The sequence below is a fragment of the Pan troglodytes genome, chromosome 6 (assembly GCF_028858775.2).
Source record: "Pan troglodytes isolate AG18354 chromosome 6, NHGRI_mPanTro3-v2.0_pri, whole genome shotgun sequence".
NCBI lineage: Eukaryota > Metazoa > Chordata > Mammalia > Primates > Hominidae > Pan > Pan troglodytes.
The window spans coordinates 170102206-170174294 of NC_072404.2; the positions used below are offsets into that span (position 1 = coordinate 170102206).

The 72089-nt window shown below is 45.2% G+C and overlaps 1 protein-coding gene across 1 annotated transcript; it reads left to right on the forward strand.

Annotated features, from left to right (window-relative positions):
* The first annotated feature begins 8476 nt into the window (after positions 1-8476).
* HTR5A (5-hydroxytryptamine receptor 5A) lies at positions 8477-25629 on the forward strand. Its single transcript, XM_519477.8, has 2 exons — positions 8477-9930; positions 22398-25629. The coding sequence occupies exons 1-2, from the start codon at positions 9190-9192 to the stop codon at positions 22728-22730; spliced, it is 1074 nt and encodes a 357-aa protein (XP_519477.5). The 5' UTR covers positions 8477-9189; the 3' UTR covers positions 22731-25629.
* Positions 25630-72089: the final 46460 nt, after the last annotated feature.

Sequence of the window (72089 nt, forward strand, 5' to 3'; positions counted from 1 at the left end):
CTGTAATCCCAGCTATTTGGGAGGCTGAGGCAGGAGAATCGCTTGAACCTGGGAAGCGGAGGGTGCAGTGAGCTGAGATCACACCATTGCACTCCCACCTGGGCAATAGGAGCAAAACTCCCTCTCAAACAAACAAACAAACAAACAACCAAACAAAAAAAGAATAGTCTCCAATCTCATCCAGGTCGCTGAGAATGCCATTAATTCATTCCTTTTTATGGGTGAGTAGTATTTTATCAGGTATATATACACCACAGTTTCTTTATCCACTCGTTGATTGATGGGCATTTGGGTTGGTTCCACAATTTTGCACTTGTGAATTGTGCTGCCATAAACATGTCCCAAGAGAGTGCTCCCAAATCTAAAAGTTATTCCTTATTCAGTTTTATATCTGCTCCAGCAGATGACATTTGTCAATCTCCCTCAAAATCTAGTCCCTGTGGTCCTCCCCTCATTCTTGCTGGAATCTTGTAGACACTCCTTGCAAACCCTCCAGTTATAGACATTTTCCCCCTTATGGAGGCCTAGCCAGGTAATGCTACAACTTAACCCTGGGTTCTTTCCTGAAGCCAGGAGAACGGGAGGGAGGAGGGCCTGAGGGAGTGGCTGCTGCCTAGGGGTGGAGTGGGGTAGAGGCACCTGCCACAGCTTCCAGACTGGAGGAAGAGCTAGGGAAGGGGTGGGGGTGACTTCTGCAAGCTCTGGGCTTCAGGGTGTCCTCAAGGACAGGCATTCTTTTCTTTGCAAGAAAGAGCTGTATGTAAAAATGTATTTCTCTGTATGGCTTTCCCTCAACAATATACTCAGCCATTTGAGTATTGGGGCCATCCTCCAAAAAGCCAGATGGTTCTAGTAACTGAAGACAGATTTGACCTCACAAAATGCCAAACTCGTTCTTGCTTTCACCCCACTGCCAAAGAGGAGGAAATGCCTATTATAAAAGCAGCTTTCTGAAATACGCCTGGTAAACTGTGGATGCAGCTTACTGGCCTGGTTAAAAAGAGGCAGGAGAAAAAGGGCCTTGGTTATTCCCCAGCCCTCTCCCCACGTGTGTCTGTTTTCTTTCACTTTAATTCAGATACCTGAGGAATGCTAGGGGCAAAAGCAAACCAAGAATAACTGTGGTTTGTGCATCCGGTCTATGTGTAAAAGATACTTGGCTATTAACAAGAAATGTTATACATCCCACTGTTAGACACTTCCCAAGATAATAATTTAAGGTTATGAATATGACTCTTCGAAGATTCATGTTTAGCCTCTTACATCATGGGACATTTCTAAGTTGAGACAAATAAGAAAGTAGAGACAAATAATTTCTATTCTAGAATAAGATACTTCAAGTAATCTTATCTCAATAATTTACTCACTTTAGGCTAGTGAGTAACTTTATCCAATAAATAGGTACAGTCATGTGTCACTTAACAATAGAGATATGTTCTGAGAAATGCACTGTTAAGTGATTTTGTTGTTGTGCAAACATCATAGAGTTTATTTATACAAATCTGTATGGGATAACCTACTACACCTTAGGCTGCATGGGATAGCCTATTGCTCCTATGCCATGAAGCTATACAATGTTACTATTTACATCAGCATTACAGCTGAGTAATATGTTGTGCTATTACGACTCATTAGGTGATAGGAATTTTTTTAGCTCCATCATAATCTTATGGGACTATCATTGTGTATGTGGTCTGTTGTTGACTGAAACGTTATTTTGTGGCACATGCATTTTGATTTTCTTCTTCAGAAGATGAGCTCTCCTAGGCTACATATTTTATGTTCGTTTAAGCATTTGGACTTGCTGAATACTGCAATAGGTGTTCATTGTGTTTACAATTGAGACCTCAACCGATCCTTCAGGGGCTTTGAGCAGGAGTTGCCTATCAGAACTGTCCCAGATTGGCAAGGGAGCTGGGACTCTGTATCCCTGCATCAGTCTGTCATTGGCTTCAGGTCACCTGCTGGGATGAGACAACACTGAGACAACATCGGCAAGGCTGTTTTATGCAGCAGAGCTCAATTCCCAATGAGGGACATAGCTATAAGCCATCAATAGCTGATACTCAGAATCTAGGGAAGGAAGAATCGGTGCAGAGGGAGGGACCTGGACAAAATACCACAGCATCCACTGCAGTCTACTCCTTATACCTCCAAGCCCACTTGCTTCTCACAGTGAGTTCTTTCCATCCAGGGTTCTGGTTGGTGGGATAAGGCACGACCCTCACTGTTGCAGCTGGTCTCAAGTATGTGACAGATACTCATCGTCTCCCTTCTCCACTAGCTGCCTGTGTTTTCCTGCACCTGTGCTAGCATCTCTGTTGACCTTGATGTCAGAATCATCCATGAGGTAAGGCCCTCATCCCTGAGGGATCTGACCCACTGGTTACCAAGATCTTTTCATGCCATGACTGCCACATCTATGTATTTACATTCTGGAGAATAACATGTCCACGCTAATCACTTTGCTGCCAAACACATCTGACACGGTTTGGCTGTGTCTCTACCCAAATCTCATCTTGAATTGTAGCTCCCATAATCCCCACATGTTGTGGGAGGGACCCAGTGGGAAGTGATTGGATCATGGGGGAGGTTTCTCCCATGCTGTTCCTGTGACAGTGAGTGAGTCTCGCAAGATTTGATGGTTTTATAAGCATCTGGCATTTTCCCTGCTGGCACTTCTCTCTCCTGCCGCCTTGTGATGAAGGTTGTGTTTGCTTTCCCTTCTGCCATGATTATGCATTTCCTGAGGCCTCTCCAGGCATGTGGAACGGTGAATCAATTAAGCCTATTTTCTTTATAAATTACCCAGTTTAGGTATTTCTTCATAGCAGCGTGAGAATGGACTAATGCAGCATCCTTCTCTGCTCCCTCCGTAGCCGCAACCTGCCACCTCCTCATAATCAGTTACCCCTATCACGTTGCTGACTCTTGTCCTTGCCTGCTAGTCTCTTGGCATGAGCAGCCCAAAGTGAACAAGTTACATTGAACTATTGTTATGGCACCTGATGGGAGCTCTGTCTCTCTAGGAACCAGAACCTCTAGACTCACAGAGCCTAAAGTCGCATGGACAAGAAGGACAACATTGCCAGGTGGTCACTGATTGTGACAGGAAGCATGACGATGTGCTTCTATTTCATGATTTCCAGGCCGGTCCGTATAGTCTACCTTAAGGACAGCCCCATAAAATGACATTGATTGATGGTATCGCTATCTATAGAGGGATGGTGTTGCAGAGTAGAGTCTCCTAGTAGTATCTCCCTAGCACATTTGAGAGGCCAACCCCCCTCTCCATCAGGCTGGCAGTTTCTGGGTAAAATAGTGTCTTAATTTCCTAGGGTGGCTGTTAACAATGTGCCACAAACTGTGGGGCTTAAAACAACAGAAATCAATTTTCCCACAGTGTGGAGGCTACAAATCTGAAATCAAGGTGTCAGCAGATAGGGCTATGCTCCCTGAGGGCTCCGGGGAAGAGTCCTTCCTTGCCTCTCTTGTTCCTGGTGTTGCTGGCAATCCTCAGTGTTCCTTGGCGTGTGGTGGCATCACTGGGCTCTGTCTTCACATGGCCTTTTCTCTCTGTGTCTGTGTCTTCACACGTCCCTCTCTTATGAGGTCACTGTCATTGGATTTAGGGCCCACATTAATCCAGTGCAATTTTAACTTGATTACATTAGCCAAGACCCTATTTCCAAAGAAGGTCACATTCACGGATACCAGGGGTGAGGACTTCAACACTTCTTTTTTCTCAATCGGGGAGAAGTGCAGCTCGACTTGCAACAAGTGGTCTGTGATGGGACCCGAGGCCATGTGCTCATTGCTGTAAAGTGGGGCCATTGGTTCACAAGGATGCTAAATGCAATCCTGTATCAGAGGATGGAAACTTACAAAGGTCCTTGGACAGTGACCTGGCTGAGACCCTGCAGGCAGGAGAGGCAAATCCATCCCTGCTGATGAATAGCCGCCCTTCAAGGTGGCTGGTGATCCCCTTCCAGTGTTCTATGCTGCAGTGTATGCTTTCTGGAGGATGTTAAAAGTGATAAAAACATATCCACACTTTGTCCTTATTCCCTGTGGTTCATCTACAAGCCTCTTTCACAGACATCCTTCCTTCCAGTCATTCACCTTCCAGACCTTTAGCCACTGTTCATGAGTCTGTATCATCTTCTTTCAGGCTGCTCCCCTTTCCAAACAAAATGGAAGATCAAGTGCAGCACCTAGAGCTCTGCCCCTTGGAAGGGTCTCCCCTGACTGCTGTCTCCCAAGGCCACCCAGAGTAGACATGAGACAGCAGCAGTCTTCTTGCTGACTTGCACCAACACAGCAGGCTGACCCACCTGTGAATTCCCCTTGGCCCTGCTGGTGCCGCATCAGCTGGACATGTGGCCAGGTCTTTGAGCTGAGGGGTAGGTGCTTGTACAGTGATGACAGACAGCAGGGTGGTCTGGGCCACCTCTTGTGGAGCTGGCTTGCACCCTCCAGCTCTGCTCTGCACCACTTCTGTTTTATGCTGTTTTGCTGCTGAGCCCACCCAATCTTGTGGGTGGGTCTGCAAAATTCCACATCTTGATGGTTATATTTTGTTCCAGTGTCACTTAATGTCTCATGCTCAGATGCTCTATTTCTGCCAGAGCCCTGGCTCACACAAACTGCTTTTCCAACAGTGTAATGTTTCCTGTTGTAGACGGAGTGACTTTCCTCCAGAACCCTCAGGGTCTATACTGTGACTCTTTTACTGGTGTTTATCATAAAATCCTCATGGAGTTTTTTCCCATTACTCCTGGTAACATAAGCTTTGCAAATCATAAAGCCCAAGCAGTTGGGCTGCTTTCACTGCAGCCAGGACTTCTGCTAGAGCCATTTCCTGCTCTTAGCCCCAACCAAACCTGGCAGCCTTTCCACATCACCAGGATGTGAATCAGAGCAGCTGCCTCTGGCATTCAAAGTGCTGACCAAGTATTAGGTTTCCTTTCCAGCAGGGGGAGGTACCAGATGCAATATGTATATTTTTACAATGAAAGGAATACCCTGTTACACTCCAGGCCACTGAAGCCCTAACATCATCAGTGACGTTGTGGGTGTCCGATTCTTCAAAGACAAAATTATTTCTCACATTTTGGAGCACACGTATTTTACGGAGGACTCTAACAAACTTGAGACTTCTTTTCTTGCTTGTCTTGTCTTATTGACATCCCACATCAACACGGTGGAGCAGCGTGATGTTCTGATGACAGCAGTTTTCAAACACTGTGGTCTCAGGACCCCTTCATATTCTTTAAAATTGAGTACCCCAAAGAGCTTTTGTTTACATGGGTTATATATATTAATATTTACTGGAAAATAAACTAGAGACATTTTCAACATATTTGTGTATTTGTTTATTAAAAATAAAATAATAAACCCATTACATGTTTATATAAGTGATACCTCATTATGAAAAATAATTATTTTTCATAAAATATTTCTGAATAGCATTAACATTTTTGCAAATCTCTTCAAGACAGCTAGAACATCATATGTTTCTACATTCCATCTGTTGGGATATGTTATTTTAGTTTAAGATTGTGAAGAACATCCACTTTCATACAGATATACAGCAGAAAATAGGGTACTTTAATACTATTTTCAGATAATTATGGATATTTTTTTCTGTGATGCTATATTAAAACTCAATGAGTGGTAGCACCTTAAAGATTTGTTGTGATGTGGAATCTGAAATTGTATCATGCATGTTTATTATGCTGTTACATTAAAATTCGTTGGTCTTGGCCGGGTGTGGTGGCTTAGGCCTGTAATTCCAACAATTTGGGAGGCTGATGGGGATGGATCAACTGAGGTCAGGAGTTCGAGACCAGCCTGGCCAACATGGTAAAATCCCCATCTCTACTACAAATACAAAAAACTTACCTGGGAATCGCTTGAACCCGGAAGATGGAAGTTGCAGTGAGCCAAGATTGTGCCACTGCACTCCAGCCTGGATGACAGAGTGAGACTCTGTCTCAAAAAACAGAAGCAAAAACAAACAAAAAAATCAGCTCCTACTTGAATGAAATAGATTCATACCTTCCCATTATAGAAAAATCTAAAATAAGTATTTTTCTATATGCCAATGACATGACTTGATTACAAACCGTAAGTAACCTCAATAGACAACTGAGTCTGCACTCGAATGATTGCTAGATGGCTGCAAACTACCTTTTGGAAAGGTTTTAGTAGATGTCCCATGATTTGTTTATATGTCTATAATTCCCTCTTCTCCAGTATAGCACCTCGTTCAGTTATGTGGTTGTATCTTTTGCTAGTATCTTTTGTCGGATGGTATATTAGCTTGCTAGGGCTGCCATAACAAAATACCACAGACTGAGTGGCTCATACTAGAAATTTATTTTTTCCTAGTTCTGGCAGCTGGAAATCCAATCTTGATATCTTCTAATCTTCCAATACTGGTATCTTCGAATGTCTCTCTCCTTGGCTTGTAGATGGCCACCTTCTTGCTTTATTCTCACGTGGTCTATCCTATGCACACACACATCCTTGGTGTCTCTTTGCATGTCTAAATTTCCTCTTTTCATATGGATGTCAGTCAGATTGAACGAGGCCCTATCCTATGGCCTCATTTTAACTTAATCATCCCTTTAAAGATCTTATTTCTAAATATAGTCACACTATGAGGTTCTAGGGGTTAGGACTTCCATATATAAATCTGGCAGGGGGTAAGGGAGGGGGAAGGAGAGACACAGTTTAACCCATAAGAGGTGACAACCCAGGAAGGTATATTTCCCAATGCTGCCATTTCAGAGGTACCATATGGCAGATGGGAGTTTTATACCTTTTCAGATTCTTTTCCTTTTCAGTGTTTTTCAAGATAAAATTGGGGCTATGCTTTAAGATGAAGCTGAAATATTATGATTTTTTACTTGTGTATTTTTAAGAGATAAGCCAGAATTTCTGAACAGGGCTTGTCCCTTCTGGAAATGCTCCATTGGATCTCTCCTTTGTGGGAATATTCTATTCAGTCCCTAAATTTATGACACTCTATTCTTCACAAATTATCCTCAGTCATCCTTGGCTTTGTCCCTATTAACTATTCTGCTGCTCACGTAGCTATCAATACAGACAGCTGTGGCCTGGGGAATCAGTAGGGAATATAATCACAAGCCCACAGTGCCTTTCAAGATTCATAGAGATCCATTGAGGCCCGCCTGTGGGCAACACAGTTCATCCATTCCTCCAGATAACAGGCCCTGAGACTAGATGCAGAACTTCTTCCAAAGAAGAGGATTCATAGTTTACATCTCATTCCCATTAGTTCCATGACCTCAAGAAGGTGATTTGCCTTAAAGAAGCACAAGCTTGCTTCCAGATTGGGGCCATGCACAGTTGCTCTGCATGCAGGCAGTCACCATCAGCTGTTTTTAAGTGGTGTTTGAAACAGCCCTGTGAATAATCCGGTATTTAATGATGTTGTCCCATCCTCTAGGTTCCAGTGGAGGACTTTCCCTTTTCTCTGTGCAATCTCCTGATACTTGTTTTACTCTGGAAGAAAAAAATCTTATATCAAAACATGTTGCTAATCTTTAAATAGCTAAAAACTTTCTGACTAAATTTACTTGTAAATGCACAGGATTTCACGACACTCATTTTACATACTTAAAAACAAAGCTTATTAACACCTTACTTTTTTCCTGCTATTTCTGTCACTTCATTTTTAAAATTTCAACTTCTTTTATATTGCTATATCATGTGCCTCTTTATGAGGTGCTTTCAATCATAATTTCTGGTTAGAAGCATCTGATATTTTCTCAGTTTCTGTGGATGTGTTTGTGGTTGTTTTGTGTGCATGTGTGAGGGGAGAGTTAAATTACCTCTTTCTTTTGAATGAGATGGAGCTCTTACAATAACTTGTATCCCAATTTTTCCTTCTCAGGAAGCAAATTTAGTAGGGACCACTGGAGACTACCCATCTGCCTTATGACTCTGAGGAGATAAAGCATTCTTCAGCCATTCCTGTTGGAGCCAGGTGAAGCATTCTAGCTCCAACACCTCAACCATCTCTAGGAACAGCAGCAACTGCTATCTCGCCTCTCCTCCTTTAAGGAACACAACCCTTAAGGGAAGCAACTGAGAACTGGGTAAGAAGAAAGCAATCATGTGCTAAAATCTTCCGGAGAACAAAAGTTAGTGAAACTATCTTAGACCCCTAATTCAGAACTCTTGCAGGAAGAGTAAATACTTATGGAAAGCTGAGAAAGCAGTGTCTAGGGCCTCCAGTCCACCCCTAGAGGGACGTGTGGGGGTGGCTAGGGGAACGTTTTGAGGAAAGTTCATTGGTCAACTTGTTCAACGTGGCGAACTCATTTCAGGCAGGAGAGGCAGCACCGTGGACAGCGCCAACCCTCCTGCTCCCGGGCGGGGCGAGGTGGCAGCACCGCGGACAGCACCACATGTGGTGGCGCACACTGGGAGCCGCCAGGCGCGGGGAGCGCAGCAGCACCGCGGACAGCCCCAAAGCCGCGCGCTCTGAGCCAGGAGGCGGGGAGAGATGGCCTTATCAGCTGATGGCTTACGTAGGGCTAGATCTCCACTTTGGATAAGGCAGGTCTCGGTGGGCGCGCCAGCATTCGCTCTCCGGAGCTGCAGCCTCCGAAGGGGTGGCGGAGGCAACAGGGACAGAAGGCAGGTCCCAGAAAGCAGGTCCCCCCAAAACTGGCTTCCCTAGCACGGAGTTAAGGCTGCAGCCGGCTGCCTAGAGAGAAGGGTGGGCAGGGAGGCAACGCGGTGAGAGCGACTGCTCTGACGCACCAGCCCCTCTCCTGCACCCACACGCTGCTGGCCGCCCAGCTTCTCCCCGATCTGGGAGATGCTCGGCTCTGGGCGGCCAAACAGCCTTTCCACCAAGGCGAGGAGCCCTGGGCTCCTGACAGCTTAGGCGGGCCCTGGCTGCGACACGCAGCCACTCGCCTCTGCTTCCTTAGCCTCTGAGGGCTTCAGACCTGCCGCGCTTGCAGCCACACCATCTCCAACGGATGCTCACTAGCAGGAAATTGGGGCCAAATTCACAGGCACTTTCCAGAAACTCCCCCACTGGCCAGAGGTTGCAAACATCCGGATTGGCTCTGGGCACAGTGTCCGCCTTAAGTCCTCCTGAACACCCCTTCTGCAAGTACCCCAGGCTGGTCTCCTGACCCAGAGATGGATTTACCTGTGAACCTAACCTCCTTTTCCCTCTCCACCCCCTCCCCTTTGGAGACCAACCACAGCCTCGGCAAAGACGACCTGCGCCCCAGCTCGCCCCTGCTCTCGGTCTTCGGAGTGCTTATTCTCACCTTGCTGGGCTTTCTGGTGGCGGCGACGTTCGCCTGGAACCTGCTGGTGCTGGCGACCATCCTCCGTGTACGCACCTTCCACCGCGTGCCCCACAACCTGGTGGCATCCATGGCCATCTCGGATGTCCTGGTGGCCGCGCTGGTCATGCCGCTGAGCCTGGTGCACGAGCTGTCCGGGCGCCGCTGGCAGCTAGGTCGGAGGCTGTGCCAGCTTTGGATCTCGTGCGACGTGCTTTGCTGCACGGCCAGCATCTGGAACGTGACGGCCATAGCCCTGGACCGCTACTGGTCCATCACGCGCCACATGGAATACACGCTCCGCACCCGCAAGTGCGTCTCCAACGTCATGATCGCGCTCACCTGGGCACTCTCCGCTGTCATCTCTCTGGCCCCGCTGCTTTTTGGCTGGGGAGAGACGTACTCTGAGGGCAGCGAGGAGTGCCAGGTAAGCCGCGAGCCTTCCTACGCCGTGTTCTCCACCGTTGGCGCCTTCTACCTGCCGCTGTGTGTGGTGCTCTTCGTGTACTGGAAGATCTACAAGGCTGCCAAGTTCCGCGTGGGCTCCAGGAAGACCAATAGCGTCTCACCCATATCCGAAGCTGTGGAGGTGGGTATCTCAGCAATCCTTAAAAATACTCGACTTGCATCTGTACAGGCTATATCCCCAGGCCACCTGCCCCACCCCCACACTTGTAGAAAATGGAACTTTTTGTGTTTGGGAGTGGGGGGAGTAAACTGGGAGAGTGGAAGAAAGCATCACAGATGTACTTTGCTCTGACATGTTCCCTCTCACAGGGCTAATCATATCATGTTCCTTCTCTAATGGGTTGTTTGTTAAATATACAGAACACGAGGAGTTCAGACTGCGTCATTCTGCAGGGTCCCCTTTGGCCCCCCAAATTCTATGGATCTATAACACCCTTTAGAACATCTGAATAAGCTGGTATCTGGGGTACGCTGATTCAGTACACTGGAAAAAACTAGCAGCTTCCCTCACTTAGAATGGGGGTGTTCCAGGAGGAGGGGAGGCAGGGATGGGAGCATGATTTGATAAGAAGACTGCCATGAATCAGGTGACGCAGGTTAGCATTTCATCCTAGTCTATTCTTTTTCTTTGCAAATTACAGCAGCCGGTTTATTAAAAATATGGTATCACCTAGGTTACTGTCATTCTGTGGCATCCTCCCGTCCTGACGTAAGACTGAAGATGTTGACTGCACTAGTCCCGGAGCCTGCATTTGTTATCTGCTTCCACTGCCTTAGGGTGTTACTTTATGGGTCTATCCCCCACAGCCCTATTAGGTTGTAGGTGTGACTGAGGACCACTTGTCTGCCTTCCTGAACATGAGTAAAGCTGCAGAAGGAAATTAAAAATCCAGGAAAGAGAATTCCCCAGCTCTCTATGAGAGGTATTTACTGCATGACAACCACTATAGCAACAGCGAGGGAGCTTTTCTCATCTTCTCCCACTCCTGTTTTTTTGTTAACTCTTAATAATCTGACCCTATGACTCATGATTCTGCAGGCTGCTCCCCCTTCATTACCAAGGAAGATTCCTTGAATCTAATTCACACATTTAGGTTAGACCAGAAGTCTACACAGTCCCCATTTTCTGTTGTTGGCGCTGAAACAAGAAAGTAATTTAAGAAAGTAATTTAAGTAAGCATATGGAGTGCATACTATGGGCTTGGTGCAAGAGGTAAGCGAATGATAGAGATGTTGTCTTTGCCCATGAAGAGTGTGGTCTAGGGAGGGAAATAGACATCCACCCTGAGCTCTGTGTGTGCTTTCTAGAGTCAGTAGCTAATTCTAACCATCCCCAGTCAGTCAAACTTAGAGGGACCAGAGGTGTAGCTAGGGAAAAAGGGGAGAGGGCATCATCCTAGAGGAAAGAAGAAAACGAGGGGTCAGAGGCCACCTGTTCTTTTACCTATATCAGCACTTGTCAGCGAAGGGTAGTATTGCCCTCCAGGAAACATTTGGGCTGTCTGGAGACATTTTGGATGGTTAAGAATTGAGGGCCAGGTGCGGTGGCTCACGCCTGTAATCCCAGCACTTTGGGAGGCCGAGGTGGGCAGATCACAAGGTCAGGAAATCGAGACCATTCTGTCTAACATGGTGAAACCCCGTCTCTACTAAAAATACAAAAAATTAGCCGGGCGTGGTGGCAGGCGCCTGTAGTCCCAGCTACTCGGGAGGCTGAGGCAGGAGAATGGGTTGAACCCGGGAGGCGGAGCTGGCAGCGAGCCGAGATTGCGCCACTGCACTCCAGCCTGGGCGACAGAGTGAGACTCTGTCTCAAGAAAAAAAAAAAAGAAAGAATTGAGGATGGGGTGTTAATGGCATGTAGTATAGAGAGGTCAGAAATGCTGCTAAATATTGCACAATGCACAGGACAGCCCCTCAACAGAGAATTGTTCAGACCAAAATGTCAATCGTACTGAATTTGGGTAACTCTGATCTATTAGATTTCTAAGCTGAACAAAGAGTGCTGATGGGTAAGAACACTGAAGCTTCCATCAAACTACCTGAAGTGATATTCCATGTGTATGAGCGTCCACTCAAATTCCAGGCCAGGAACAAGAAGACGGGTCACCTCCAAGGGCCCTCCTTTTATGAATCCTCCTCTCCCCTGATGTTTATTCAGGCAAATATAATTTACAGTCAACCCCAAACACAGCTTTAGAAGGAGAAAGTTAATTACAATTCCATCCCAAGGCTTGTGTAAAAGGATGAAGGGCACTCTCATTTCTCTGCTTTGGTGATAGCAGAAGCAAAGCATTATAACATCTTTGTGCCTTTTATATAGATACACACACAAACACACACACACATATATACATATGTGTGTGTGTGTATATATATGTATATATATATGTATATATATATATATATACTCTCTTCTCTCTCTACCTCTCCCAGATCAGTTTTGGAAATGGGCCCCTTGGCTTAGCAAAAGGAGTCAAAATAATCCAGTACTCTAAATATAATATGGGGCTGCCTCTGTCCTTATGTTATGTTGAAGGGTTAATTACAAACCAGGTCTCCTGATTGTTCTGTGATAATGGGACTGGGCGTCAAAGTTTCTAAATGAGTTCTACCACCAGCTAGCTGTTCCCTGGGGAAACCACAACACTTCTCTCTTGTTTCTTTATCTGCTGAGTTTTATTCAAATACATGCCATGAAATCCTAACCTAGGTCAGACATTGAGCTGGGATCTGGCAACACAAGACAGATAAGACTTGCCCTTGTCAAAGGACGAGGAAGCCACTGCTAGAGATCTGAAATAAAATGACAAAGAAAAATGCCTTCTTTACTAGAGTGAGCGGGGGCTGCGCTGTCTAGGCGCAGTTTGCCTAAGAAGAGCAGAATGCTGACCTGAAACTGCGCTTTTGGGAGGTATGGAGCCTCAGGGATTGGTGGATTGTTGAGATCTGGGTAGATGACACCCTCTGTATGAGAAGCTGTTGCTGATTGGTTGTTCCTCCAACGCGTATTTACTGAAATGAGTCCATCTCTGGTGGCCTGACTTTCAGAACTGAGGGGCTAACACCAATAATCTACACAGGTACTATAGACATCCAGGAGGTAGAGACCGTGTGAACTATTTTACCTTCTATTATTCTAACCCTAATTGCCCTCCCATCCTTATTCATTCTATATATAATTAACAAAATTAATAATCCTCTGACTCTCAAAATTATAGGCTACCAATGATACTGAAGCTGTGCATATATTTGATTCCTGTATGATCCCTGCAGCGACCTACACCTAGAAGAGCAACCTATGCAAAAAGACTCCATACATGTAGACAAACAACAGCAAAAGCAAAGCAAGCATCAGTAGGATACATAGATGAATAGCATGACACCATTTGCCAAACAGTACACCTTCATGACGAGAGGTTTGAAGCCTTTTACACAGATCTAAGACAATTCCCTAATGGTAGGTCTCTTAATCAAAGATCTAGTTACTTGACACAAACACCTCAGCCTTGTGACCTTATACAAGAACATACTTGGTTACAAATCCTAAGAGAAGAAAAATTTAAAATATATTGATTGAGATGAGTTGCCCTTGATCAGTAGACTAAGTCTAAAACTTGTTGTTCTGTGCTAAAGAGCACTCAGTCTTTTCCTAAGTGCGTGGGAACATTTTCTTCTCAGTCTGTCTGTGTTGGTCCTCATTCAGCCAAAGCTGCAGGAGAGATCTCCGTGATTATCCAGATTTTCACCACTGTTGTTGGTCCTCCTTAATGATGAAGTTTCGTCTGTGGAGATGTGATGTTCACATTGCACGTTGATCAACATGAGTTTATACTATTTTTTAGATCATCTGTTGAATCATCTGTCAGGACAGAGCTCTGCAGAAGCATGTAAAGTTCTGAACAACAGATGCTGAAGGACTACCAGATAAACAAGAATAATTACAAATATTGTAAGAAGAGACTGGAAAATCTCCCAAGTTCTTCTTCTTAGTTCCAGTGCCTTCTTAGTCAATTCTTTGTTGAGGAGCTCTCCTTGACCCAAGACTTCCCAGCTTTGATCAGGAAAGCAAGTCCCAAAAGTTTCTTGTGTCTCTGTTAGGTAGCTATGTTCCTTTTTCTTCTAGCTTAAATATAGATTGTTTTGCCTCTGTCTTAATCCAGGTACAACAAGAAATGGTAGCTATAGGGTAAACTCTTCCATGACTGGCCACAAGGAAACTGAAGGCTATTCTCTTCATCATGACTATTTGGGTTAATTGTTGTGGCCTGGGAGCTTAGGCTATATAATATGTTATGTCAGCTAATGCCGGCATTATTTACTATGACAACTTAAAAAAAAAAAACCCTCTAGTTATCCAACTGTTTAAATGGGGTCATTATCTTCAGGAGGCTTCTCTGAGAGAGTTTTGTCCCTTTGGACCCTTCATAAGGAGGTATAGTCCATTGAGGGCATTGGCGAGCCAGATTTTGGAATGGCCTAACCTATGGCCCTATGGAGCAACTAACTTTTCTTCTCAGTTGACATTGAGACACTTAACGTCAGCATAGGATAAAGGACCCAGGAACTATAGAAGAGAGGTGATCAATCTTAGTGAAGCTGTAGGTACGTTATCTGTAAGTATTGCCAAGATGGTCACTAATTCACATGGTAATCTGTTTGTCCCGAGGTTCTTGGTTTAATGGCAATGTCCACACTTCTCTTTCTGGAGGTTCCCTGGAGGACCTCAGTTTAGAATGGTTTGGGGTAGCATCAAGTCATCAAATAATTCACATTTATTGTCCATTTTTAGAGTACCTGAAGGAGATGTTTCTATAGTATGTTAAATAAGTGAATTATTCTGGAGGTATACTAATTATTAGTCTACATACATTCTGTTTCATTTTCTTAACTTAATATGGACCTACTGGAAAGGTCCATAATTTAAGCATTGAACAACTTGGCTTTGGGTAAGAAATTAAATTTTATGAGAGAGACTGGACTACTTATTATATATCAAACCTGGTATTGTTATTTTTGTTTTTTAGCATACCATCAACAAACAATATTTCATTGGAATTTGGTACTAGAGGATCCAAGTTCTGTCTGGAGCCAGGACACTTTAATTATAGAAATGCAGTTATGGGATTCCCCTTCCTTGTCTAAGGGTTTCCGAGCTGCTGGGTGATGCATGTTACACCAGGAGAAGGAGAAAGTAACCATGAACCATTATCAATCAATGAGTAGAAAAATATTGGATAGTTTCTGTTAGCAATTGGGGCTTATTACATGCGGTATATAAGATTTAAAGGCCTAATACCAAATGTTCTGAAGATGTGTTGACTAGTTGAATTGATGCCTGTAATTTCTCTGAGACAAGGAGGCAAAGCCTCCAGGTTGCTGAACTAAGCGGTGAACTTAAAATAAGCAATGTTCTTTGACAGGTGCTATGCTGTCACCTTAATCCACCCAGAGCATGGCCCCATATTTTCATATTCGCATGAAAAGGAATGTTCATGATAACCTAGGAAGAATCAGTCTTAACTCTTATGCATTCTACTTCAATTAAATTTTCTAGTTGTGGAGTCTCTTGTCCATAGAGATTCTAGAACCATCAGTATTTCTATAGTAATTTTTAAAATTACATGCAGTGTAGGCATTCTCACGTCAGATCAGCTATAATCTCATCATGAACAAGGGCTGCAGCACATTTTATTTGGAAGCAGATCCTACTTATTGCAGGTATGTCATAGATTAAAGAAGCATTCTTTTGATAATGATCTGAAAATATCAGTTATAAGTTGGCATACAGAATTGTTAAAGATTGTTACTACTTGAATTGTTCCATTAAGTAAAGTTGATTTTCTCTCAAGCCTTTGAAAAATTTACTATATAGCCAGAAATTTGTCAATTTGTCATTCATTATCTTGTTTCACTATCTGGTATAACCTATAACCAATAGGGTTTTTTTTTTTTTGTTTTTTTTTTTTTTTTGAGACAGAGTCTCACACTGTTGTCTAGGCCGGAGTGCAGTGGCATAATCTCAGCTCTCTGCAATCTCCACCTCCCAGGTTCAAATCATTCTCCTGCCTCAGCCTCCCAAGTAGCTGGGATTACAGGTGTGTGCCACCATGCCTGGCTAATTTTTCTATTTTTAGTACAGACAGGGGTTTCACCATGTTGGCCAGGCTGGTCTCAAACTCCTGACCTCAGGTGATCTGCCCACCTCAGCCTCCCAAAGTGCTGAGATTACAGGTGTGAGCCACTGTGTCCAGCCACCAATAGCTTTATTGAATTTTTTGTTTATTTTTAATTTTTAAAAACTTGCTACAATTTTCTTTTTTGCTTTTCAGACAACTTTAAAAATGTACATGGAATGATCTGTTGTTCTATAATAGTGGGGTTACTGGTAGTTATACTGACACCCACATAAACAAAAACATTATATAGTTGTACATCTAGTTATAGAAAATTCTCCTTGGAAGTTTAAAAAGACAAAGAAATTGTTGAGTGACAATACCTTTCTTGGAGTGGCTTTATTAGATAGATTGTATATAGTTGTCATTTTGCTTTTTAGCCAACATGAGATGTTCATTCTTTCAAGGGTCCTCCTGCTAGCAATATATTAATATATACAGGGATCCTTATCTCAGCTCTCAAATCTTTGAGAACAGAGGCCCTTTTGGATGCCTTATCTAGAAAGCCATATCTTGTATTGATTTATAGTATTTACTTTCTAAGCCTATCTGGAAATGTCTAGCCCCATATTGGATATTTTGCAAACTGGCAATTTCACATTTCAGTTTATTTTTTCTTATTAAATTCCCAAATTCAGGTTTAAGCCCATTTATAGAAAGACATGACAAGACTATACTTCAGCTGTTGGGTATACACAAATATGCTGCTTGAAGGTTTTCTGAAGTCTATTTTCTATCTTTGTTCAGCCTCCTGAGTAGCTGGGACTGCAAGTCTGTGCCATCACACCTGGCTAATTTTTGTATTTTTTATAGAAATAGGGTCTCACCATGTTGCCCATGATGGTCTCAAACTCCCAAGCTCAAGTAATCCTCCTTCCTTGGCCTCCCAAAGTGCTGGGATTATAGGCGTGAGCCACCATGCCCAGATTCATTTAGTTTACTTTGAACCTTTATTCAACCTCTCCTTAAAAGAAAGCCTTCTAAAATTACTTTACATAATATATTTTCTATTTTTATATTTAAATTTTCACAACTGGGTTATATAACTCTTCTATTTTCTATGCTTCTTTTTTTTACCATTTTTTCTTATCTAAGAGGATTTTAGTTAATTTAACTAATTAGTACACATCTATAGTTCAAGAAAATAAAAATTTTGTTTGATATTCTAACAAAATTATAAATTCTATAACAATAGTTTAGAAAATTTTTCTTTCTTTTTCTTCCTTTCCTTTCTTTTCCTTCCTTCTTTTCTTTTCTTTCTTTTTTTGAGGCAGGGTCTTGCTCTGTTGCCCGGGCTATAGTGCAGTGGCACAACCGTAGCTCACTGCAGCCTTGAAACCCTGGGCTCATGCAGTCCTCACACCTCAGCCTCTGAGTAGCTGGGACCACAGGGATATGCCACCACACCTGGCTAATTTTTAAAATTTTTGTGGAGATGGGGTCTGTCTATTGCACAGGCTGGTCTCAAACTCTTGACCTCAAATGATTTTCCCACCTTGGCCTCTCAAAGGGCTGGGATTACAGGCATGAGCCCCCATGGCTGGCCTAGAAAATTTCTTAATTATAGCTCTTAGCTTTCGACAAAGGTTTTAATTAAATTCTATAAATCTGATTTTTCTTCTGATAATTTTATAATGTGATTGTGTTTTTCCTGAGAAAACCCTGGTTCATTTAGGAAGTCAGATAAAGCTGAATAGAAAAATACAAGATAGAGATCTGCAAAGAGGATAGGTTTGGGAAGGTTACAAAATCTTTGAGACTATCTTAGTTAGGATTTTCTTTTAAGGCCTCAAAATACCAATTAAAGAGGCTGACTTTTAGCCATTTGATGTTTGTCTCCTAATTTTTCTAGAGCTTCTCTTAAATATGTTAACTCACTAATTTTTCATTCATCAGATGTTTTTCATTAAGTAAAAAAAGTTTGGCATTTGTGAAGAAAATTGCAGGAGTTAGGATCATAATGCAATTTTAAATAGGAAATAGAAATTCTTAAAAAAGAGGATTGAGATTTGGACATAAACAAGCCATGGCACATGAGGAAGAGGCAACTGTGGTTGGTCAACAGTTCACGCTTGTGAATAGTGTCTCAGGGTCCTGGACCAAACAGATGGAGAAGGGGACACATGATTGTCCGCACAACTATCATTAAGCTGGAAAACAACAGGACAAAGTGATATATTTTCACAAGTCGACAAGTCAGGAATGCCCTCATACGAGCTTTGTAGGGGACCCCAAGCAAAGTTTGATCAATTGCTTTTTCATAAATTGGTCACTGGCCTAATAATGGTCTTCAAATCATTAGCCCTCAGGTCCAGCTTGAATTAGATTGGAAACTTATCAAGCCAATGCCTTATAGAATAGTTCCTTCTGTATTCAACAGAGGAAGGAGTTCCAGGACAAAACCAAAACTCATGCAACAAGACTTTGCACATGTAGACAACACACAAGCAAGGCAAGAGGCCATAGGATAAGTAGATTAATGGCATGACAATATTTGCCAGATGATACACCTTCATGGCAAGAGGTTTAAAGCTTTATACATAGATCTAAGACAATTACCTAATGGTAGATAGGTAGATCTCTCAATCAAAGATCTAGTTACATGATACAAACACCTCAGCCTTGCGAACTTATCCAAGGACATAGTTGGTCACAAATCCTAGGATAACAAAATACATTGAGCAATAAGAGCCCAGTGAAACTAGGCAGAACTCAAATCCTTGTTGAGACTGATGTGCTTGGCTGCGGACACAAAGGGCAATTGAGTTCAGGGCCCAGTGAATGCACTTGTGGCCCAAGGATCCCACGGAGAGTCTTCAAAATGACTTCAATGGAACCTCCAGAACTGTCCAGGGGCGATGCCACTACTGCTCAGAGTCTGAGATAGAAAGACAAAGCTGAATCTTTGACTCAGAATAGCGAGAGGAAACTATGCTTGTCAGCAGTCTCCCAGAGCAGAGCGGAATGCCCATCATCCATGATTCGGGGCAGTGTGGGGTTCAGAGACTGGAGGACACTCAGAGTAGCAGCAGGCTGACATCAGCTGCAGAATGGAGTTTACTCAGAATGAGGCTTTCTGTTGGATGGCGTTTTCTGTTGGAATGGGATTTTCTGCTGGAATGGGGTTTTCTGTTGGATGATTGGTGCTCAGAAGTGTGTTTATTGGGGTGAGTCTGACCTTAATTGGCTGACTTTCAGAAGTGAGGGCTGACACAGATTAGTTGGTTTACAAGTGTATATTCCAAAACTGCATCATCCTTGATTGACTGAAGAGGTTTAAACAAGAAAAACGTCTGCTTGTTATCAGTTATAGAACAATCAGTCTTGTCCTAAGTTTGTGGAGGGTTTTGATTCACACCCTCGTGGAGGCTTCCTTGATGTGTAAGGCCATTTTTAGCTTAAACATTTTTATTGTTCCATTGAGCTCCTGTGACCCATCTCTCATTCTGACAGTGGTGTGGTCTAACTTGCAAATCACCTGAAACCACACTTCCAAGGTAAGAGTCTATACCTTAACTTCAATACCCATTATTGAAGGTAATCCATTGACTATCTAGGACATTATTAGACAGGTAAAGCAGAGTGGTTGGATGAAATAAAAGAACATACCAGATTTGTGATTAACCAGTAAATAATTATTTAGCATGCAATCATTTTGGAAGGATGAAAGCTCTAACACATATGTACCTGTCCCCAAAGAACTTGTTTATTGGGGGAGATGAGGCTAAGTGTTCATTTAGAAAAAAATGTATATATGAATCTTAAATTGTGAGCTATGTACTTTATGTGCATTTCAGAGATTATTAGGAAAAATTAATTTGGCTTAACTATTCACTTTTTAACCCTATTTCCTCTCTTTCTGTGAGTTTACTAATGATCAGGTTGAATATAGTAATTAATAGAGCGTTATTGTCCAGATTCAATTAAGTGCTTTATTGCAATCATGGATTAGAAGAAAGCAAAGAGCTAAGGAGTACATAAGTCCAAGGGCCATAGAGTAAGAAAACAATTCCACCATTTGAGGGCATTAGAAACCTGAAACTCCACAAACAACCAAGACCCTCCTAGCAGCTGGAGACTCTATGGTCCCAGGGGTACCATTTTAAATCAGTGTCACTCTTTCTTCTGTCAAGTGAGTTGGCGTTGAATGCAGCACCAAAGATGGCCCAGTAAAATAATCAACATTTCACAAGGTAATAGAAAAATATGCTTTTCTGAACAACGTGGAGTTCTATGACTAAACTCTAAAAAAATTCTAAGCCCTAAGTGTCATTGATATCACCAGTGTGATCATCACCACTGTGAACAGTATCTTCAGTGTGACCAGCATCTCCAGTATAATCAGCATCCATGGTGTCTCCAGTGGGACCAGCATCCCCATTGTGAACAGCATCTCCAGTGTGACCAGCATCCACAGTGTGAACGACATCCACACTGTGAACAGCATCCATGGTGTCACCAGTGTGACCAGCATCCACAGTGTGAATGGCATCCATGGGGTCACCAATGTGACCAGCATCCACAGTGTGAACAGCATCCATGGTGTTACCAGTGTTACCAGCATCCACAGTGTGAATGGCATCCATGGTGTCATCAGGGTGACCAGCATTCACAGTGTGAACAGAATCTTCAGTGTGACCAGCATCTCCAGTGTGACCAGCATCCCCAGTGTGAACAGCATCTCTAGTATGATCAGAATCCATGGTGTTTCCAGTATAACCAGCATCTGCAGCGTTACCAGCATCCTTTATGTGACCAGTGTGATAAGCCTCCACAGTGTGACCATGTCTCAAGTATGACCAGTGTTACCAGTGTCCCCATTGTCACTCATAAAAATGTGCCAAGGGGAAGGAGACTTTCCAGAGGGTTGAAGAGTCCAGCTAGAATTCTTGTTTTATTGCCGTCTTGGGACAATATGGAAAACAGCTTCCCTGATATTATTAGGGGGTTGATTTCTGTTAAGGAAACTGGTAGCTTTCCCTCTTTCCTTTATGCTGAAAAATTAAGCTAAATATGGTTTGGATTTCTATAAATGAATCCCCTCAAATGCATTTCCAGATATGCCTTGATAAATCAGTAACCAAAGGTAACTCTGGTTTCATCTAGAGGTACAGAAAGTGGGATTTTCAGTGCTTATTTTATATGTGTTTTTAAAGTTTGGACTATTATGGACCATTGGTTTCATTATTTATTATCTTCTTTTAAATTTAATCTAGTGTACAGACTTGATGTTATATTGTTTTGCAAATAAATGTCAGCAAAGCTCTTCTACAAATTTGGTAATTTATTCATCAACTAACATTGCCTTAACCATAGTGTTCCTATTTTCACCTGTTATTCCATGTGATAGTAAGTCAGTTCCTTTCGAGTCCACTTTATAAATGCTGCCAAGAATTAGTTAAGCGGGTTAGATTAACGTGACAATTCTTTGCCTCAAAGATCATATGCTCTTTGAGAACAAACTGTGTAAATATTTTTTAAATGTACTAGAGTCACAGTATGCTGGAGAGGGGAAGAGTACTATTTAATGTCAATGCAGTCTCACCCACCAGAGAATGAATGACTCAGAAACTGTCGCACATTTTGATTGGATCAATTAATTTGCTAATTCAGTAAATTTATGATTGCTTCATATTTAGGCTGCCTCATCAGTAGACACTCATTATGTCAGTTCTCCCAAGAGCTAAAAATAGGATCAGAAGGGAGGAAGAGCTTCCTTTCCCAGGAATTCCACTCCTTGAGACAAGGAAGTGAACTGGAGAGCCTGATTCTGTGGGAACCTGCCCTGTGGAGTCCTTGGGGGCACCCACAGGAGACTAAAAGACTAGGGTCTCAGTTTTACATAAATATAGGGGTAGAGGAAGACACAGAATAGACCCAGAGAGAGGTGTCCTGGTTACTGGACCGCCTCAAACAGTAGAATACGCTATGGGGCACAGCTGTAGGAGCTTTATGCCAGAGGAAAAGTTCTAACATTATAGAGGGGACTTACGTGAGCCCAGAAAGTTATAAAGATGATAGAAAATGTGGTCCTAAGTGTACAGGATTTTGATAGGAACTTAGGACACTTTTGATGAAGTGTGCACCTCTGCCACTAAGTTGTGCATGCCATGTTGCCTGCTCGTTTCTGCCACTGCCTCTGTTGAACAGACAGCAATAGGGAGTCCATCTTCATGATGTCAATTTCATCACATCTGGTCCTTTCATTTCTAAGAGGTAAGCAAACACCCCAGCTCTGTTGCCTGGTTTCCATATCTGAGAGCGAGTGCCACAGGCCTTCAGGTTCCCACACCTATCCATCGAAGACTTTCCCTTGAGTGGATGTGCGGAATCCAGGCCTGTCAGTGTCTAGGCTCAGCCTAGCAGGTAGACTGAGGTGGCTCCTCATAAAGCTCCTGCTTGTCTTTTACAGGTGAAGGACTCTGCCAAACAGCCCCAGATGGTGTTCACGGTCCGCCACGCCACCGTCACCTTCCAGACAGAAGGGGACACGTGGCGGGAGCAGAAGGAGCAGCGGGCCGCCCTCATGGTGGGCATCCTCATTGGTGTGTTCGTGCTCTGCTGGATCCCCTTCTTTCTCACCGAGCTCATCAGTCCCCTCTGCTCCTGTGACATCCCCACCATCTGGAAAAGCATCTTCCTGTGGCTTGGCTACTCCAACTCCTTCTTTAACCCCCTGATCTATACGGCTTTCAACAAGAACTACAACAGCGCCTTCAAGAACTTCTTTTCTAGGCAACACTGAGGGAGAGGACCAGGATTGAAAAAAGTTTCTTCCCATAATTCAGTGGAATTCCCAGTTCATCCATTTCCCATCCCCACCCAACAGCCATGTGGACGGGATGAATCCTCACCATTCTCCAGGGTCATCTTCAGAACTGCACTGGCCTCTTTTCCACCTCCTCAGTAGGAATATGACTCCTCACAGAGTTTTGGTGACATGATGTATCTAACTTATCTACTATCCCTTTCTCTGTGCTGACAGTCATGGTCTTTGCCCGCAAAGTGTCCTTTCCTCCCCAAATTCACTCTGTCATGGTGATCGACATTGTCTTAAAGAAGTCAAGGCAAATAAGAAGGAGGAGGTAAAACAATATGGGCAGGTTGAGATTGAATAGAAAAGAATGAACAAGTCATGATGTAGACCTCTGAGGGTAGGAGACCATAGTTCCAGGCTTTCTGGCACAATCCCCATTTCAAATATTCTCCTCTGTGGTCCTAGTACATATATCCTAATACCGATGGGGTATGACCCAAGAGTTGACCACAAAACACTGTCTCCAAATATATTAAAGTATATAGTCCTATCCATGAGAGCAGGGAATCTTAGCTTTAAGGTTTTGTTTGTGGCAACCACACACGAACATACACACACACACACAACTATGAAAGAGGCAGGTGTTCTAGCTAGCTAGTTTACTCCAAAATGCAATCCGTTGACATGAAACAGGCACTGAGGGTAACTACTTCCTTTCATTTTGAAGCAAGTTTATAAACAGGAAAGTCTACTGGTTTCATAGAATCTGTCAGATTTGCTTATTTGCTACTGGTTTCACGCGCGTGGACTATATTCCAGTGTTTCTAGTCAAAGACCTTTACCCTCAAATCATGAGATTAGAGTAAAACAACTGCTGTAAGGTTGAGCATTTCATGACCAATGACTATGAAGGCACATTCACCAAACACAGGCACTTTAAGGGCATCCTTGATTAATTTGCTAATTGCTATTTTTTGTTGGTATGTGAATTCCTGCTAGGAGGCTGAGGCTAGTAGGCAATGAAAAAGACAGAACAATGGCAAAATGCAGCCCCAGTCCTCTACAAATTGATGGTATAATTTATGAGGTGAGGCAGTTAAGTGATGATGCAGCATTTGGATGATCATGTAAAACCAGTGCCATTACACAAAACTTAAAAAAAAATCCTAGGCAATAAAACTGCCTGTGGTCTGCTATGTCTCTGACTCTTCAAATGCATGAATTAAAGAATGATATAATAATCTCTGAATTATTGTAATTCATGTAGTATATTGTATATAATAAATTATATCAATTAAGAGTTCAAACATAGGAAATTTGTGATAATTTATATGTGGTCTTGGCTTGAAGTTTAGTCTTGTCTTTATTGCAAAGACTAGCTTTATCAAAAGAATGTGAGCAGATAAAGAAATGTTAGACACCTGTGAAGTCACAATTAATATGCTAAATGCAGATCTTTATGCATTCAAGCAGATTCATTGAGAAATTTAGTGATAAGAATTGAAGAATTTATTTAGAAACGTCCTTAGATTTTTCATCTGTATGTATCACTTGAAGTGCTAAACCCACAAGTATTTAAAATACAGACTCTTCACTTACTCAAGTTACTTTTCCCCATTATTACTCGAAATCAGAGAGAATAACAAATGCTATTGTTTTCTAGTGTTTTGAATAAGGGAAGTGTTTGAATAAGGGAAGGGAAGTGTTTGAAAAACCTTATTAAGTACCCCATGGCAGAGAAGAAAAATTCAGACATGAGGAGTCTGGAGAGGTAACACTAGAATCAAGGGTAAAAGCTTAAGTCTATTCTACCTGAAAATCCATGTGAAAACTTTTAATCCATAAATCGTGAGTGTCTTACTGTTTAAAAAAGTTCATACTCTTCAGTAAAGCGAAGCTTGAGGAAGATGTGCCACATTTTTCTGGTGGCTTCAAACATTCCCCAACTCTCCAAGGATTCTGTATACCCCAGTTGGAGAACGATGTTATTATAATATTAATTCAATCTCCAGCTGAGGGTTTTATTAATGTTTTCATAAGATGGATAAGCCTCATTATTCTTATCTCTCAATATGTATTTAACACCTCTCAGGTGTCACTTAAATTATACATTATATACAACATACTCCACATACGCTATCTAGAGCAAGAAACATTCCACATAAGAGAAGGAAGAAGTGGCAATTAATGAATTATTTTGCTTCCATTTCAATAGTAAAAGTTGTTTATACCCTGGTAAGAAATGTAGACATTCATTGACTTTGAGTCTCTACTATGCAAATCAAATATTTGTGAAACACTCTCATTTATGCTTGACTGCTAATATTTTATCAGGTTAGAAATTTATATGAATCATAAACAGAAGTAATTGCTCAAAATAACTAATGCTGTTCCCGTGCCAGATTGCAACAACCACCTTTATTAGATGGTGCACCTAGAGAAGGCTGGAGGGTTTCCTGCAAGCCCTCTCTGTAGGGTGACTGAGGTGAACCAATCCAAAGCCCTCCTTTCAGCTCTTGTAGAATATGTCGAACAAAACGCACAGCTCTGCCCTCCTGCCTAAAGACAAAGTACAAAGGAGATAATCCTCTCCTTATGAGTGATCTTAGCCCTCTTGAGGTCACCATCAGTTTTATATTTTCATTGTGCGGTAGTGAAAGACAAGTGGAAGATGTCCCTGAGTCTGTATTGACATCAGACCATATTGTAGGGATTAATTCTTGATAAAAAAGCTTGTTATTTGTCTCTTCTTTTCATGAGGAGCATTTTTGCTTCCGTGTTTGTCTGTTGGATTTGCAGTTCCCTGCTCACAGCCAAAGAGGCTGTAGAGACAACACTTTGCCATATTTCTATTAAAGAGAAAATAAAGATTGAGTCCACAGCTCAAGTGCTGAGTGAAAGTGATTGCCAAGCAGGGATTTTGTTGGCATCCGGGAAAAGGGGAATGGGTGGCCTTCTCAAAGCCTCTGTCCTGTATCAGGAAAGAGATTCTCCTGCTCTGGGCTGCTCATGGGCTGGGCCCTGATGGTTCACTGGGGCCGTCTGTGGTCTGCAGCTGTCTTTCCTGCCTTCATGAGGCACCCCTGTCAGGACGTTGGTGCCCACCGTCCCCACTGTGCCGGGGGTGGGGGGGCCAGCTTCAGGAGGATGAAGGTCCAGCCTGGCCACTGTCGGCTGATTAAATGGCTCTGTCAGGACTGCCAGCCCCAGCTAGTTCTTTTCTAGCAGTCTCGGGTGCTGTGGTCCAGCTGCACCCAGCCTTCCATCTTCCTCTTTCTCCTCCTGAAAGGGATTTGCCTTTCCATCAGGTGTATCTTTCAAACTCATTATCCCTTCTGTCATGGCCTCCTTTGCGATAGCTTGGGTTGGCTGCTAGCTGTGTTCATTGAGATCTGGCTCAAGGCTCCGCAAGCAAGAGGAAGGAATCAAGGAAGATGCACCACAACGTGCAGCAAATTTAATCAGCTTCCCCACAACCAAGCAAATAATCGTCAATGTTTATTAAGCCCTGACCCCATACAGGGCACTGTGCCATGCCCTTCAAAGCCACCCCTATTTGGTCCTAACAATAACCCTTGGAGGCACTATGGAGATTTAACACAAAAGTCATTTGGGTCTTGTAAAAATTAAATTATTCATCCAAGATGAAATGGCTAGAAAATTAGAGCCAGGATCAGAACCCTAGGACCTGGCTCCAAACTCCAGCTCTTGGTCTTCGTACTTTAACACAGAAACAGCCCCTAAAGGATAAGAAATGATTGGCAGGAGCCAGATGATGGCAGGGACTTAAGACAACCCCTTCCTCCCCTCTGGCATCTCCACCAAGTACAGCCCACCTTTGGAACAGTGTCCTTTTCCTTTATGATATTTGGTGACTGGAGGTCAACCTCGTGTGGCACCAGTTCCCAGACCAAATCTGCCCCAGAGATCAGGAACAACCTAACCGTGATCTACACTGCACCAATCCCAGGTGACCTAACAAGCAATTCCTGGTGGATTAGCGATGGCAGATGGGAAGTAGGGGAGACGACGACTCTGCCCACTGGTGCTAATAAGGGGAGGGTCTGAGATTAATGTACAGTCGCAGGATGCATAACCGTGAGGATGTGCTGAGAAATGCATCATTAGGCAATTTCGATATTATGCAAACGTCGCAGAGTGCACTTACACACATCTAGAGGGGACAGCCCGCTATACATGTGAGGCTGTTCGGTGTAGCCTCGTGGTCCTAGGCTGCACACCTGTGAAGCCTGTTACTGTACTGAATGCTGTAGGCAGCTGTAACACGATGGTAATGGGTTTGTGTGTCTAAACATATCTAAATGTAGAAAAGGTACAGTAAAAAATGATTGAAAATGGTGCACCTGTACAGGGTACTTGCCATGAATGGAGCTTGCTGCAGTGGAAGTAGCTCCAGGTGAATCAGCGAGGGAGTGAGTGGAGAGTGAATGTGAGGACCTAGGACACCTAGGACATTCCTGTACACTACCGCAGACTTTGTAAACAATGTTCACTAAGGCTACACTCAACTTCTTCTTTCTTTTTTTTTTTTTTTTTGAGACAGAGTCTCGCTCTGTTGCCCAGGCTGGAGTGCAATGGCATGACCTCGGCTCACTGCAACCTCCACCACCTCCCAGGTTCAAGCAATTCTCCCACCTCAGCCTGCCGAGTAGCTGGGACTACAGGCGCCCGCCACCATGTCCGGATTTTTTTTGTATTTTTGGTAGACACAGGGTTTCACCATGTTAGCCAGGATGGTCTCGATCTCCTGACCTTGTGATCTGCCCACCTCGGCCTCCCTAAGTGCTGGGATTACAGGCATGAGCCACCGTGCCCTGCTGAAGGGAAGCAATTTTTAAGTGACCAATGTTAATTACCCTAGTAATTAACTAGGAATGGGTGGGAGCTGGAATTAACTAGAATTAACATTCCCAGTAATTAACTAGGAATGGGTAGGAGCTAGAATTTGGGGACAGAATTTGACATTTGGCAAGCCCCATAGTTGTGAAGATTTAAATCAAAAAACCTCTCTTGGTTCTTGTGCTTAGAACCTTAAATGGAAATACTTCAAATTAAAATAGTAAGAATTTTGATAACAAACAGATGTCTTCCTGGGGGTCATCTTGGGTATTTAGAATGACATCTACATGTGGTAAGAATAGGCTGAGGGGGAATGGGGCTTTGCATGAGAAAGAAAGGATGAGGAGGGGATATTGAGCTGAGGAGAAACACGGCAGCAAATTGAAGTGAGTCTGTAACTTGCCAGCCATTGAGTGCTCCACCTTGGAAGCGGGTCTTCCAGCCTCAGTCAAACCTTCAGATGACTGCAGCCCCAGCTGGTGTCTTGACTACACTTGACTACATGGGAGATCCCGAGTCAGAACCCAACTAAGCCACTCCCAAATTTCTAAATCACAGAAACTATCAGATAACGAAGGATTATTGCTGTTTTAATGTAAAACAAACTAAATATGAAACTCGAATCTAATACTAAAAAGAAAGGATAAATTCAATACAAAAGAAAGGATATAGAATTCCATTTTGCTATATTCTGTTTCATGCAAACTAAGTATGGATTTATATAAACTGGGTTAATTTAATTTAATACACAAATATAATTCATCAAATTATAAGGCATCACTTTAGTACTAAGGTAGCAGATTTAAAATACACTTCTGTTTATAAAAACTCAATTCATGTATCTGGAGAGCACTTGGAACTCTATTTGCTGAGAGTTTTCGCCAACATGTGTGATGGGTGGGAGGGCAAGGCAGGAGGAACTCAGCCCTTGGCTGCCTACCCTGGATCAGGCTGCTGCCTGGAGCACAGACACACAAAGCATTAGTGGCCACATGGAAACAGACTGCTTCTCTCATTCCTTCCTGCTCCACTCTTTGGTGCCACTCCTGCTCCCCTATTTGGTGCCACTAACCTGGGTGTCTCTCCCTGGTTAACAGGAAGAGAGTGTGTGTGTGTGTATACATGCACACACACACACACACAAACACATATACACATATGTATGTATGCATACAGAAGATTTCCATTAATCAAACATTCAGTAGTAATAACAAAGCTGCAAACAAATCAGCCAGGGGTCATCATCAAAATGAGGCCTAAGTGGCACAGCCCCACATGTCTCAGCCTATGGCATAACAGGAGCTTGCCTGACTCAGGAGTGGAAGGTACAACTCATTACAAGGCCTTTACACATCACCTAATGTGAAGAGCCCTGCCCACAGCTGCTGAGACCCTGGAAGCCTCCTAATTTGAGGCCTCCTCCCCCACAACTCCCTTAGTGAGTCATATTTTGTGCACAGAGCTATCACCTCAGGCTGTATCCCAAAGGTTTCTGTTAGCAGGAAGGAAGAATATCGAGCCCTCTGTGTGCAGGTGGACAAACTTTGAGACTGTGGCATTTACAGCAACAGCTGCTCCAGTGACCCCATCTCCACCTTCAGCTCAGTTGGAAACTGGACTTGGGGGGTTAGAAGGGAAGAGAGTCAGTGCCCCATTGGTCTGTTACCTTCCCAACATGTGACAAGTCAGAGTTTCCACGTAGATGAAAGAGGAGGTGGTCTGATTTACAAAGACAGATGAGGCCCCAGCTTCCTGTTTGGCCACCGACGGGCTCACTGTCACCTCACCGAGGGTGCCTCTGTCCTGTCCCAGCACCGTTAAGGTGCAATGGGTCCTTGGTCTAGGAGTGAAGACGATGGGATGAAGATGGGGGGATGGAGTTAAATAAAAGGGCCTGACTCTCACTTCGCTTTCTTCATCCTTCCTGCTCCTTAAGATAGTTGGATTTTTTTCCCACTTGGTAAAGTTATTCCTACAATTGGCCTACAGGAAAAGGAAGACAGGCAAAATAAACAAAGCGTAAAACGACTCCCCTGGCCTGGCAGCAATGATAACCCCCACCATTGACACCAGTATGTTCCCTTATTATTTTACAACAAAAGGGATTGCCTTTTGATATAACCAAATATGGCATTTTAGAATCTTTTTGACAGGGTTCAGTTTATCTTGTTGAGCTTAATTTTTTTTTTATGTATTCTAGATCCAAGTTAATGTTTAATTGAGGCTGAGAAGGGGGAAGGGCTAGAGGAATAACTCTGGCTGTGCCCCGTGATGCTTTGCAAGTGCAGCTGGAGGAAAGTGCCTGTCAGTGCAACCAAAACCACATTTGATAGAACAAGAATAACAGCCCAGCTCTTTGATCCATTTAAATAGGAACAACAGGTGCATATGAGAGAACTGGGTCAATGGGTTCTTAGTGTCCAGAAAATATGCTAAAAAAAACAAAAACCAGCTTGGAGATCACTGTGTGTGTGTGTGTGTGTGTGTGTGTGTGTGTACCCTAGACTCTGTGAGTTTAAAATGAACCAAAAAGTAGGGCCGGCACTGTGGCTCACACCTGTAATCCCAGCACTTTGGGAGGCCAAGATAGGCGGATCACTTGAGGTCAGGAGTTCGAGACCAACCTGGCCAACATAGAGAAACTCTGTCCCTACTAAAAATACAAAAATTAGCCTGGCGTGGTGGTGGGCACCTGTAATCCCAGCTACTCAGAAGGCTGAGGCGGGAGAATTGCTTGAATCTGGGAGGCAGAAGTTGCAGTGAGCTGAGATCGTGCCACTGCACTTCAGCCTGGGAGACAGAGTGAGACTCCATCTCAAAAAATATGTATAATGTATAAATAAATAAATAAAATGAACCAAAAGGTAGAATACACAGGAGCTCTCATTACAGCAGAGTAGCTTCAGCCCCTGTCACACAACATCATCAGCTTATGGTCACTAACATCATAACGTTCTCTCTGTTTCTGGATTTCTGTATTCCCCTCCACTCGGCTGTTTGCCTATTCATGCACCATTATGACACTTTAAAAAAGGCTTTAGAGTTTTTTATGATAATTAGTTCATCTTTGTGTTAGTCAGGTGCTACGGTTTGAATATTTGGGTCCCTCCAAAATTCATACGTTGAAAACGAATAACCCAGGTGATATTGCCAGGAAGTGGGGTCTTTGGGCAATGAGGTCACGAGGGTGCAGCCCTCATGAGTGAAATTTGTGTCCTGATAATACAGGCTTCAGTGAATTGCCAGGCCGTTTTGCCTTTCCGTCTCTTCTATCACCATGTTTGTCTCTTTTTCCCCTTTGCCCCTTTGCCTTCTGCCATGTGAGAACAGAGCGTTCAAGGCGCCATCTTGGAAGCCAAGAGCAGCTCTCACCAGACACTGAATTTGCTGGCACCTTGATCTCGGACTTCTCAGCCTCTGTAACTGTGAGAAATAAGCTTCTATTCCTTGTAAATTACTCAGTCTGAGATTTTGTTACAGCAGCAGGAATGGATAAGACTTCAGTGTTCGCCAAAGAAACAGAATCAAAATTATACATATCATATTACATATTTATGTCTTAATATATCTATAACTATGGCTATATTATCTACCTATGCCTGTATGTATCTATCTACCTATCTATGAGATTTATTATAAGAGATTGGCTTAAACAAGTAGAGAGATTAAGAGGTTCAGCTGGCAAACTGGAGAACTTAGAGAGCTGATAGTGTAAGTTCCATCTTAGTCTGAGACTGAAGTCACAAGAAGACCAATGTCCCAGCTTGAAGACAGTCAGGCAGAGGTGGGAACTCTCCTTTATTCCACCTTTTTGTTCTACTGAGGCTCTCAACAGTCTGGATGAGGCCCAGTCACATTGGGGAAGGTGACCTGCTTCATGTATCTACAAATTTAAATGTTAATTTCATCCGAAAACACCTTCACAGACACGTCCAGAATAATGCCTAACCTGATATGTGGGCATCCTGTGGCCCAGTCAGGTCGACACATGAAATTAAACATCTCATATAATTATCCTCATTGTTCTTCATGACATGGCTTTTCTAATATTGTTAAATAATATTTTCCAATTAAACATCATCAGCTTGTCTAGCTCCAGGTACAACACTGTTGGCATTTTTATTGGGATTGTATTAAATGCCTCAATGCCTAAATCAAACTGTAAACTTTTGGATCGTCTTATCCAAGAATCAGGGCTGTCTTTTATTAGAGTTTAATACTCTCATTCTTTATCACTCCCTAAGCCAGCTTATCTTGTCTCAGCTGCCTATGAAAAATGAGTCAAGGATCTCAAATGTGCAGTCAGGCTACTCACATGTCTTGTGGTTTAGGAGAACAGAGAGTTCTAACCGCAGTGTTCAGGTCAAATCTTCCAGCAGGCATTTCTTTCCTAGAACAAAGCCTTCTCAATGAACACAGGTTTCCACCTCATACTGGGTTCTCTTACCTTAAATCTTTTCTAGCAGAAGCAGAAGAATAAATGGAATCTAAGACTGAACGAATCCCCAGCTGGGTGCCACCCTGGCCAGCCTTGCTTAGAAGAGCCCGAGAGCCAATGAAGTCCCCTATCACGGGCAGCTGTCGATGTAGGAACTATTTCTAGAGGAAGTTTTCTCCTTTTGCCTGCAGTCCCAGCTGCTCAGGAGGCTGAGAAAGGAGGATTGCTTGAGCCCAGGAGATGGAGGCTGCAGAGAGCTGTGATGTCACTACTGCACTCCAGCCTGGGTGACAGAGTGAGACACTGCCTCTTTTCCCTCAGAGTTTGTTTTGCTATACCCAGAACTTTCCTGACTGGGTTAGTGTCACTGAGATTTTCCCTTACAGCTTTGGGGAGCATTATATAACTGTACACTGGTTCAGGCTTTCCTAGGACGACAACAGTATAAAATGGACTCCAGGCTCTCTGCAAGGCTTCTTGCTCCAAAAACGCACTGTAGAAATTGTTGTTTTTGCCCTAAAAAGTCAGAGACACAAATTCTATGTAGCTGGAAGAGAATGAATTTCTGTGCCCAGTTTGTGGCAGTTTATCACAGCAGCCACAGGAAATTAATAGAGACAGCACGTGCCCTTCTGCTAAGTCCTGCATCCTTTCATATCATCAAAAGGCAAACAGTCATTGTTTTTGTGAATTGGGCAAGGTGTTAGCTCTGTAATCCTGAGGTTCACTTCTCTTTGCATTAGGGAACTGTGGTGTTCTGAGCAGTGTTCTTTGCACCTAGTGGTTTGGAGAGGACTCAAGCTCCCGAGGCCTCAGTGCCATCTGGCTGCTACTATGCGCAAGCATGCAGTCCCCACACTCCTACTCCAACACTAGGGACTTTCTTCTCCCATCACCCACTGCTTTTAATGATGTGAGTAGTTATGGTTCTGTGGGAATGCGAGAGCTATCTGAAGTATTGTGACTTCAAATAACTTCAGTTCACTTACATGACCATGGTGACCACATTCTGAAAGATGAGTCTCAGATTCTGGGAGCACATTCATATGTTGTTATTATGCCACCTGGTGATCTTGAAACTTCTACAGATGTGGGGGTGGGGTTGAGATCAGTGCTGATGTTGGTAAGATTTACCACATTAAACCAGGTAGACTTCCTGCATAGCAAGCTTGCATATGGACTACAGGCACAGAATGAAACTTAACCCAAAACACAGTATCTAGTTCCGTGAGTGGTATTTGGAGGCATCAGAGTGCTTCCCCTGGAGCACAGCATCCTGGCCTGGGGTTGCTCCTGCTTTGGCCACCTTTTCAATGTGCTCACCGGGGAGCCACGGGTTGGGTATCTTCCTTCTCCATCCTGAGAGTCAGAGGCTGCCGTCTTGCCTTGTGGTGGTGGCACAACCTCTCCCCCAACCTGCAGGTCCTTGTTCCTCCACTGTCGTCTTAGCCACTCCTGTGCCAGTTTTGTCTTGTACTTTACTGCCTGTTGGGCAAGGCAATGTGCCATGGTCCCTGAGCCACCTGCATATGCTTGCTGACCATGCCAGGAATGCAAGACCCTTCTTTCTCTTTGACAAAGCACGAGCACCGCCATCTTGGACAAACACCACCATTCTAAGTTCCCCTTGATTTAAAAACTGCCTAAATCCAGCCCCCAAACATCACCCTAATGGCTAATGTCAACATAACCAGAAACATTCCAACCCTAAGATAAACTCCTCTCCGGCCAGAAACACGCCAACCCCGAGATGCCTCCCTCCGACCAGAGATATTCCAACCCCACAATAGACTTTCCCTCACGTACAAACATTCTGAACCTACGATAACTACCACCTTCCAAAACCCTTAAATATCCTTAGTCTGTAAGAGAGAACAGTCCTGACCTAGATTGGCCAGAAGTCCCTCTCAGGTTTATTCTCTGAAATAAACCTGTCTTTGACTGTCGAGCCACTTTTAGTTTTTCTTTCCTCTTTCTTTAACTCTTATGCTCTTTACTTGGGCCATTTCTCAAGGTAGCGTGTGCAATGAACAACCTTGAGAGAAAAGATAACACTGGCCCCTGGACAAGGAGCAGGCTTGCTTCCACTTGACACAAAGGCAGTTGATTCTCCAAGCTCAATAATCCTCTCCTCTAACCCAATCTCTTCCATGGGCAGCATCCACCCAAGCTCACTTGTTGCTCCCGTGGAACTTTAAAACAATCTATTACCCATTTTATTGATTTTGGCTGAATGCATATAAATTATACATTTGAATCCACATTAATCTGTAAATTAATATGACTTTTAAACTTTTCTAGATAATGCAAATTAAAAATATCATAGTATACATTAGATACAATTTTATGGATAGGACACATGCAAATTATTTATTTATTTTTTTAGTTTTTTATTTTTTATTTTTTATTTTTTTAGTATTTATTGATCATTCTTGGGTGTTTCTCAGAGAGGGGGATGTGGCAGGGTCATAGGATAATAGTGGAGAGAAGGTCAGCAGATAAACACGTAACAAAGGTCTCTGGTTTTCCTAGGCAGAGGTCCCTGCGGCCTTCGGCCCTGTTTGTGTCCCTGGGTACTTGAGATTAGGGAGTGGTGATGACTCTTAACGAGCATGCTGCCTTCAAGCAACTGTTTAACAAAGCACATCTTGCACCGCCCTTAATCCATTTAACCCTGAGTTGACACAGCACATGTTTCAGAGAGCACGGGGTTGGGGGTAAGGTTATAGATTAACAGCATCCCAAGGCAGAAGAACTTTTCTTAGTACAGAACAAAATGGAGTCTCCCATGTCTACTTCTTTCCACACAGACACAGTAACAATCTGATCTCTCTTTCTTTTCCCCACATTTCCCCCTTTTCTTTTCGACAAAACTGCCGTCATCATCGTGGCCCATTCTGGATGGTCGCTATCTCTTCGGAGCTGTTGGGTACACTTCTCAGACGGGGTGGCGGCAGGGCAGAGGCGCTCCTCACCTCCCAGACGGGGCAGCCGGGCAGAGGCGCCCCCCACCTCCCAGACGGGGCGGCCGGGCAGAGGCGCCCCCCACCTCCCAGACGGGGCGGCCGGGCAGAGGCGCCCCCCACCTCCCAGACGGGGCGGCCGGGCAGAGGCGCCCCCCACCTCCCAGACGGGGCGGCCGGGCAGAGGGGCTCCTCACCTCCTAGACGGGGCAGCTGGGCAGAGGCGCCCCCCACCTCCCAGACGGGGCGGCCGGGCAGAGGGGCTCCTCACATCCCAGACGATGGGCGGCCAGGCAGAGACACTCCTCACATCCTAGACAGGGTGGCAGCCGGGCAGAGGCTGTAATCTTAGCGCTTTGGGAGGCCAAGGCAGGCGGCTGGGAGGTGGAGGTTGTAGCAAGCCAAGATCATGCCACTGCTCTCCAGCCTGGGCAACATTGAGCATTGAGTGAGCGAGACTCCGTCTGCAATCCCGGCACCTCGGGAGGCCAAGGCGGGCAGATCACTCGATGTCAGGACCTGGAGACCAGCCCGGCCAACACGGCGAAACCCCATCTCCACCAAAAAATACAAAAACCAGTCAGGCGTGGCGGCATGTGCCTGCAATCCCAGGCACTCTGCAGGCTGAGGCAGGAGAATCATGGGAGCCCGAGGCAGGGAGGTTGCAGCGAGCTGAGATCACGGCAGTACAGTCCAGCCTCAGCAACAGAGGGAGACCAAAGAAAGAGAGGGAGAGAGAGAGAAGGGAGAGGGAGGGAGAGGGCAAATTATTTATTTTGTCATGCTGCTAGTGCTCATTTTTACAGAGCAGCAAGGACTTTACAACCCCTGAGTCACAATACAATTTACAACACTAAGTAAACAAGTGTATCTCAACAGCAAATACTGCACCTGCTTTAAGACACACCCTAACATATAAATTTAAATAATCTTGACTGTAAACTGTTTATACAAATCAGCTACATTAGTGGTTGTCTTGGTTTGTGCTGCTATAACAAAACACCACAGACTGGTTAATTTATAAAGAACAGAAATCTATTTTTCACAGTTCTGGGGGCTGGGAAATTCAAGATCAAGACACCAGTGGGTTTACTGTCTGCTCTCTGCTTCCAAAATAGTGCCTTCTGAGATGAACGTTGCATAAGGCCCCTTTTACAAGGGCCTTAATCTTATTTACAAGGAAGAAGCCCCCATGGCCTAATCCCTTCTCAAAGGCCCCACCTCTTAATACCATCACACTGGCAACACCTGAGTTTACAGGAGGACACATTCAACCATAGCAATAGTTCAAAGACGACTGTAGAAAACCTAAAACATATTTAAGATAATATCTCCTTACTACTAGACAACCCTTATTGTAAAACATAAGCCAGTATGATTTATATTAAACACCACAAAACACTGAAAATTATCATCATTCTACTTATGGGATATATAAAAGCTGCCAGATATTCACTCTTTAAGCTAGTAAGTTTATGTTAGGAATGTATTAGAGCTGCCGAAGAAGACAGAAACATAAATTTCTGGCTACTACTTTTGCAATATACCACATTGATTACTTCTTTAAAAAAAAAAAAAAAGCAAAAAACGTCATTTGTCTGTGACACACAAGTCTCATGTCTTCTGCCAGCAGCCAGAAACAGTCCCCAGCTGGCTTCCTGGGGTATAATAAGACCCTTTCTGGTTGCTGATAGTTTGGGCAGTGAGGATGGGAGGTGAGGATATAGTGTATACAGTGAGGATACAGACGTGGCTTTCTGAAGAGAGGGGACAAGGGCCATTGTGACATGGGTTAGGGGATGTGAGAAGGCTCCCCAGGATCTCGTAACAAATGACGGGCTAGGCTGGGGCTGAAGGAGGTCCTCCACTGCCTGCCTGTTACAGACTAAGACTCAGCAGTGGGAACTAGGATTGTGATAAGCTGCCCAAATGGTGCTCAGGGGTTGCTGTCTCTTCTGGAGGGAGCAGAAAGAGATGCTATTGTGTCCATGAACAGTAAGCCTCAAGGTCCCAAACAAAGGCCATGTGACTGTGGAGTCAGGAGGTCCCCACCCTGAGCTCATGGACTTGCCAGATGCTGGGGTTGCACTGGGAGAGACAAGGGAGATGGGGCGATGCCCACCCCAGAGTGAGAAACCAAAGAAAAGCAGCCTCCCCCACTCACCACAGCAGCCCCACGGGCTGGCATCTTCCCTCCCTGAGCTCCGGGTCCCCATGACTGTTGACACATCCCAGGTGTGCATATTAAACTCCCCTGCCTGTGTTCCCACAGGAGGAAATGGGCCTGGCCAAAACCCTCTGTAGGAAAGGGAGCTAAAGGGACCTGTGGGTGTACCTTTTGTGCCAATTCGATGTACCACTCTTCTTGCTTCTAGACTTAAATCTATGGTAGAAGTTGAGGTGGCAAGGCCAAGGTAGGAGGATTGCTTGAGCCCAAGAGTTCCAGACCAGGTTGGGCAATGTGGCAAAACCTTGTCTCTACAAAAACAAAACAAAACAAAACCCACAAACATTAGGCAGGTGTGGTGGTGTGTGCCTGTAGTCCCAGCTCCTTGGGAGGCTGAAGTCAGAGGATTGCTTGATCCCGGGAGGTCAAGGATACAGTGAGCCATAATGGTGCCACTGTACACCAGCCTGGGCAACAGAGCAAGACCTTGTCTCAAGGAATAAGAAGAAGAAGAAGAAGAAGAAGAAGAAGAAGAAGAAGAAGAAGGAGGAGGAGGAGGAGGAGGAGGAGGAAGAAGAGGAGGAGAAGGAGGAAGAGGAGGAGGAGGAAGAAAAGGAGGAGGAGGAGGTGGAAATAATCAATGTAGTATATGCTTGAACATCCCAATCCCTACAGTGCCAGAGGTGATCCTCCCAGCTGGGGAGGAGCTCCAGGTGGAAGGCTGCGAGTGAGACAAGCTGCGCTGCCACTTGCCCCTAGGGGCTGGGGGATGCATTAGGATCCAGCAGGAGCCTCCCTGCCCTCTCATGCCCATACTTCCCACTGTACAGATGCTGCCCTGCAGGTCAAGAGACAGAAGCTCCTTCTAAAAGAACCCAGTTGTGATGTTGTCATTCCTCTACCAACAGGGGTGGCTGATAATTACCTACACGTAAAGTTTCCCAGGACTGTGTGTGCATATCCACAGCTTTTGAGCCTTCTAGCCCTTAAGGAAAACTTCTGTGTCTCTCACACCCACTCCAAAAAAGCCCAGTGCTTTGTGGGGGGATTCTTTGAACTGGAGACAGAAATATGCCTCTCTTGGGCATTCTACTTGGTTCTTTATTTTGGCTAACTCATAAACCAGCACCTCTAAGTGGGGTCCAATCCAGTGAGTGGTATAGTGAAGCTGTCTGGCGAGCTGTGGCACCCCTCCATACCTTTGGGTCTACACAACTCTAATGTCCTCTTTAGTAAGCTACAAGTTTGTGTGACTGCTGGTCTTGCTGATCGAACTCTCTGGGGAAGGGAGGCAGCCTCCACTCAGAGGCATGCATTGATACTTTGGATTCATTGATTTCCTGACATAGCTACTAAGTGCACCCCTCTTTAAAAGGGGGGCAGCCATTAGCCTTCTACTGAGCTCTTATTAAAGCTGAACATCTGATGAATGAATCCTTGTGACTCTCAGGCTAATGTACCTATTATGCCAATGTTGGTGGGTGGGTCAACTTGGACTTGGTCTCTGGCAAGATTGCCCAGCAGTCCTTGCTGGTTATAAGGGGATGGTGTGTTTGAAAACACAACCAGCATGCCCCTAGTGTCCCCTCAGTTTTGCATGAAGGGATGGCAGCTGCCCCTATGAAAGTGTGCAGTGTTGGGTCAATATGGCTCAGCTGTTGTTTACCCCCACAGCTGACCTGGTCAGCAAATAGAGGCTGCCCAGGGATAGCCATGACCTTAGAGGCTGAGGACCTCACAGCTGGGAAGACCCTGGGGATGCTGACAGTGCAGACTGACTGCTGCCTGCATCCCTTGCAGTGGGCTGTCAGTCCTCTCTTGAAGCAGGTTCTGCGGCTGCATCTACCACAGCGAGGGGTTGGGCTGCTATGGAACTTGGATGCTGACTGAGGCATCAAAGCCCATTAGGAATAGGTAAAAATGAGACCCTTATGAAAGCTCTCTGCTCAGCTGAGTTTCTGATGGAAGACCTATCGGGAGGGCCCCTGTGTAATTCCGCTTCTGCTGCCCATGCAGGACGTGTTCTTGGTTTTCTTTATGTGACAAATCACATTTCCTATAGGGCCTACCCTACTGTAGCTTCATAAACATTGATGGCAAAGGAAGTAGAATTCATGCAAAAAAAATCCTTTTACGTGTTTTTTAAAAGGAAGACAAATCATTACATGAGAAATCTGGAGTTCTACTGTGAATCAGGAATTATGAATGCTGCCACTTCACTGAACAATGCTTTCGACTGCAAATATCAATATGCGAACTTTCACTTAAAAAGTGGGGAAAATATAGGATCTCTGAATGCAAATTTGGGAGATAAAGTGGGCCTCAGACATGAGAATCATGGTTCAGTTTGTTCCATCCATGAAAACAGAGTAAAATCAGTCCCCTCTTTGAGAAAGAAAACCATGGATCAGAAACATGTTCCCCTCCCTGAAGGTGGGAACCACATTCTAGTCAAGGTGAAGCAAGGAAGGAAGCCACCCAGCCTTACAATTATCTAAAGCTTGTGTGTATGCTAACACAAGAGGCTAACTCCACAACCTAGTGAACCGAACAAAACTTTGGCAGGCCCACCATTCAGTCTGCAGCAGAGGGCTCAAGACATATGTGATGTGTCTTGGATCTAGTCCGTCCTATGGTGTCCTCCATATGACGAAAAGACGAGAGGATTTTCCAATCATTTCACTGCAGGACATGTGCGCTGTGTCAGTTTCCCAAGGCTGCCATAACGAATTGCAGTAAACTTGGTGGCTTCAAAACACACCTGGATTACCTGACAGTTCTGGAGTCCAGCACAGGCCTCACTAGATTAAAATGGAGTTTTCTGCAGGGCTGCATGCCTTTCTGGAGGCTCTGGGGGAGAATCTGTCCCCGTGACACTTTTAGGGTCCAGAGGCTGCCCACATTCCTTGGCTGGTGCCCTTCCTCCATCTTCCAAGCCAGTAGCACTGCCTCCCTCTGCCTTTGTCCACAGTCACACCCTGTTTGACTCTCATCTCCTCCCTCATCCACTTTTTGTTTGTTTGTTGGTTGGTTTGTTTCTGAGACAGAATCTCACTCTGTTGCCCCAGCTGGAGTGCAGTGGCACAATCAAGGCTCACTGTAGCCTTGACTTCCCAGGCTCAGGCAATCCTCCCACCTCAGCCTCCCCAGTAGCTGGGACTAAAGGCCCATGCACCACCATGCTCAGCTAATTTTTGTATTTTTTTGTAGAGATGGGGATTCACCATATTGCCCAGGCTGGTCTCGAACTCCTGAGCTCAAGCAATCTACCTGCCTCCACTTCCCAAAGTGCTAGGATGACAGGCATGAGCCATTGCATCCTGCCCCACTTGTAAGGATCTGTGTATTAGATTGGGCCCATCCAGATAACCCATGATCATCTCCCTATGTTCATATTGGCAACCTCCATTCCCCTTCACCTGTAACATAATCCCAAATTCTGGAGATTAGGATTGGACATCTTTGGGAGGCCATGATTCTGCCTGCCTCATTTACCCATTCAACTGTAATCTTCACTCATGAGGACATCAAGGTTTGTAAGACATGTTTTCAGTCATTGTGAAAAGTCACAGCCCAAGCTCGGATTCTCCAGGAGTGCTTGCTCAGTCCAGATGTAACTGAACTGGACACAAATTTACCAAGTCTTCTGCATCCCCTCCACCTCCGTCCCTTCTTCAAGCTAAACCTTGCCGTTCTCTGAGACTGAAAGAGTCACTGCAGCCTCTGGTGTTTTGAAGTAGTGGGAGTTCTGCTGTCTTCCCCACACTGGAGTTAGGAAGCCTCTGTTCTTCCCTAAGCCTGGAATGCCGAGAGAGCTTTGTTCTTTCACACATTCTCCACCTCTGCTGAATCCGGACACTGCTTCCCTTTGAGGTACCAAGGTGGCTGCAGCATCGCTGGAGTCCCCTCAACAGCGACTTGAACAAGAAAAGTGGGGCAATCTCTTTCAGAAGTGAGAAAACTCTCCCCACGTCTCTTCCCACTGCTCAGCAGACTTCCCCTGTCTGGCTGGATGGGGGTCACATGCCCATTACTAAGCCAATCACCATCAAAGAAAAGTGATTGCTATGCTTGGCTTGATAATTGTCTTTGTCTTAGACCACGAGACAAGGGCTTGGCTGCCATATGCACTTTTTTTTTTTTTTTTTTTAAGGAGTCTTGCTCTGTTGCCTAGGCTGGAGTGCAGTGGTGCAATCTCAACTCACTGCAACTTCCGCCTCCTGGGTTCAAGTGATTCTCCTGCTTCAGACTCCCAAGTAGCTACAGGTGCATGCCACCATGCCCAGCTAATTTTTTTGTATTTTTAGTAGAGACAAGGTTTTGCCATGTTGGACAGACTCGTCTTGAACTCCTGACCTCAGGTGATCTGCCCGCCTCAGCCTCTCAAAGTGCTGGGATTACAGGCAGGAGCTATAGCGCCTGGCCTCTAGATGCTTTTGGGAAGTGATCCTAGGAAGAAAGATTGAGGGAGGGAGGCAGACCTATTACAGGGTGCACTCAGGAGCACGTTGCCCATGTGGGCAGCTGGGTGTCTCCCTGGGGACCCTGTGAGGAACTGTGTAGAATATGGCTCAGAACTGACCTGCCAAGACACATGGAATATGGGCTATTTATCCATAACTCTGTACCCTTAAGGGCATTTAATCCTTGTCACTTCCAGGGCAGGCTAAGCAAACTGCCCCCACCCCACCGCACCCCAGTGTGATAAAAATTGGCAGAGCCACAGACAGAGGCAGGACTTAGACAGGGAAGCTGCTGGTGTGCACGTGGACTGTCTGCTATAGCATGGGGTGGACTCAAGGTGGCTGAGGGGATGTGGGGCAGGGTACTAGCCTCACCGATGCCAGGTAGAGAGGACAGCTTAGCGTCAGGCCAAACAAACCCGCCCAGGATTTGTGTCTCCTCCTGGGACTGCTTTTGGAAAGCACTTCAGAGTTCCAGAGTTGTGCTGGTAAGTGTCCATGCAGTGAGAACATGGGACTTAACATATGGCTTAGTGGGCACCTAGGCCAGTCAGCCTGAAGGCTGACTGAATTTGGAAATCAACAAAGTAATTCACTGCAGTGAGGAAATGCTGGCCAGAGCGTTCCCAGCAGCTGTGTGTGATGGGCAGGGCCAGAGGCCCCCCCACCCACGAAGACATGGTCATGCAGTATTACAGGGACCCGCCTCCCCTTGGCTCATAATCACTCTGCCCTGACAGCAGCTGGGTGCTAAGCCCAGGTTTATCCCTCTGGGGGAAAAGACCAGGTAGGTGGAGACTTCACTCTTCTGGGGCTGCTCCAAAGAATGGTGACTCTGACCTTGGAGAACACATGAAGACTTGGGGCTTGAGGAAAACTTCCCAAAAAGGCTTGGATAGGGAATAGGAACCTGACTTCTGCTTGTTTATACAAATAGAAATAAAAGCCATCTTAAAAACATCCCCTGCAATTTCACCCAAAATCAACTGTTCGTGGACTTGAAGAGGGCAGGAGGTGAAGCATGTGTACAGGAAAAGGTTTTATTCCACTCACAGCCCCCAGCCCAGAGTTTTCCTGAAGTCCAGGCTGGAATGTGAAAGGACAATCGACTGAGGGGCTGTCCGTTCGCAGGGAAGGCAGCTTCTCTTTCTGGGGTGATTTCAGTGTGGCCTTACTAGACCGAACACCAATATCCCAGGTGGGCTGCTTTCAAACTCATTGAGCCATGAGACCTGAGGACTAAGCTCTGATTTTTTTGTCTTGCCCAAATTCCTTTCTAAGGGGTCTGGACGCGCATGACACACAACGTTTGGCAGTAGCACACAGAACAGGAAACGCCAACTCTTTTGACAGCAAAGGGTTAAGTCAACTGATTATGTTTTTTCTGTCAAGAGCCAGAGAAATACTTGATATTCTTAGTTGTGTTTCTGTAATAGTTAATAAATTACACAACAAAAACCTGACTATATAAATCTATTGGTCTAACTACGTATTTGTAACTTGCATAGTAGTCCAGCCCTTTTGTTACTTTGCCCCCTCGTGCTCTTAAAGCCAGCCTTGCAGATCTGCGCAGAAACCCAGCCCCATTTTTTTCCCTTTAGAACACCCTTCCCCATTCCTCAAAATGGAATTGAGGAAATCAGCATTCCTTAGTAGATTCCTGGCTTCAGTTTTTATCCACGGCTGGGAAAGGAGTGACCTGCAAGGCTGCTTTAAACACCCTTTGGTGTGGCCTGAAATCAAAGCTGCACCCACACTGGAGTGCAGTTGTCTCAAATGAGAACTCACTCCCTCAGGGCAGGCACATCCAGGAAGTGCTAAGACACTTAAAAGTTCCTAGTGTTGGCCAGGTGCGGTGGCTCAAGCCTGTAATCCCAGCACTTTGGGAGGCTGAGGTGGGCGGATCACGAGGTCAGGAGATCGAGACCATCCTGGCTAACATGGTGAAACCCTGTCTCTACTAAAAATACAAAAAAAAAAAAAAAAATTAGCCAGGCGTGGTGGCGGGCGCCTGTAGTCCCAGCTACTCGGGAGGCTGAGGCAGGAGAACCGTGTGAACCCGGGAGGCAGATCTTGCAGTGAGCCGAGATCGCACCACTGCACTCCAGCCTGGGCGACAGAGCGAGACTCCATCTCAAAAATAATAATAATAATAATAATAATAAAATAAAAATTAAAAAAAGTTCCCAGTGTTTTTGAGACCCACAATTACTTACAATTTATGTAGTGAATTCTAAAAATTAAAAACACTAAAAAAGGCATTATTTTAGCCTGTATTTAGTTAACCCATTCAGAATCCAAACATACAAAATGGTTTATTTAAATTTAGGAACTGCCCCTGTTACTAAGAATTCTGTTTTAAAGAAACAGTACAAAAAGAAAAATTCTAACCCAAAACAAAAATCGTTTTCCACTAAATACTGATACAAACATGTAACAAAGAGTATAAAAAGTTATTCATTTAAATATGTACAAACTCTTTTAAACTCACATACTGTTTTAATACTTATCGAGGATATATACGACGATATGAAGAAGGAAGGTAAGTTGAAAGAGAATATATTGCAACAGCCTAGGCAGTACCATTAACTCTATTATACTGCAAACTTTTTGCAACAAAAATGTCTTTTTTATTCCAGGGATTTTCCTCATGGAGCATCTGTGGCTATTTCTCGGCTGAGCTCATCCTTTTGGATTTGATGAAGGCCATGCCGTGTGTCCGCATGTGAGTATTTAAGGCAGCTTCAGTTTCAAATTTTTGTGCACATTTTGCACTTTCTGTCTGACACGGCACCACTGGGGGATTCATCCTCATGGCTGGGTTTGTTTTCTGTTAGTTATCTTCCCAGGCCCATTTTGCTTGGACACTGGCTGAGGTTCCTTTAACTTGCGTACAATGAAGAGGTGCCTGGACAGAGAGATATGAGACGTGTAGCAGAGGCCACACTCCCAACACTGGTAGGAAGAACCATCCGATTTGTGCTGAGGGATCTGTTTGTGGAGCTGCTTTCCTCCCAGTGTCTGCTGTGAAGACGGCAGGATCCTAAGTCATTAATTTGAAGCTCGCTAACAACAGCACGATGAAAGCCATGGTCATATCTGCTGCCTCTGTCCAGAGCTCCAGCAGAGCCACCATTAAAGCCACCAATGCCATCCAACAGCAAACTGTTGTGCTGCCAGCATCCAGCCTGGCCAACGCCAAACTCATGCCAAAGACTGTGCACCTTGCCAACCCTAACCTTTTGCCTCAGGGTGCTAACCAATTCCCTCCTTGGTCCTTGGAAGATTTTGAGGCAGCTTCTCAGAAAACAAGACAATAAAATAATTGTTGTAATAAAACCTGTACATGCTTCAGGAGGCTTATCAGAATGTCTGGGAGGAATAATTGCTTTTATGAAAATATAATTATTTTTTCAACTCACCGCCATGGTTACTTCTCTTCCCAAGTTCCAAGAAACCTGGTAACTCCTCCTCACGCTAATAAGTACAAAGGAAATAAGGTCGGGGCGTCCAAGCAGACCCTGTGAACAGCAGGAGCCCATACTGTGCTGAGGGGGCTGTTACTGCCATTGCTGGTCACCTAGAGGTGCTGTGTTCTGGCCACACCCACGTCGGGGTGCCTAACTCCAGGAAACCCATTTTGGTCTAAAATAACCATAATTGTATATTCCTCATGACCATGGGAAACCAGTGTTCACTCCTGGTATGGAAAAAGCAACTGACTCCTACTCCTCGGTTAGTAGGTTGGTTTCTGCTTGGGAGCTAAATGGCTTCTATTTTCTGAGTTCCCTCCTGCAGGTAGGAGGACAACAAACAATATGGCGGTAGGTCCTGTTTATGCCCCAGGCACCGAAGCTGAGATAATGTTCTCCAAAAACTGAGAACATTCTTGCTGGCTGAGGCCCTAATTAGAGATTAGGACACGCCTTACAGACCCGTTGTTCTAACAAAGAGCTTACCAACGGCCTAGCTCACAGGGTTTGCAGAGCTAAAGGAGTTCTTAAGGAATCAGAATTTAACACATTGAATCTTTGTTTTTAAAATGTTGGGCTTGTCGTTTTTGAACGAATCACATCTGCACAGGGGTCTTTAAGACAATAAAAGCCAACAATTTAAAGAAGTAAAAGGAAAGAACCTGATCTACTGATATTCAACAACAAACTGAAAACTGTTTTGTGTTAGAGGTCATTAGAGCTGGCTCCAAGGAAAGACAGAATCAAAATTTACCCAAATACAGCTTTTCCTTCATCTCTTCTGTGTCTATATCCCGTAGTCTGTGTGAACATTGATTTCTCCTAAGGTGCAAACCCCACTGTTAGGAACCATGCTCCCCTGAGAATTCATACATTGACACCCTAACCCCCATGTGATGGTAGTTGGAGAGGGGTCTTTGGGAGTGATTAGGGTTAAGAAGAAGTCATAATATGATTGAGTTATGATTAGTGTCCTTATAAGAAGAGATACCAGAGAGCTTGCCAGAGCCGGTTGACTGTGACTTGAGGAACCAAGGATGGCCCAGTGTCCCTGGGGGCAACAGATGCCACAGTGGGGAGTGTGGTTCAGGAGGGCAGGGGCAGCCAGCTGCATGCCAAGCCCTTCCTTGGGCTTGTGTGACCCTGCTGTGCGGCTTGCCTCTGCTGTTGAATGCTCCAACACTCCCCTTGTGACAGGTCCCCGAGAAAACAGCCTGGAGAGCCTCTAACCTTGGGAAAACCCCGTGCTTATTTTATTATAACGTCAAAATCCAATGTTCATGCACTAGGTTTTTGAGCTCTCAAATCTCCAGTGCAATAAATCCCATCACAGAGGCTTTGAGTCACCTGCAGGTTGATTCTGTGACTAATTTCCCGATTGTTTCTTTGAGCAGGAGACTGCCCCGCAGGGATCAGTCTGGGGACGGCTCTCCTGCGGTCCATACTGATGGCTCCCGATGCTGTGTCTGAGCAGAGAAGGAGAAACTTGAAGTGTCGGCAGAACGCCTGAGACTCTGTCACCTGCTGCTCCACACTGACTGGAGTGAGGTTGTGTGACAAGGAGAGATCTGTGTGCACAGACCTTCTCCTGGCAGGACAGGGGAGGGAGGGAGGAGACAAAAAGGAAATTAGCCACAAGCCATGGCAATACAAGAATGCTCATCACAGCATTTGTTTTAAATAATAGGAAAAAGGTAGAAGTGACTTTAATATTAACCAGTGGAGAATTAGGTGAGCTGTCACAGAATAATACGTACAATGAAATGCCATGAAGTCATCGTTGTGTGTGTGTGTGCGTGTGTGTGTGCGTGTGTAAGTGCGTGTGTGCATGCATGTGTGCGTGCATGAGTGCAAGTGCATGTGTCCGTGCATGCGTGTGCATGCATGTGCATGCGTGAGCATGTGTGCATGTGTGCGTGTGCGTGCGTGTGTGTATACATGATAAGAAATGAGGACTACAATTTATTTGTACTAAAAGCAATTCATAAAACAAGAACTTAGAGCATGAGACCGTTTTTGCTTTTCAGTACATATTTATACAGGCAGGCTCACCAGTCCTGGGTTACAAAGCAAGACATGAAGGTGACAAAGCTTGTCTCTAAGTGTTAAGATTCCAGGTGACTTTATCTGTTCAGTTCAATATTGTCTGCCACTCTTACGGTGAATATAACATAATCCAAAACAAAGGCGTTTATAATCCTGAAAGTTCTATGAGCTGAAGACAAAGCTGACTTGTATGAGGCTAAAAGCTTCTTTTTGTATTTCAAACAGACTAATTTAGCAACAATATTTGGCCCCATAATGACAAAAGAAGCCTAATGTTCCTCTTAGGCGTTTGGCTGGAAAAGCAGTGCTTTTTCCTGTTGATTTCCCCCCGTGATTTATTAAAGTAATAAAGGCTTGTTATGGAAAATTCCAACAAAGTGTGTTTTATTATCTTTCACAGGGTGAGCCCAGCAAGACATGTGGCTCCCCATCTGTCCGGTTAGGGTTCAGGGACTTCCAGGGTGAGGGGAGGAGGGGACTTTCTCTGTTCCTTCTCTTTGCCTGTGTAGCCCTTGTTGATGGGTAGACACTACCGTGTGTCATGAATTATTAATAGAAGAAGCTGTGAGACCATAAATATTCAAGGGGATGCATCTGGTTTCCCTGATGCTTCATGTAAGGCAGAAAAAGTACATTTTTACCAAGTGGAACAACTTGTCAGCCCCAAATCTCTTGCTTGCCTGGACCCGGGCACTACAAGGAGAGAAAAAGCATCTTCTGACACTGCACATAAAAGTCCAGCTGGGACACACTGTGTGTGAGGAATGTGCAGGGTTCAGCCTGGAAGAGACCATGTGAGCTGACAATGTCGCCATGTTTCCTTAATGGATGTGAGGCTGTCTGCTGGGACTTAGGGGAGGGGAATGGCCCCACATTTTTTCCAAGAGAAATACGGCATTTCAGATCACCATTTGAAGACTTAGAAGAGGACAAAGGAGATAGAAGCGTCCCTAAGGGAGTTTGCAGGTGGAGGAGAGCAGCAGGTGTAGAGTGGGGGGCTTGGGACCCAGCAGGACTTTGCCAAGACCAGTTCCTCCCATGTTTTCTGCCCCGGGAAGATTAAAACCTATGCAGATGTCAACGTCTCCATCTCCGGGGCGTATTTCTGCTTCCAACACTCACCTTCAGAAGCAGATAATCAAAGAAACAAAGTGAGTAGGAAAGTGAGCTTAGAGCGGAAGAGAAGCGCTCCCGGCTGCACCTGCTTCAGGAAGTCTCTGACTGGTGCTGCTCACGGAACGCGCACAATTCTGTTTCTCAGCATGGGACCCCTCCAGAAGGACCCCCCACAGAAGGAGTGGCAGCCTTTCCAAGGCATGTTCCATAAAACCCCAACTTGCAAGAACGTTAATACATATTATGTGAACAGAAAGAGGTGCAGAGTAAAAAGACCTTCGTACATCTCTGAGAAGACCTACAAAAGCTTACCTTGTGAGTCTTGAAGGACTGCTAATAAGACCCTAATGGAATGGCCCCAGGGGACCTTGGAAGGCCTGGAGACATTTTTTATTGTCAAAATTGAGGGCAAGTGGAGGGCAGTGACTGGAAGGGAAGGTGGGTGTGCTTCACTGACGTCTAGTGGGTGGAAGCCAGGGAAACCAAAGACCATCGTACAGTGCACAGTACAGCCTCCAGAGCAAAGAACCATCTGGCCCTATAGGTCAGCAGTGCAGAGGCTGAGAAACCCCGGCCTAAGTGTATTGGAGACAAAACCTCCATCCCACCCCGGACCCTCCCCCTTCAGGCATCTCAATGGTGTCCTGCAATGCACAGGTAGGGAAATGCTGCCTTTGCACTCAGCTCTGAAGGGGATGAGAACATGCCAGTGTAGTGTGAAATATGTAAAGTGTCTGCGTGGGCAAATCTTCCCTCAAGACCACCGGGGAATCACCTTCTCCCCAGCAGGCTCCTCTCTGGGATCCTCCTCCATGCTTCCGAAACAACATCAAGCCCCTATGGTAGCACCATTTCCTCAGTCCGTGAGCTTTCTCAAAGACACAGCTCCTGCCCTCTCCATCTCACCGGCATGCAGTGCAGACTTCACCTCCAAATATGTGAATGAGGCTCTGAGCCCTGAAGGATTTGGAGAAGGCATAGCAATGAATTCCGATGAAATCTAACAACTGGTTAAGCAGGTATTAAGGGTTGCAGAACACAAGATCTCATAACTCAATGCCCCATATCCTCAAAACAAAACAAAACAAAACCAACTGGGAGGTGAGGGACTGTGCTTGAAGAAGCGGAGGAGTTCTGTGTGTGGAAGAGACTGGAAGAAGAGAATGTTCACAGTAGGTAGCTAGTGGGGTGGGAGCGGGGCAGGCGAGGGCTCCCCTCCACACACCCGGGATGTTGGGCCACCATCAAGTGAGGGTCAGGCGGTTGTTAACTGTTTCTCTAAACTGATAACTGGTTGCAGCCAGCACCAGGGAAAGGCAGTCTCCTAATAGATAGAAAACACCTGAAACTCATCAGCAGCTTCCTGATAAGGTCTCAGGAGTGGGGCGAGGCGGGAGAAGTAACACAAGACCCTGGAAGTATGCCAGTGTCTAAAACCCCAAGTCAAAAGGTCAAGCCGCGCACTTGGTCTCTCAGGATGCCTGCCTGGCCCTCTTCCAAGTGTGCTTTCCTTCCTGCTCTAAAGCTTTTTTTTTTTTTTTTGCGATGGAGTCTCTCTCTGTCATCCAGGCTGGAGTGCAATGGCACGATCTCGGCTCACTGCAACCTCCACCTCCCTGGTCCAAGCGATTCTCCTGCCTCAGCCTGCTGAGTAGCTGGGGTTACAGGTGCAGGCCACAACACCTGGTTAATTTTTGTATTTTTAGTAGAGACAGGGTTTCACCATGTTGGCCAGGCCGGTCTTGAACTCGTGACCTTGTGATCTGCCCACGTCAGCCTCCCAAAGTGCTGGGATTACAGGTGTGAGCCACTGCGTCTGGCCCTCTAAAGCTCTTTAATTAACTTTCATTCCTGCTCTAAACCTTGCCTTGGTTGGTCTCTCCTTCTGCCTTCTGCTTCCTCAGTCGAACTCCTTCTGAGGAGGGGGCAACAACTGAGGTCACTGCAGACCTGTATGGATGCTGTGAGATTGATGCTCGCCCCAGCGTGAGGGAGGGGTGTGGCGTCCTGATCAGGAGAGGAGGAAATTCACCTGAGACAGAGGTGAGCCCGCAAATCAGCACCTGTATGCGACAGACGCACTCCTCAGGGGAGTCTCGGCGGATACGACTGGAGGAAAAGACAGCAGAGAACAAATATTTAGCTCTAGTTGCTTGCAAACATTATTTTCGCCCAATACTTCTTTAAACACAAATATTCTTGACTTAAGAAAATGAAAAGGGGTTAATAGGACTTTGCTGTACAAGACTAAACCTGTCCTATGGGCTGACCTGAATTAATATAAATAGTAGATCATAGTGTCTTGATACTTTATTTCTATCCCAGGTTATTTTGAAGCCAATTAAGCACAGAAATATGAAACCATGCTAAGATTCTAAAGAAGCAACTGTTTCCCCAACATTTTTCTCCAGGAATTCCAAATGTCTCTGGGGGGCACTCCCATAGGGTGGGTTTATGCTTAATAATTCAGTTGAAAATGCAGCCTTTATTTTAAATCTTTGTGATCTATCTTCCTTTTTAAGCTTTTAAATCTGTTCTCAGTCAACTGGTTTTGAAGGCAGAGAAACAAGTTTACACTGGAATTCATGTACAGTTAATGATCTCTGTACTGCTCACTGGGTGATGTTTTCACATACTTTCAAAGTCTAGGGGAAAAACATGCTAATGAACATTATCATAAGTTACCAAAAGGTGAAAGTTCTTTTCTAGAACTAGATGTTTAAAGGCCACTGCCAAACTGCCCTGTTGATTTCTCCATGTGGCTTATTAATGACAGAAAACCAAATGACCAACTATTAAATTTTTATCAAGTCACTAAGTGACATGGTACAAGCCCATTAGCCTCATACTTTTCTTTCCCTCGTTCCTTTTTTGTTTCTTGTGGTGTGTATGGTGGCGAATCTCACTGTGTTCGGGATAGAACTCTGGGTGGCCATCAGTGAAGTGTGAGGAAGAAATGGTAGCAACGAGGGTCTCACACACAAGATTGGAGGTGGAGGCCCCCAGCGCCCAAGGAGGGCAGACATCAAGCCCCTATAACTGGCTGTCTCTGTGGCAGCCAGGCCAGGGAGTCCACTGCAGCAGCCAGGAGAGGCAGGGAAGTGGCAGGGGAGCCATCTCCCTCAAGTCAAGTGCACTGTCCCAGAAAACTGCAGACAGTGGAAGGACAGAGCACTCCCAGCTGTCAGGAAGGGGCTCTTGACCCTTAATTGGGGACAAACTCAGAAATGTTCACCCAGGATTCGGAGGTTGGTATGAGGACTGAGGGCATTGGCTGCAGGTGCACTGTGGGTCTAGCTTTTCCCCTTTCTCTAAATGATGCTTTGGGTGATATTCTCGACAGCAGCACCCTGCCCTCCTAACCAGAGAGCCTCACCCCTGGAAGAGAGATTGAAGTGCATCCTGTTAACATACACACAGAGTGTATGGGAGTGTTACACCTTTTCTAATGATTACACATAAGAAGTTACAGACTTTTTTTTTTCCTCCAGAACTCTTAGATATTATTAATTAGATCTCATTCTGCTTATTGAAAGTCTGGATGGAGACCCATATTCACTTTAAGAGGACTGACTACCTGGGGGTGTTGTATGACTAAGGTGTTATTAGAGATATGTTAAAAACACAGGTCAGGCACAGTGGCTCATGCCTGTAATCCCAGCACTTTTGGGAGGCTGAGGTGGGCATATCACCTGAGGTCAGGAGTTTGAGACCAGCCTGGCCAGCATGGTAAAACCCCGTCTCTACTAAAAATACAAAAATTAGCCGGGCATGGCGATGGGAACCTATAGTCTCAGCTACTTGAGAGGTGGAGGCAGGAGAATCACTTGAACCTAGGAGGCAGAGGTTGCAGTAAGATGAGATTGTGCCATTGCACTCCAGCCTGGGTGTCAGAGTGAGATCCTGTCTCAAAAATCAAAGAAAAAAACCCAGTTACACATTTTACTGAATAGAACCTAGAGACTCAAATGCCAGCCAGCTATGTTGACCCCTTTTCTGTGTAAAATTTTATGATGATGCTGTGTGTATTTAGTGAAAGAAACCCCACTGTCCCAGGGGCGACTGATCTGACCCCACCTTGGGTGTGTGCAGAGAATATCATGTCTGTCTGGACTGGGCACGGAGACCCCCTCTGCAGGCCAGCTTGGCAGTACCCTGTCCTGCAACAGAGCACTCCCAACTTAGCAGAGGGATGGGTGAGTGGATCTAGCAGCCGCTCAGGCTGAGCTGGGACCCCGATGACCAGTTAGTTTTCCATGAAGTCTCTTGTCTATAGCGATTTCTCTTCTGGCAAGTTGAAATCAGGCCTAAAATTATTAGAGAAAAGAGTAGAAAGGCTTGATGTATACATTCAGCTTTCTGCTGGTCTCCACTCCTGTCTGCTCTGCGCATCTGTCCCTGGAGAGGCAGCCTGTCCTTCGAACAGTGGGTCCCCTCTGCCGTGGTGCTGATAGGCCTGAAGGGCAGCTGCCTCTGCCCCTGCCCTTCCTCTGTGCAGAACTTGGGGTCTCCAGCTGGGAGGAGTTCATCTCCAGCACCAGGCTCTGTGCGTCCCCTGCTCCTGGCTTTTCTGTGTGCCCAGAGACTGTCAGGGCTAAAGGGATCTGTCTTTTTGTCCCACTTACCTCATCTCTGACTTATAGTACAGCTTTTAAGTTTCACTTTCTTTTTTTTCTTTTGAGATGGAGTCTCCCTCTGCCGCCCAGGCTGGAGTGCAGTGGCGCGATCTCAGCTCACTGCAAGTCCACTTCCCGGGTTCAAGCGATTCTCCTGCCTCAGCCTCCCAAGTAGCTACAGGCGTGCACCATCACGCCTGGCTAATTTTTGTATTTTTAGTAGCTACAGGGTTTCACCATGTTGGCCAGGCTGGTCTCGAACTCCTAACCTCAAATAAGTTGCTCATATTTACCTGGGGATATTTTATGAATTTATGAGCAAATAGAAATGTAGGTACGTTTTCCCCCCTTATTGTCCATTTTCTACTTTACAATATACTTGGTGTATTATTCTACTCACTTATAAAAAGCATCCTCAATCAATATTTTTATTTTTTTCTTTCTTGCTTGCTTTTTTTTTTTTTTTTTTTTAATTTAAAGAGAAGAGGTCTCCCGATGTTGCCCGGGCTGGACTCTAATGCCTGGGCTCAAGTGATCCTCCCACCTCAGCATCTAGAGTAGCTGGGATTACAGGTGTGGGCCACTATGTCTGGCCACTTTTCTTTATAATGGCTCTAGTTTTCCTCTCTTTCTGTTGTAGTGTGTCTACTAGGAAGCTTTTAGAAAAATCAAAACAGGATGGGCAAAATAGGCTCAAGTGTAAGGAAGGGAGGTCTGCATTTGGGGAGTATTTCCAGCGGACTTTGATTGCTGTTATTGTTGTTTCCATGGAAGGTGGGTTTTGTTGATTTTATGGCTTTCACGGCTCTCCAGGGCTCCCAGCAGCCGCCTGGCACAGCACAGCCTTGCAGAGCCCAGGCGTGGGTGGGACAGATCAGGTTTGCATCCTGGCTCCTCCACGTCCCAAGTACTTGATCTCTGTCTAAGTTACCCATCTAGTCTCTCTTCCCACTTGTAGAATGGTGTTAATAACAACATATAATTTAAATGTGACTTTCAGGGCACTCTCAAGGGTAGCATTTGTGCACAGAAAACACTACTCAGAAGTTTATAAATTAATATTCCATTTATTAAATTAGCACATTTGTATTAGTCTGTTTTCATGCTGCTGATAAAGACATACCGGAGACTGGGTAATTTATAAAGAGAAAGAGGTTTAATGGACTCACAGTTCCACGTGGCTGGGAGGCCTCACAATCATGGTAGAGGGTGAAAGGCACATCTTACATGGTGGCAGGCAAGAGAGAATGAGAACCAAGCGAAAGGGGTTTCCCCTTATAAAACCATCAGATCTCGTGAGACTTATTCACTACCACAAGAACAGTATGGGGGAACCGCCCCCTTGATTCAAATATCTCCCACTGGGTCCCTCCCACAACATGTGGGAATTATGGGAGCTACAATTCAAGACAAGATTTGGGTGGGGGCACATCTAAACCATATCAACATTAAAGCTAGCTCTTACTTTTAGTTTTCACTTAATCTTAAATTAAAAAAAAAAATAGAGACAGGGTCTCACTATGTTGCCCAGGCTGGTCTCAAACTCCTGGCCTCAGGTGATTCTCCAACCTCTACTGTATCTAAATCCATTTTGGAAATCACATTCTCTCCGCATTCTAACATTTAAGCATTCCCTGCATGTAATGGCCAGGTCCTCACCTTTTACCCTAAAGTGGAACTGGCCAGTCAGGAAGTCCTGCATGCTTACACGGAGCGGCTGCCAGTGCCACACAGCCTGTGCAGCTCCTGACAGACAACTGACAATCAGCAGGCACTCAGAGAGCTAGCGGTGAGACAGTGAGGCCGAGATAAACAAGCAAAAAATATCCAGCAGAGAAGTAATTCCAAGAATAGATGTCGTCTTTGGAAAACAAAACTCAATATTAATTCGTATCCTCACACTTGTGTGGAAATATTACATCTATGCCATAAGAATGGCATACTGAGGAAGGACAGCTAGCATGAGAAAGAGCTCTTAGAAATTAAGATTCTTGAAACTATAAACTTACAGAAGGATTGGAAGGAATGGAAAATGACGTCAAGTCTCCCAGGAAGGAGAACAGAAAGAAGGAAAATGAGATTAAGAGAAAGCTTTATAGATGGTGAATCCACGAATTTGCACTCCAGGAAGCGGGAACTAAAAACCGCAGTAAACCATCAGAAATGACAAAGAAATTTCCAGAGTTTAACTAGCACAACCTTCAGAACGAAAGGGCCAAGGAGGGCCAAAAATACGTCAATACTGAGTTATACAAACATAATCCTCATAAAATTAGAGCCCCAAACATAAGAACGATCCCAACATTTTCCAGAGCAGAAATAACATTTAAGAAACAAACATCGGGCTGTCACTCAATTTCTCAGTTGCACCACTGGATCCTGGAAGACTGGGAAGCAGTTCCTTAAACCCTTAGGAGAATCTGTTTTAATCTGAAATGAGTTTGGCTACATAAGAAAGTTAAATGTGAAAACAGAAGAAATAATCTTGAAACAAAATCAAAGTTTATTTCTCTTATATTCAAATACCTTGGGAGGCTATCTGTTGAACAAAACAAGGAAAAATAAGAACTCCTCTATTGGAATAAAGGGTGGATCCAATCTAAAAGGAAGCCGTGAAGGGGGGTTGCAGGATAATGTTATGGAGAGTGACAAGAAATCAGTAAGTCCATGTGGGAACAGTATGACTTCACGTTTCTATTAGAAAGAGGGGGGAGGGTTGTGCAGATGGTGGGATCCTGAGCAGGTTGGAAGGATTTAAAGATGAGATTAAAAGAACACAAAGGCAGGGGGAAAATCCATCAGACTCCAGGAAAAATAAAACTGTTAATACAATCACAGTTTACTGTTTGATCTGGCGTGGAACAGTACTTTCTTGTACTCAGGATGCAAACTCAACTTACTGATTTTCAGCTTTTAGAATCAACTAACAGGCAGCACAGAGAAGATCAAGATGGTTGCAGAATTGAATGTGACCTGCCAACCGTAACAACTCTGGTAAGGAGGAAGGGGAGGAAGATGTAAGACAGAGAATGACAACCCTCATGCTTCTGTACAAGAGGCTAGAGAGACATCATCTGTAGCTGGTAACCCAAGAGTTAGGCATCCAATAAGGAGCTAACAGTGAACCAAATTCTCATCCTTGATGAGAAGGAAGTCTGTAAATGTGAAATGGAGCAATGGAGAAATAATAAAAGCCGGTCCATAGAGATGAAGACAAAACACTCACGGGGTTGGGGGCGGGGCAGCTCACAGCTCGTAATGGTTATTTCTGGGCCATAAAGCCAGAGCTGGGGAGAAGTGGAGGAGCATAGATTTTTATCAAAAGCAACTATCTATTTGAATTTTGAATCATGTACACTGATACTTAAATTTTAAAAAGTCAAAAAAGAGTTTCAGCATCTCATCACTTTTGTGCTTCTTCCAATCCTTAGAGCAAACATTGGGGAGGGACTGGAGACAGTTATTAGACCTGCTACTTCCACTTTCTGGCCTGGAGGCCAGGAGTTAGCAATCTGGGTGGCTGGTTGTCAGGGCCAGGAATGAGCTGTGAGCTGAGCATGGTTTTTACATTTGAAAATGTTTCCATTTTAAATGGTTCTATAGGGAATTACCCAGTAGACTCAGTTTTGCCCTCCTGGCACTCAAAGCCTTAAATAGTTACTATCTGTCCCTTTTTAAAAAGTTTGCCAACCGTTGGTCTAGAGGCTCACCCTAGAGATTATTATATGAATGTGTTTAGGAGATGGCACACGCGATGATGTGGAAGGCAGGCTTTGGGAGAGATGTTTAGGAGATGGTGCACGTGGTGATGTGGAGGGCAGGCTTTGGGAGAGATGTTTAGGAGATGGCACATGCGGTGATGTGGAGGGCAGGCTTTGGGAGAGATGTTTAGGAGATGGTGCACGTGGTGATGTGGAGGGCAGGCTTTGGGAGAGATGTTTAGGAGATGGTGCATGTGGCGATGTGGAGCGCAGGCTTTGGGTGAGATGTTTAGGAGATGGGGCATGTGGCGATGTGGAGGGCAGGCTTTGGGAGAGATGTTTAGGAGATGGTGCATGGTGATGTGGAGGGCAGGCTTTGGGAGAGATGTTTAGGAGATGGTGGATGGTGATGTGGAAGGCAGGCTTTGGGAGAGATGTTTAGGAGATGGTGCATGCGGTGATGTAGAGGGCAGGCTTTGGGAGAGATGGGCAGGGCATGGACCTGCTGGCCACAGACAGTCATTTCTCACTGCAGCCGCAGGTCATTCGAATTCATGATGAAGCTGAAGACCATGAATATGAAGAGTTCAGTGTAGTTGCTGGCATGGGCAAGTCCTCAACTGTGTCCTCGGGCTGCAGTACCGTCTGGTGGAGACCCTTCCCTTGGGGATGGAGAATTGGACCCTCTAGCAAGAGCCAGCAGGCCCTAAGAGTCAGATGGGCACCAACACGACTGGACTCACTTGTCATCATGAAGTGGCAGCTGTGAGACTTGGGACAACCAAAAGTGCCAAGGATTTGGGGCTGTTTCTGGGACCTGGCTAGGTAGGGGCGAAGATGTAGACTTGAGACCAGCAGTGGCAGAAGGGAGGGGCTTCCAGCAACTGGAGTTCACAGTAGACACAGGGATGCCCCAACTAATAGAGGGGCAGGTGGCTGTCACCAATGGTGATCGCTGTGGAGCCACTGCAGCACCGAGCTGCCGCCGCTCAGAGGCTGTGCAGTGAGAATGGCAATTCACCAGAAGAGCTCCATCCAGAAGAAGGAAAGAGTGAAAAGCAACTTTCCATTCTATTTGTGAACCTGTGGTTTAAAACTGCTGGTTTAAAACACCATCTGCTACAAACCTGGACAGGTTGGAACTCAGGGGAGTGGCCATAAATGCATCTTAGTCTTCAAAAGCTGTCGATTGTTTTGTAAATCCGTGTTGTTTTTCTTCCTGGATGCAGTAATTTCACCTAAAGAAAGTTGTTCCTGGGAGAAAAGGAAGCAGTGAACTGACTGCACCAGGTGAATGTGTACAGTGACAATCTAGGGCTTTCCATGTGGCTATTATCTGAGGGCTCTGGCCTCCCTTAAATATTTACACTGTTCAGATTGTGAAACTGCCCCTATAAATTTTACAAAATTAATCAGAGAAAAAGGAAGGGGAAGAAATGAAAATAAGCCAAGCTTGGAGCACACTCAATATTCATCAAGAAGTCAGCAGGCTCCCTGGGCCCCTTCCTCATAGCTGTTTGGTTCCTATTGCCCCAGAATCACATAGACTCTGTCACAGATTATCATTCCCCTTAATTGCTCTATACATAACATCTTGAACATTATAAAACATTAAGGCTTGCCTTTGAGATATTCTTTCCGATCCTGCATACCAGTGAAACTACTGAGACCAGCTGCCGTGAAGGACTCCACAAGGAGCTGACTCATCCAAGAATGCAACTTCCACATCCCGATGACTTCATCCCCCGTACCCTGACCAATCAACGAACCCACTTTTCCAACTCCTCGCCCTCCATGATCCCTTTAAAACCCCCCAGCCAGAACTCCTCAGGGAGACAAATTTGAGGGTCTTCTCCCATCTCCTCATCTGGCCACCCTGCAATCACTATACTCTTTCTCTGCTGTAAACCCTACTGTCTTGGTGTATTGGCTGTTACTGTGCAGCAGGGGTATGGATCTGGCAGTCCTGTAATACTTGAAGTTACTCTTGAGCAAACCCGGAAATTGTCAATAGTAGTGTTGAAGCTAATGTCTGGACGCTATGGGACAGCACGTTAGCTTTTTTGTTTGATGCAACTAATACAAACATAGAGTAAATTCAATATTAATGTGATTTTAGGGTCTCTTTCTTTAGTATACAAAGTAGAAATTACTTTCTTTTTTGCCTTTTCAGCTACAGTGGTTTTTATGGAAAGAAGAATTTCCAGAGCGTTTCTTAGAAAAGAGAGAAGAATGAATTTCTCTGAATTTGAAGACACCTCCAAACCCATCATCCCTCCTTACTGACCTCAATTCCATCAGATGCCTGTTTCTGAACCAATCGTTAGCCTGTAGGGGGTTGAGACTAATCAGCCTCCCACCAGGTGAGGTCAGCTGCTCCCAAGGCAGGAGCCAGGTTCCTGGTCTGGCTGAGGCGTGTTAATAGGCAGGAAGTAGGGCCTGCATCCATGAGCAACCAACAATTCTCTTGCCACCTCTAGGCTCAGCTACTCCTCAGGTGAGCAAAAGTGGTTCCTGAACACAGCAGAAAAGCTACCAGGGAAAGGGGCTTCTTCAGTAAAGTTAAAATTTCAGTCGCAATTTGATTTGGCTGTTCCCTTGTCAATTAACTGATTTTTTAAAAACTCCTTTGTATGGAATTGTTAAAAATTGGCCTTTTTTTGTTTTGTTTTTGTTTGAGATGGAATCTTGCTCTGTTGTGCAGTAGTGTAATTTTGGCTCACTGCAGCCTCCGCCTCCTAGGTTCAAGTGATCCCCCCGCCTTAGCCTCCCAAGTAGCTGGGATTACATGCACCCACCATCATGCCCGGCTAATTTTTGTATTTTTAGTAGAGACAGGCTTTCACCATGTTGGTCAGGCTAGTCTCGAACTCCTGACCTCAAGTGATCTGCCCACCTTGGCCTCCCAAATTGCTTGGATTACAGGCAAGAGCCACTATGGCTGGCCAAAATTGGCCTCTTTTCTGTGTTGGAAATAATGGGATAAAATTAGAAATAATTTTACAGGGTGCTTTAACATGGCAAGAACTGGATATATCCTCAGGTTGGGTGAAGAGAAGCTTTTTAGTGATGTTAATTGGCTATGTAAGATTCCACAGTTCAAGGCAACCAGACTGTAAAAGCACAATTCTTAAATTGTTTGAAAAAAAAAAAAAATGCAACCAGTTCTTGTTATTTGTGATGGGTTCTAGAAAGTCACTGTGAACACCGAATTAGCAAACACTGACCTATTGGTCCTGTGCAAATGTAGCATAGCGTCCTGTGAGTCCTGGTCATAACGTGTTTTGTTACTGAAGTACCATTTGTATGATGCAGGTTCACTTACCAATGTCTTTATAAAACAAGCATCAGCATTGAAACCTGCTCTTCCGCACCATCCTTTTCCTAAGTGTATAACTCTTAGGTATTTTAAAAATTCTTCCATAGTCTCCTGATCTGCAGAACCCACCTCACCTGCAAGTTTCACATTTTTCACACCGTATCACCTTTTGAAATGTGTAGGCTGCTAGCACTAGCCAAGAAGAGTTTAACGTTTTCCTGACCCTGCATACCATGGTCATACATTTCTCTAAATTTCAGCCTCACATATTGCTCTCCACTGTACTTTGGAAAGTCAGTCATCATCTCATGAACCCACAAACGTAGCCAACTTTCCATTTTTCCCATAACATCATCACATACTATAGATGTTACTGTAGCACCTTCTGGCATGGCCTCCTGTGCAGATGGGCACATTGGCTCTCCTTTCTGCATGTGTTGTGTTGTTGATGCATCAGCGCTGCACTCATGGCCAGCACCATAAGGCACATCACCCACGGCCCTACTGGGCTTCGGAACACAGACAGCACGTCAGCATTGTGCTTGGGACTATTTTAAACAGCCACATCACTACAAAAACACACCAAAACGTGAAAAGCATGGCACAAAATAGGCCAGGAGGAAGACTCTCGCTTATGCCATGAGCTGGAACAGGAGGGCAGAGCGTTGCCCTTTCAATCTCAGCGAGGAATGTGCTTATCCCGCAACTGGAACTCTTCGTTGCTCTGCACATGTTCTCCAGTGACCACGAAAATGCCATGAGTAGTGACTTGGGTGTTATAAATAAATTTGCACGTACAGGCCAGGCACGGTGGCTCACGCCTGTAATCCCAGCACTTTGGGAGGCTGAGGCGGGAGGATCACCTGAGGTCGGGAGTTCGAGACCAGCCTGGCCAACATGGCAAAACCCCATCTCTACTAAAAACACAAAAATTAGCTGGGCATCGTGGCATGCCTGTAATCCCAGCGACCCTGGAAGCTGAGGCACGAGAATCACTAGAACCCAGGAGGAAGAGGTTGCAGTGAGCCAAGATCGTGCCATTGCACTCCAGTCTGGGTGAGAGAGCAAGACTCCATCTCAAAATAATAATAATAATAATAATGCACATATGGAATCCACAAGTAATGAGGGTTGACTGCATTATGTGAAATAAGCACATGCCCAATTTTTACTTCACTCTGAAAAAGCAGAGTCAAGAAAGCTGGTTCACAAAGAATTTGAGAAACTGGGTCTGCATGGTGAGACTAGGAATGCTAATGGAAAGTTGCTAAAAACCACCAGAAGGCAAGGAAGCTGTAACCTTGGGGTTATCTCACCTCAAAGGGACAAAGCAAAGATAGCAACAGAGACTTCTTAAGCTGAACACATTCCTCACGGGAAGCTCCATTAAGCCTCCACGATGGCTTTCAAAGACAGTGCCCTGACGTTACAAACAGCCAGGTCCTCTTACCAAAAGCTACATGACAAAACGATCAGCCTGAGTTGCATATGCCATGGCCAAGGACTCCCTGCTGGGAAATGTCACTGTTTCTCACACAGATTTAGAGACATCTAAACAAGTTCTGGTTGATCGCATGAAGAGGACACCATAAAAGTGGTTAATGCCGTTCTAGAAACAAAGCAAATGAGTTTCAATCCTATGGCTCTGTGAAAAGAGTCTCTGATTTCAGGACTATAAATACATTTTCTCAATGAATAAACTTCATGGTCCCATTTCTTGGTGTTTTGACCCTGATTTACATTGTGCACACAAATAAAAATTGGATTTTTATATTTCCTTTCTCCTCTTTTAAAAACATAAGATTTTGATTTAAAACTGTTTCAGTTACAATTGATAAAATTCAGCTAAAATCAGATTAAACAACAGGAACTTATTGGCTCATGAGGGGAAAAATAAGGGTGTAGATACCCTCAGGCATGACTGGTTTCTCTTCTTGTTTTTAATAACCTTTTTATTTCAGACTAGATTCAGATTTGGAAAAAAGTTACAAAGATCATACAGAAAGTTCCCATCTACACTGCACCTGGTTTCTCTTATTAGCACAGTAGTTAGTATGACTTATCACAGTTAATAAGCTGATATTGACACAGTGTGATTAGCAAAAGCCCACATTTTACTCAGATTTCCCTGTCTTTACCTAATGTCCCTTTTCTGTCTCAGGATCCTATGCAGGATTCCACGTCACCTTTACTTGTCAGGCCTCCTTAGCTCCTGGTGGCTGCGGCAGTTCCCTTTGTTTCCTTGTTTTGATGACCTGGACAGTTTTGAGGAGTGCTGGTCGAGCATTTTGTAGCGTATCCCTCAATTGAAACTGTTGGATATTTTTCTCATGATTGGACTAGGGCTGTGGGTTTGGGGGAAGAAGACTACAGGAACAGAGCCATTTCCTCACCCCTTGATTGCTTGGCTGAGGTTGCCAGGTTTCTCCACCGTAAAGTTACTCTTTTTTTTTTTTTTAAATTCAAGGTGTGCAAATTAAATGACTGGTTTCTCATAGTCAAACAACCGATTTCTAATAGTCAAACAACTGGTTTCTGATAGTCAAACCCTTTCCTCTGGGCTGACTTCATTCTCGTGCTCTCAGTGGCAAAGAGAGCTCCTAGTAGAAAACTCAATGAGAAAAGTGAAGAACATTTTTGTGATACATGTTTAAAACTGTCCTGGGGATGGTGTCGTTGGCCTGGCTGGGGTGACATGCTCATCCATGACCAGTCCCAGGGCCCAGGGGTGGAACCCTCTGGGTGAGGTGAGGTCACTGCTCACTGGTGATGAGGAGAGTGGGCGGCACCACAAGAGCCCTGGACTGAGACGAGGCGGGTGATTCCCCAAGGGAAACCAGGGGCTGTCCTGAAGGGAAGGAAAGGGGCATAGGAGGCAGAGGAGTGGACGTCCACCCCAGCCATTGTCATGGAAAGCTTGCCAAACACACGCATTGAGCAAGGTGGAAGGATCCAGGTTTTGGGAATGGAGCAGACTGGAGAAAAGGGGTGCAAAATATCAAAATACAGATCTTTCAAGTGCGGGAGTCTCAGAAGAACTGCAGAGTGTTTCATGTGGCATCACTGTGCCTTTTAAAAATGTGAATCGAAATGCCTTTAAATGGTCATGTGCTTCCCACATGGCCCTGAAGTCACTGTGTGCCACGGGATGACAGTGGGCTGCTCGTGAGACCTCCACCTGCCCGGCTCCCAGCAGTGGTGTTTGCGACCCCTTCTCCAGCAAGGGGGAGCGCCTGAGCTTTGTTACTGGGAGATGCAGATGGCTTTGCCTTCACTGCAGCTCTCTGAGACCACAGTCAGATCCATGAAGGATTTTGATCAGCAAACAGGCCAGGTAGACGGGGTCTGAAGCTCCTCTGTGAAGGGATGATCACTATGATCCCTGCAACCCCATCACTCTCCCTTGTCCTGACCTCTCTGTACTGAAACAGTCCACATGGCCCTTGGGTCTGGAAGGGCTCAACCCATCAAGGGCTCAACCCATCCTGGCAAGGAAACAGGTGAGTTGAACTAAATTGAATATGCATCGGGCACTTCCTTCCTTGAGGGCTGGGCTCAGGTTTTATGCAACTTCTGCGGTCTCCCAACTCATCACCCTGGCTTCACACAGGCCCCAGTAACTGACGCTGCCTGGTGCAGATCACAGCAGGTTGGTGGCACTACATGGTCCCGAAACAGACACAGGCACTTACGGCTGGGGTCTGTGATCAATCCAGCATTTTGGATCAGCAGGGACAACTGCTTATCAATTTAGAAAAAAGCAAATTAGAACACGACCTCATACTTCAGATATATATATGTGTGTGTATATATATATGTGTGTATATATATGTGTGTGTGTGTATATATATATATGGAAGACTTTGCAAACATGAAATCAAAGGACAGAACCCATTACAAAATGGACAGGACCATACAAAATATAATTTTTATGTGTTGAAGAGCACCACAAGCAAATTGAAGCTACCACTTAGGATCTCTAAGAGGTCTTTATACAGTCAGAAAATGAGCTCTCTCATACACAAATATCTTCCAGGGCTCCTTTGATTTCTCAATTTGAAAGGTAACAGTTCTTTTTGTGGTTTTAATTTTTTCTGATTACTATCGCATGATCATACGTAATCCCTTTGAACCCTCTTCACCCATTTGGCAGTAGATCCCCTCACCTCACACTGGCGTAGAGACCTCGGCAGACACGGTGGGGTGATGGTGCAGTCATAGCGTGGAGTGCCACACAGTCTCAGCCACTGGAAAGAAAGGGACTGATTTATAACTGGAAAGGATTTCCATGTTGTATTGTTATGCAAAAATAGCAGAGTGCACAGAGAAATATGTCATACAATCCTCTATAAAACAAAGTACACAGCCCTTATGTGAGCTCTCATGCCAATAATCCAGTATTCACGGATCTCTGTGTGACCCTGGGGTAGGGAGGGGGTGGCACAACACACCCCAGACAGAGTTCATGGCCAACGTGGGGGGAAGAGCGGTGGAGGGAGTGGAGGGTGAAGGCTTTGAAGAGAGGAGAAAGGTGATTTTCATGATAGATAAAACCCTGTGTATATTCAAGTGAAATTTTTAAAACTTGAAGAGACTGAGAATTGTAGATGTTTGAAAGGCAAGTCACCAAAATATTAATGATGGTTACCATTGGACATCGGCATTTTGATTCGTGATTTTTCTTTTTCTCTAGGGTATTTATAGGTATATAATCAGCATGTTTTATTGAACTGAAGATAAGGTTACCTAGGGTTTGCAAATGTTTAACAAGGACAGGTAATTTTGCACACTAACAACGAAAATACACATTTTTTAGAGGACAATTTAGAAATGTGCTTCCAAACATAAAATATGTGCATGTCCTTAGTAAGCAATTCAACCTGTTTATAGCTTTATTAAAACAGTAAAAATGAATAGAAAATAATACAAATATTCAGCAAACGAGGATTGATTAAATTGTGACATTTTAAAAACACTATTAAGCTTTCAAACACATTATTTTTAGTTATATTTCTAACATTTTTTAAGATGGCAACTTTTGTTTAGAAACCAAATAACAAAATTGAATTAAAAAACCCAAAGTGGAATCCCAATACAGAAAACAGCTAAAAGTGGAGCTACTCTGGCTGGGCTGCGGTGAGGCCCAGAGCCCTGTTATCCTGCCTCCCTCTGTGGCAGCCCCTAAGGAGCAAAACATGAAAGCAACTGACCAAGATGAGTGTTTACTGGCAGGATCTATCATGTAGAATGAAGATAATAAACATTATTATGCTCTTTTTGTAGGAAATACTCATATATTGAGTATTTTTACTTTAACAAGGATAAAAGTATATGTACAAGAAAATTAGCAGTGGTTATTCCTATGGCCATTTAAAAATGTTAGAAGTTTGTATTTTCTACAATGAATATTAAATGATTTTTGTATGATTTTTTTTTTTTTTTTTTTGAGACGGAGTCTCGCTCCGTCGCCCAGGCTGGAGTGCAGTGGCGCGATCTCGGCTAACTGCAAACTCCGCCTCCTGGATTCACACCATTCTCCTGCCTCAGCCTCCCGAGTAGCTGGGACTACAGGCTCCCGCCACCACGCCCAGCTAATTTTTTGTATTTTTAGTAGAGACGGGGTTTCACTGTGTTAGCCAGGATGGTCTTGATCTCCTGACCTCGTGATCCTCCCGCCTCGGCCTCCCAAAGTGCTGGGATTACAGGCATGAGCCATTGCGTCCAGCCTTTTGTATGAATTTTTAAGTCCCCTAAAATCCTTTTCTTTTTTTCTTTCTTTCTTTTTTTTTTTTTTGAGACAGAGTCTTGCTCTGTTGCCCAGGCTAAAGTGCAGTGGTGCGATCTTGGCTCACTGCAACCTCTGCCTCCCAGGTTCAAGCAATTTTCTCAGCCTCCCAAGTAGCTAGGATTACAGGCATGCGTCACCATGCCAGCTAATTTTTTGTATTTTTAGTAGAGATGGGTTTTCACTGTGTTAGCCAGGATGGTCTTGATCTTCTGACCTCGTGATCCACCCGCCTCGGCCTACCAAAGAGCTGGGATGACAGGCGTGAGCCACTGCGTCCGGCCTTTTGTATGAATTTTTAAGTCTCCTAAAACCCTTTTCTTTTTTTCTTTCTTTCTTTCTTTTTTTTTTTTTTGAGACAGAGTCTTTCTCTGTTGCCCAGGCTAAAGTGCAGTGGTGCAATCTTGGCTCACTGCAACCTCTGCCTCCCAGGTTCAAGCAATTTTCTCAGCCTCCCAAGTAGCTGGGACTACAGGCATGCGTCACCACACCCAGCTAATTTTTCTATTTTTAGTAGAGGGGGTTTCACCATGTTGGCCAGGCTGGTCTCGAACTCCTGGCCTCAAGTGATCCACCTGCTTTGGCCTCCAAAAGTGCTGGGATTACAGGTGTAAGCCACCGTGCCCAACCCTAAAACCCTTTTCCTTGTTAAAAGTTTACATTGTGTTATGGTTTGGCTGTGTCCCCACCCAAATTTTATCTTGAACTGTAGTTCCCATAATCCCCACATACCATGAGAGGGACCTGGTGGGAGGTAATTGAATGACAGGGGTGATTACCCTCATGCTGTTTTCATGATACTGAGTGAGTTCTCATGAGACCTGATGGTTTTATACGGGGCTTTTCCTCCTTTACTCTGCTCTGCACTTCTCCTTGCTGCTGCCATGTGAAGAAGGATGTGTTTGCTTCCCCTTCTGCCATGATTGTGTTTCCTGAGGCCTCCTGAGCCCTGTGGAACAGTAAGTCAATTAAACCACTTTCCTTTATAAATTACCCAGTCTCAAGTATGTCTTTATTAGCAGTGTGAGAATGGACTGATACACCTTCCCAACTAAAATAGATCCCTTGCTTTAGGGGCCCTCATATCCTTGGGAAACTTGTACTACTCACCGGTTTATCATCTTTGAACATATCAGCAAGCATTGTATAAGGGTGCCTTCCTAACCAGCACATAACCGCTGAACAGCAGGAGCCTTATGATGTATGCAGAGAGAGAGACAGAGAGAAGAAATCGGTGCTACCTTGTGTTACCAAGTGCTAGGTGAGTATCATTGAACTGCATTAAGGAACATTTCTCTTGAACCTCTGTTGACTTAGATCTGAACACATACCAGAAGCATAATAAAATAAACATGAAGCTGGGGAAATCCTTTGTTTCTGGCTCTTTCACATTCACAACACAATTCTATACATTGAATGTGAACAGAAACTGTTCCTGGGAACAGATCCGAGGAACCCTGTCACGGAGTAGGAAGGTGGGACAGAGTGGAGGTGGGCACAATGAAAACAGTGTAATCAGGACGCCACCACAGGGCCAACATAGCTTCACACACGGGCCTGGATCTGGGCCAGAGTGGAACACAGCCCACCAGAGAGGATCGCAGCCCACCAGAGAGGAACACAGCCCTGCAGAGAGGAAAGCAGCCCACCAAGGAGGAACGCAGCCCACCAGAGAGGAACACAGCCCAGCGGAGAGGAACGCAGCCCACCACATTGGACTGCAGCCCACCAGAGAAGAGCACAGCCCACCCTCAGTCCCTGTGGGACCTGTCCTTGCTTTCTCTGACTTGCCATAGGAGCAGCCCATCAGGCCCTAAGAAGGCCCCAGGCTTCCGTGAGAATTCGAATTCTGCAGGAGGACATCGAGGCAGCAGGCAGTGAAGCGGTGAGGGGTGTGGGCTGAGTGCCGACTGGACGCACTCCCACCAGCAAGGCCCAAGCGGCGGTGGAGACACACAGTGTGACTGGCTGGGTTCTTTGGTGTTCAGAAACCAAAATGCCAGTGTTAGATTTAATAGTAGAAATAAAAAAACAAACAACTTTTAAAGTAAGATCAGGTTCAATTCTAACTTTAATTTATTTCTAAATATCAGATTTGGTTTTGGAAGAGTTTGCATGAAGTGTCACATGGTGGGCCATGGCCTCACCCTTGGAAGAAAAGGGAAGTCAGTAGTGAAGGTCATGGGGGAGTGACCTGGAGGTCTCTTGAGCCTGAATCACCAGTGGAGACATCCGTGTCACTGCTGGAAGGACTGGAGGTGGGGGCTCAAAACAAAGGGGTTGAAAGCTCAAAATAAGGATTTCAGAGGCAATTCAGTTCTTCATGGGAAAGGGTGTGGTCCTGGGAGTGCGTGGGCATGGTGGGATGGGAGACAGGTCATTGGAGGTCACGAAAGGGAGAGGGGTGGAAAGGAGGGCCACGTGGATGTGAAGGCACCAAGGGTGGGGCAGGCCACCGGTGCCAAAGCCAGCGTGGCTGCGGGGAGGGTTGAAGGTGGGAATAGGAGGGCATGGTACCCAGTGCGCCTCCCTTCACAGAGAAGGGTGGAGACAGGAACGTGGCTGCGAGGAGGGTTGGAGGTGGGAATAGGAGGGCATGGTACCCAGTGCGCCTCCCTTCACAGAGAAGGGTGGAGACAGGAGCGTGGCTGCGAGGAGGGTTGGAGGTGGGAATAGGAAGGCGTGGTACCCAGTGCGCTTCCCTCACAGAGAAGGGTGGTGGGGATAGGAGTGTGGCTGCGAGGAGGGTTGGAGGTGGGAATAGGAGGGCGTGGTACCCAGTGCGCCTCGCTTCACAGAGAAGGGTGGAGATAGGAGCGTGGCTGCGAGGAGGGTTGGAGGTGGGAATAGGAAGGCGTGGTACCCAGTGCGCTTCCCTCACAGAGAAGGGTGGTGGGGATAGGAGTGTGGCTTCGAGGAGGGTTGGAGGTGGGAATAGGAGGGCGTGGTACCCAGTGCGCTTCCCTCACAGAGAAGGGTGGTGGGGATAGGACAGAACTTCTCTCCTCCCAAGTTCAACAATTGGATTAGATGTGCATTTAATGCAGATTCTCAAAATGACAAAATCGTCACTTTATTTTCAAGCAAATAGGGTATTTTATTTCATTAACCTGATACCTGCCTCTTCCCTGATTCCACTATCTCCCCTAAGTCTTTGAGTGGCAGCTGTTTTTCCATCACGCTCCAGCTGCCTCAGAGGTGGTAACTACAATTTCTCCAACCCACCTCCTCCAAAAACGTTTAATTTTCAAAATCAATTTAGATGCGTTTCCAAGCCTCTGTCCCCAGAAGGTGGTGGAAACTTCCATCTGCCATTTTGGCCACCCCTATTCTTTTGTGACCACACCCCAGAGTCACACAAAGGATCCCTGAGTCAACAACTAGACAACCAGATGCAACACACACACACACAAGTGCATGCACACACGTGTACCCATGTGTGAGCACTCACACACACACACGCACGTACACACAGACACCTGTGCATGAGCACTCACATACACATGCAGGCACACACACACACACCTGTGCATGAGCACTCACACACACACACGCACACACACACACCTGTGCATGAGCACTCACATACACATGCACGCACACATGTACCCATGCATGAGCACGCACACATGCACACACACGTATGCACACCCACACATGTACCCGTGCATGAGCACGCACACGTGGATGTTGTGTCACCGTCCACACTCCCCGCTGGTCCCACCAATAGGACTAAAGCCCTCATCCTTCTGGCTGGCCGCTGCCAGTGCCGTCAGCTGAAGGCTCCCGGCTAAGTCTCTTCTGGTCTCATGGGTCGCTGCCTGACCCATGCCCCATTCCCGGTAGCAGTTGCCATGATTGGTCAAGGTAGAGCATGAAGTTAGGGAACAGCCCAGAGACCACCCTCACTGCTGACACCCACTGCAAGTTTGGGGAGCTCTAAGACCATCTTTAAGTTTGATAATTTGCTAGGAGGACTGGCAGAACTTCCTGTGAGCGGCTCTAGTCCTGGTTATGGTTATTAGAGTGAAGGGATTCAAATGAAGATCAGCCAGGAAAGGAGGTGCGTGGGGCAGGGCCTGAGAGAGCTCCAAGCATGGAACTGTTGCCGCCTCTCCCCGTGGAGCTGTGTGCATGGCACCTGCTTCCCCAGCAGCAGCCTGGGGCGACACCAGGGGGTGTTGCTAACCAGGGAAGCGCATGGAGTTGGGGTCTGGGGTCTTTATTGGAGCTTTGTCGCACAGACCCGACTGACTCTATGTGTTGCTGGCCTTCCGTCTCCAGCACCCCAGAAGTCAGGCTGATGCCGTGTGAGCCAAGGTCCCCCTATAAATCACATTGTTAGCATACACCATCTGGCCTGGCCCAAGGCCCCAGGGAAAGAAAGGTATTCTACCAGGTGGGACAGTCCAAGGGCTTATGCATCCCAGAGGCAAAGGCCAGCCCTCCCTTTGGGTAAGGTGAAATTCTTTACTGCAGTGGGCGTACGTAGAAGGGTCTGCCTCCATACACCAGCCCCAAATCAGGCCAATTCTGCCGGGCCATCTGGGACCCAGAGCACCCTGTGGCATCAGTGGACACTCTGTGGGGGCCTCCTAGGAGCTCCCCGGCCCCTGATGCTCAGCCCACTTCCTTTTCTCTCCTACACATGTTGATGCCAAGTGCATACCCCAAATGCCCACATCCTCTTCTCCACCCCAGGGTCTGTTCCCAGGAGCCCCAACCTGGGCACCCAGTGCACACACACCCTAAAGAAACTCCAGGCCTAAGAAAGCAGCTAAGAGTCTTCTTTGCATACAAGAATGTTCCTTCACTTGGCAGTAGTGAAAAACTGGAAAAATCTGTCAATAGGGAAACGGATAAATAAATTGTGAGATAGTCATACCTACCACAGAGCACTTCATAGTATCAAAACGAATGAAGTACTCTGTGTCTGATAACACGACTGAGCTTTAAACTTAATGTTGAGAGAGAAACAAACAAATCACGGAAAGTTAGTCTCGTTGTACTATTTACATAAATTATTAGGGCACAAAACTATACTCTATGTTAACAGAACATACATATTTATGAAAACTGAAGCAAATATGGCATAATATTAACATTTATTAACTGTGGGTAGCTAAAATCCCTCAAGGGTATCTGATGCTTGTTTTACTATTTTTATCATTATTATTACTACAGATTGTTTATCATTCGTGTTTTTGGCTTAAGGTCAAAGCGTGAGAGGCGGCTCTGCCACCGTCCGTATTTCTTGCCCTCTGAGAGACTCACATTTCTCCATTGGCTTCTGCTGAGCTCTGCCCCTCTCTTGGGCTGTGGGATTCTTTGATGAACCCTGGGGCCTTGGTTTCTCTAGGGCACCACTCAGACAGCTCCTAGGGAGCAGCCACAGGCGGTCTTGTTGCCTGAGGCCCCTGACCCAATCTGGTCTGGAATTTCTGGGCAAGGAGTGGCCGACCCTCCTGTGTATGGGTGCAGCATGGCACCAGCCACTGGCGCATGGGGTGCAGCGGGGATCGGGGCACATGGGCTGTGCAGGGGTGCAGGTGAGGTAGGAGGATGGGGAGTGGCGGTGGCGCTCAAAGACGGTTTCTTTGTTTGTTTGTTTGTTTTTGTTTTGTTTTGTTTTGTTTGAGACAGGGTCTCTCTCGGTCACCCAGGCTAGAGTGCAGTGCCTTCATCTTGGCTCACTGCAACCTCCACCTTCTGGCTTCAAGTGATTCTCCTGCCTCAGCCTCCCAAGTAGCTGGGACTACAGGTGTTTGCCACCATGCCTGGCTAATTTTTATATTTTTAGTAGAGACGGGGTTCTACTATTTTGAGCAGGCTAGTCCTGAACTCCTTATCTCGTGATCTGCCTGCCTTGGCCTCCCAAAGTGCTGAGATTACAGGCATGAGCCACCGCGCCTAGCCGAGACTATTTTTTTTTAGCTTTCTCCTCCAAAACATACCTCCAGCTGAGAAGGTTGGATTGACATTGTGCTTAGTTCAAAGAAGAAACAGCTCAAGGAATTCCACGGTTAATCATGGAGTACGTATTGAAAGATACGCTTAGAATAACGAGCGCAAGGAGCGGGCTTAAGTTACAACCTGAAGACTGGCGTTGGTGTTAAGGGACGTTTTTATTTGTTTTTCTGTGAAATTTCTCTAATTTTTTCCTAGTTAAAAAATTGAGTCATGAGTCTTTCTTTGTGTCAGTTCGTAGACTCCATCACAGCATACAGAGGAAGAAAATCTTCAAGCCAAGCTGTTCAGCCTCAGTCCAAAATCACATTCTACTTACAGATCCGGGGACAAAAATGCCAATTCTACCATTCATGAGAGTTCTGAATTTGAGTCCACCTTCTCGAGGGCTCAGTTGACAGATGTTTTATCTGGGTCCAAAGACATTGAAGCT

What these genes read in the sequence shown, in the direction of transcription:
- HTR5A (XM_519477.8), top strand. Translation starts at nt 9,190, where the DNA reads ATGGATTTACCTGTGAACCTAACCTCCTTTTCCCTCTCCACCCCCTCC. An exon ending in CCATATCCGAAGCTGTGGAG is followed by an intron (nt 9,931 to 22,397) that starts GTGGGTATCTCA and finishes TGTCTTTTACAG; the next exon opens with GTGAAGGACTCTGCCAAACA.